This window comes from Jaculus jaculus, chromosome 7 (assembly GCF_020740685.1).
Source record: "Jaculus jaculus isolate mJacJac1 chromosome 7, mJacJac1.mat.Y.cur, whole genome shotgun sequence".
Lineage (NCBI taxonomy): Eukaryota > Metazoa > Chordata > Mammalia > Rodentia > Dipodidae > Jaculus > Jaculus jaculus.
In genome coordinates, this window is record NC_059108.1 from 98,258,285 (window position 1) to 98,330,373 (window position 72,089).

At 41.1% G+C, this 72,089-nt stretch overlaps 1 pseudogene; it reads left to right on the plus strand.

Annotated features, from left to right (window-relative positions):
* Positions 1–31,169: 31,169 nt before the first annotated feature.
* On the plus strand, positions 31,170–57,784 carry LOC101598124 (annotated as a pseudogene).
* Positions 57,785–72,089: the final 14,305 nt, after the last annotated feature.

The following is a 72,089-nucleotide window of genomic DNA, read 5'->3' on the forward strand; positions in this document are numbered from 1 at the left end:
AAGTCTAGTACTCACTGGGGTGACAGATTTTCCAGCTCTAGAATCCCTTTCTTCCAGAGGAATTTGTTCTTTCTGCCTTCTTTCCCCCTAACTTTGAAGTAAACTTTAGTCTTCTTTTTAAAAAAATTCTTGTGTAGAATAAAAATATGTGAAATTTTCTACTTGCTTATATGAATAAAATATTCTCTTAAAGTCTTACTACTATGGCTTAAATGTGTCCCGTTCAAAATTCATTTTGAAACATATTCACTAGTGCAATATACTAAGAGTTTGGGGGCAGGGAGATGGCTCAGTGGGTAAGAGTGTTTAATGCACAAGTATAAGGACCTGAGATGGATCCCCTTCAACCATGTCAAAAGCTGACATGGCTAGGCATGGTGGTGCACACCTTTAATCCCAGCTCTTAGAAGGCACAGGTAGGCAGATCTCTATGAATTAAGACCAGCCTGAAACTACATAGTGAATTCCAGGTCAGCCTGGGCCAGAGTAAGACCCTACCTCAAAAGAAAAATAAGAAAAACAGGCTGGGGACATGGTTCAGTGGTTAAAGCCCTGGTTTGGAAAACCTAACAGCCAGGTTCAGTTCTCCAGTACCCACTTGAAGCCAGATGCTCAAAGTGGCACATGCATCTGGACTTCACTTGACATGACTAGAGGCCCTGGCATATCCCCTCCTGCCCACCTCCCTCCTACTCAAATCAATAACAATTTTTTTATTTTATTTATTTGGGAGAGAGGTATAGTAAGAGAAAGAGAGAGAGTGAAAATGAGTGTGGTAGGGCCTCCAGCCACTGCAAACAAACTCCAGAGGCATGTGCCCCCTTGTGTACCTGGCTTATGCGGGTCCTGGGGAATCAAACCTGGGTCCTTTGGCTTTGCACACAAGCACCTCAACCACTAAGCCATCTCTCCATAATTATTTCTATATTAGCTCCAGACTGCTATTATCTCTATAATTATTTTCTTAAAGGCTGAGCATGGCTGCACATACCTATAACCCCAGCACTGAGGAACCTGATCAGCCAGTCTAACAAAAAAAAAAAAAAAAAAGGAGGGGAGGCTTCTGCTTCAATGAGAGCCTCTGTTCTAAGGAAGTAAGAAGGAACGGTAATAAGGGAAAGCCAGTATCCTCTTCTAGGCTCCACTGAGTGCATACAGGACTCACACATCTGCACACATATGTTTGTATGCCCCCCCACACCCCCCAAAAGTCTTAAATGAAATCTAAAGAGGATTCTCTCTCTCTCTCTCTCTCTCTCTCTCTCTCTCTCTCTCTCTCTCTCTCTCTCAAAAAGAAAAGCCTTTAGGGTAATTAGGCCATACATTTCTGCCCTAATGGCTGGGATTGTCCTCTTATTAAAGGACTGAGTGGGTGGGTCCTCCCCTCCCATCACAGGAGACAGAGATTGGATAAGCTGGTACAGTCATTCCTCTTCTGACTCTGGTGTTGCACCAGCTGCTGGTTCTACTTTATGGCAGGCTGATAGTCTCTGAGCATCGCTGGTCAATCTCTACATAACCACTTACTATGAAGAGAATGTCTAGGGGGCTGGAGATGTAGCTCAGTGGTAAAATACTTGCCTAGTATGTGGAAGGCCCTGGATGAGGGAGAGAGAGGAGAAAGAGAGAGAATATCAGAACATATCTGAGACGAGCCACCTCAACTCCCAGTTAGTGCTCTACTGCATAGCTTCTTGGTGGCATCAATTTACCCTGGTAAACAGCCTACAAAAGAGCAAGCCCAACTATAATGGCAGGTGCTTTCTAAAATTGGCTCCAGAATGCAAGAGAATCTATTAATGTCAATCTTCAGGAAAATGGGGGTCATCTCTGTCTTCCTTTCTTGTGTTAGTTATTGGGGTTTTTAAAATTTTTTTGGTTTATTTTATTTATTTAGTTAGTTGAGAGCAACAGGGGGTGGAGAGAGAGAGAATGGGTGTGCCAGAGCCTCCAGCCACTGCAAATGAACTCCAGATGGGTGCACTCCCTTGTGCATCTGGCTAACGTGGGTCCTGGGGAATCGAGCCTCGAACTGGGGTCCTTAGGCTTCACAGGCAAGTGCTTAACTGTTAGGCCATCTCTCCAGCCCAGTTTTTGTTTTTTTTGAGACAGGTCACACTATATAACTCAGGCTAGGCTGGAATTCTCCATTCCTCTGCTTCAGCCTCCTCAGAGCTAGGAGTGTAGGTAAGTGCACCACATCAGACTTCTACCTTCTTCAAGTACACTAAACACTCCACTGAGTCCTGCTCCCCTCTTCTCAGCTCCAGAGACTGATGATACTTCTGCTTCTCAGAGAAATCCAGACAAGAAACTGGCCTCAGAGTCCATACTAAACCTCTAATTCCAAAAGAGAACCTCTCTAGGACCCTAACCTCAGTATAAGATAGGATCAGTAGAACTGCTCCCTACAAGAGGTGGTAGAAAGGCTCAAACACCTAACACTAGTGTTTCATACAGTCTTCCCTCCCACAGAAATTCCCCTTTCCCACCCAGATTGTCTTTGATATATTTCAATCACTTTTTCACTGCTCTATCAAGCTTTCTCATATGTAGCAAGTTATATATGCCATATGGACATTGCTAATATATTGCTTTTGTCTTCAGAGATTCAGAGCAGAAAATGAATCTGAAGAAAGGAAAAATGAGCTTCTTGTGATAAAAGTACATTCTTACTGTATGACTGCCCTTTTCATAGTCCCTTCAGAAAGACTGACATGACACTTGAACTCTGAAACTAAAAACACAAAGATGTAGTTGATGTTTAAGAAATGAAGGGCTAGAGAGATGGCTTAGTGATTAAGGTGCTTGCCCACAATGCCAAAGACCCCATGTTTGATTCCCCAGTACCCACATAAAGCCAGATGTATATGATGACACATGCATCTGAAATTTGTTTGCATTAGCTGGAGGCCCTTGTGACCCATAATTATTCTCTCTCCCTCTCTCTCTCTCTCTCTTTCTCTCTCTCTGTCTCTCTGTCTGTCTGTCTGTCTCTGTGTTTCTCTCTCTCCTTTCAAATAAATAAAATATTTAAAATTTAAAAAAAGAAAAAGAAAAAAGAAATGAAGAGCTAGGCTAGTCAAAGAAAGTAAGCCTCTAATACTGGAGAGCAGTCTCAAGAAATGTTTATTGATTCCAAAGGTGAAATAGGGTGGAGATCGGCCTGAAGAGCATGCTGCATGGTGATCACAGAGGCAGATATTTAATGTCAGCCTTAGCTGAGACAACTACTCCCTATTAATCATTGTTGCTAATTGGAAAATTGGGCAAGTATAAGCTCTGACCCTAACAATAATGAAAGCTTCATAACTGTCTTTTCAGGAGTTTGGAGGCTTTTTGTTCCCATGCTCAGTTCCTCTGCTGGACAAATAACAGTCTCCATTTCTTTATCGCTTGCTGATTCTCTTGGAATTGAATGTTTCCATCCTCAGTATGGCTTTTGCCTCTGTTATTTTAGGATCATCTGTTAGAACAGTGGTATGTCGAAGCATTTAAGAACCTGGGTAATAAACATAGCATATCTGAGGAAAACAAAAATAACCAACTTACTTTAAGAAGGACTCTAGAATCTTGACCCAAACTTTCCTAGACTGTGTGGATAAGTCTCAACAATTCCTTAAAATCTACTTGGTATTAAAGGAGGGCAGGAGGATGCTAGCTATTTTTAGGCAGTCTCAGCTAGGGATTGAGACTCAAAGAGAACCATGAGATGCCGCCCCAAAAATGGTATATGTGTCCGATAGAAACTGATCTACAGTGCCCCTGCTGCCCAATCTACCACACTACCTAAACAGACCTAGCCTAGTGATCAGCCCTCTAAATTCACCAACCAATTCACCAAGGCTCCTGTCTTCTACCTGTCCTGAATTCTGCAAGTCCACCTTGCTCCTGCAAGCTCTGCTCAACCCAACTCAGCTCAGCTCTGCTGTGCTTCTCTGCTTGGCCTTCCTATCTCTCTTCACTAGGGCCACAGGATACATGTGCATTCTGCTTTCCTTTTACCCAGCATGGCTGGGAGGTGGGGAAGAGCATTAAATTGTTGGTTTGGATGTCTTTTCTGCTTTATGGTTTGAGGTAACTTCTCTCTTTAATTACATGCATAATTTTCCTCTAATTTCTGAATCTACCATGTGCAAGTTCCTTCCAAGTTTCCCTACATAAACTCCTAGATTCTACTTCCCACACACCAGCAGCTTTACCCTACTTTCTCTTTAAAAGCCTGTTTCTCTTAAGCCCACATGCTGGCAGCTCTGCTTGAGTTTTTACCCCAAAAACCTCAATTACTTATAAATGAACCTTACAAGCTATGCAGTGTTTCCACATGAGCATGTTTCCTAAAACCCACAATTTGTGATTTCTTCCTAAATAAATTTAATAATTAATGATTTATCCTTCTTGAGTATGCCTTTATCAATTCTTTGTTAGAGGATAGAACCCAAAATGGGGTTCATACATTGCCCCAGCAATCATCAGTTTCCACTATTTACTCTAGACAGTGTGGAGTCTCACGGACCCCCTCCATCATATACAATGAGAATTGACAGGCTCAGTCATGTGCAGGAAACCATATCATGTTGTGAGTTCACAAGTGTAACAGACTTGTCATATCCAGAAGACAGCATTTGGTAACCCCACTTCCCATCTTCCTGCTCTTACATTCTTTTCATCAACCCTTCATAGAAGTTCCCTAAACCTTAGAGGATATGACTTAGATATCATGTTTAGGGCTGAGCAAAAAACAGTAGTCACTTTCCTTGGGTAAATTTCCCAACACTGCATCTCTGTATTGACCTCTGCCCACTGCATAAAGAAACTTCTGTGTTCAAGGCTGAGTAGTAGCAGTGTGATGGGAAAGATTGGACTTTTGGAACTTTTTTAATATTTTTACTTATTTGCAAGCAGAAAGAGAGAAAAGAGATACAGAGAAAGACAGAAGGAAAGGGCACATGAAAACCTCTAGCCACTGCAAACAAACTCCAGATGTATGCACCACTTTGTGCAACCGGCTTTACATGGGTACTGGAATTGAACTCGGGTCATTAGGTTTTGCAGGCAAGAGCCTCAACTGCTGAGCCATCTCTCTAGACCCAGATTGGACTTCTTAACGTTTTATTTATTTTGACAAATAATAATATAATGTATTTTGATCATATTCATTCCCCATTATTTTCTCTTGACCCTCTTCTAATCCCACTGAATAACTTTCCTTGTTCCAACTGGTCCTCTTCTACTTGGATGGGATGATTTCTTGCAACTTAATGAGTCTAATTTGGGTTGCTTGCATGAACAAAAGTGAGAATTATTTACTGGAGTATGGGCAATTTACCTGTGACTACACTATTGAAAGAAATGTCTCCCTCTCCCCCAGTAAATATTAACTGCCAATAAATAGCTCCTCTGGGAGGTGTAGAGTTTAGTGAGCCCTTCTCCCATTCATAATGGAATGCTGACAGGCCCAATCTTGTTCCGGTCTTGTGCACAAATAGCCTCTGTGAGTTTATGAGTACAACAGCCAGTCGTGTCCAAAAGACATTGTTCCACAGCATTCCTCCCCTCCTCTGACTTTTCCATTCTTTCCAACCCTCCAAGATGCTTCCTGAGCCTTGAAAGAAGAGGGTTACATTGATGTCCCTGGGTTGATTTTGCATTTTCTTAAAGACTGCTTCACTACAAATACTCCTGATGTTAATATAGATACAAAATAAGTTTTTTGCAGCAAAGTTTGCCTTTTTTTATTTATCTTTTTTTTGTGTTTTTTTTTTTTTTTTGTTTTTTTCAGGATAGGGACCAGGCTGATCTGGAACTCATACTATAGTCCCAGGCTGGCCTTGAACTCACAACCATCCTCCTGCCTCTGCCTCCAGAGCACTGGAATTAAAGGTTTGTGCCACCACAATTGGCCTTTTTTTTTTCTTAAATTATGAAGAAAAGAACTTTGTTTTAGATCATAGTTCTGGCCAAGGTCAAGGGGCTGCATCTAGTGATGGCCTTGTTGGTAGAGTACCAAGGCAGCACACGATGTCAAATGGTGACCAAGTGCTGAGAGACCTGGCTAAATTGGCGTTTATAACAGACTCACTTTCACAATAAGACATCAAGCCCTCAATCCATTTATGAGGACAAAGTCCCAATTGTTCACTGAATATTCTGAGTACATTTGAAGAAATGGATTGTAGAAAATATTTAGCCAGCCTCAGAAACAACACCCCTATTTATATTGGCCTGGATCATGGCCCACCTCTCATCTCCTTCCCAACCCATAGCACCATTTAGTTACAAGTAAAAACCCGTACAATTCTGCTTTAAACTCATCCCTACATTTGGTTATCATTTTTAACCTAATAACAAAATATTTAGTCTGTGTTTCAAGACTATCCTCTTCTTTCCTAGTGGACCAAGAGAGGTCATAAGTGAAATAATTTGTTTGGATGGCCCCGGATATGCACAGATTAATCCTTTGAAATACTTTCCCATAGCACACAAACTATCACTAAAAATGGGCTTCACTTTTCATTTCTATGTTGTGCTCAAATGCCTGTGTTTTTTGGAAAGTGATTGAAAAACAAAAGAGTACTGTCTCACCTAAGCACTTAAGACAGCCTTGGAGCAACTCAGCATAAACAGGATAAAGAGAAAAAAATGACATCTAAGAGCAGAGTCTGAAGCTACAGATTAGACATTAGATATTGTCACAAGATTAGATGAAAGGATTAGGTTACCGAATGTGGATTTGATATTTGCAGATTATCAGTTATAATCCTTTCCAGTGCCCAGAGCCTAGCTGTGGACAGGGCTGTCAAACTGTGGTTCTGCAACACTCATATCTGCCATGGAACTGGTGTAAGTGGTTCTTCTTATTCATGGGATTGGCTTTCTATTTTTCTTAACAAAAGACACAAAAATTAAGCTAAAGCAAGATGAAAAAGCAGAAACAAACTGCAACTTACCAAGATCCACACAAGGTTTTACAAAAAATAAGAGCCCAGAATCCTGTCTCACAGCTTCCAACATGAGACAAATTAGCCTGCTATAGACTGAATGTTTACCTCTCTCCACAATCTTGGTGTGACACCTAATCCCAACATGATCATATTTAGAGCAGGGACTTTTAGAAGACAATTAGGTTATGAGGACTCTTAAGTTCATTAGATTAGTTCCTTTAAAAAAGGGGGGGAAGGCAGAAGGATTGTTTAGCAGTTAAGGTGTTTGCCAGCAAAGCCAAAGGACCCAGGTTTGATTCCCCAGGACCCATGTTAGCCAGATGCACAAGGGGGCACACACATCTGAAGTTCATTTGCAGTGGCTGGAGGCCCTGGTGCACCCATTCTCTGCCTCCCTTTCTCTGTCAAATAGATAAATAAGTAAATAAATAAATAAATAAAATAAAATAATTTTAAAATAAGACCCTGGAAACTATTTGTGAAGAGGAATGGGAGAGGGCGACGAGAGCAGATCTGGTCAAAGTACACTATATACACATATGAAACTCTCACAATGAAACCCAGTGTTTTGTACAATTACCAGACACTAATAAAAGTAGAAAAAACAAAAAAGAGACCCTGGAGACCTTTCTGGAACCAGAATGTAGAGTAAGATGAACCTGACCATGTGGATATTGGTCATTTGGAACTGTTGTTTTGGAGGAATGGGTGTGGAATTGGTGCTTGCAACTGAAGATGCCTATGGAGTGGTAAGCCAAGTATTATGGACCATTCTGATGAGAATTTGAGAATTCTAAGTGTAGACAGTATTGAACTTCAGGGCTTGGCTTGTGAGCTTTCTAAGGGGAAGGGAAGACTGCAGAGGACTTCATTAGAACTGAACTACTGGCATAAAGGCTGGCTGTGTCCTGCTCCCCAGGCCCAGAGAGTTATATCAAACTAAACTTATAATGGAATGATGTGCTTGGCTAAAAATATTGGACTCAGCAATTTAAGATTTTAAGTTGGAAAACTTGAAGCAAGTTAAAATTAGAGGCACTAAGACTGGTTTTAGGTTAGTGAAGCTGCTATTGTCAACACTTTAGCAATCTTAAGGAAGATGACCTAACTGCTTTACATTAAAACAATGGAGAGGATGTCTGAGGAAAGACTGTTAGAAATGCAAACTCTTTTGGAAAGAGTTGAATGGAGAAGGAGCCTGCTTTTCAAATTTGTGATTTATTTCATCCATGAATTAACAATAAAGAATATAGCTATGTCCTGCACACCTGGTATTAGCTTTGAAAGCATGAAAATGCCTGGAGTGGTCATAAATTGCACGCGGTTCCATGAACAGCTGCTAATATATGGCATGAGGCAGGGTCTGATGCCCTAAGAGGCTGAAAGAGCCTTTGGAAGATAGACCGTGATTTGCATGAAGACCTTGTAAGGTTTGAGAGTGACAAAGACCATGGAAACCACTCTGAGGCAAAGATGGAAGCTTTTATTCAGGAAAATCACACACTGCCAGGACTGACTCTTACAAGGGAAGCACAGCCAACTTGAGATTCTAGATAGTGTGCTTTACAGGACTCTTCAGTTGGAGGAAGGTTAGGAAGGGAAAAGTTGGAAAAAAGAAAAAGAAAAAACGTTTCTTCAGGGGCGATCTAAGATAGCTAGGGTGTGACACCAGAGCAGTGACCAGGTGACTTACATGACATCATTACCTTGGGGGAGAGGATCTTTGTTAGGCAAAGAATGGATTATGGCTGGGCAGTTTCTTGAGGAATGTAGATAACCTACTTCCTTGTGTCTCTGTCACTACACAGTTGCTCTACTTTGGGAGTCTGTCCCAACCTAACATTCCAGCTTTTTGTTAATGATAAGACACGAAGGTTAATTTCTTCATGCTGACCATAAGGGTGATGAGTTCTTATGAGAGTGGCTGGGTAATGCAGTCGATGGGTCTTCCTTCAGGGTAGGTGATGAAGAGGCAGTTTAATGGCAGCTAGAGGTATCAGAGTGATGAGATCGATAGCACCAATGTAGCATATTGTTATGGCTTGGTCTTGAGCAAAGTGGAGACTTCTATGATACCATCCCTGTATTGAGCTGCCTTCATGGCAGTCACTGGCAGACACCTGTTATAGAGAATGTGAGGGAGATAGGCTCTGTGCACCCCATGAGAAGACAGAAGGGAGAATAAAGGAGCTTGTTGCTCATGTCAACAGCTATGACATCAAAACACCAGGCATAAAGGAAGGATGAGCATTCAGAGGTGAGGGATAGAGGGCTTGGGACAACAGAGGAGGCAAAGGGGCATTTGGTTATCTGAGAAAGAGTAGGAACACAAGAGTTTAAGTTTCAGAGTTCCTGTTGGGGTGGCAGTGTACTTATCACTGGATGAGATAGGGTAAGGGCTAAGGAAGGAGGGAGCCTGAAGAATATCTCTGATTCTGGCTAAGGCACGTGGGAGGAGCTAGGGTCAGGATAGGTGAAGTTAATCAGAGACAGGCAGAGGCAGACTGCATGAGTTAATGTTAGAGTTTACTATTGTAAGTCAGCACCAGACAGGGTAACCTATTAGTCTGACTCATTGTTTATATTATAGTTATATTTTTGTAGCTATGTTTTTCTCATTGGGTGATTATGTCCATGTAGGCTGCTAGAATTAACTGTACTGTAGAAGAGACTTTTAGGGACCTGGAATGAGTTCTATGGCTGTCAGCATTGTCACCTCCTAGGATAAGTCAAGTCTATGCTAACCAAGTGGCTTTCCCTCTTTTAGGAAGCCTAGAGGACTGATGTTCCTCTGATGTGACTCTCCTGTTGCAGATACACATCTCTAGGTCTCCATATCTGCTCTGATCAACAAGACAGGTAACTTACCAGAAGCCAAAAGTTCACGTGTCCCATCATCTCTTGTAGCCTTCTGACCCAGGAGCAGGAACCAAAATATTGGTTATCCTTTTAACTCGAATGTTTCCAATTGATTTTGGCTCCTACATATGGTTATTAATCACTGAGAGAGACTGTACATATCTGATTAGCAAAACAGATTAGTTAAAAGGGATGCAGAACATATCTGGTTAGCAAAGCAGATCTGGTTAGAGAATGACACAATAGTTCAAAATTATTTTGATTAATATTTAAGTTTAGTTGTTAGGTGAAAGTGTAAGCTATACATGGAACATAGAAAGCATACACATTCCATCTGTTAAGTAACTGTCAGTTATAAGCATAGGTAGAACATTTTCATAGCCCTGAGAACAATATTTTATCAATAACTTTAAGACAATTGATTTTACTCTAGATATTGTATGCCAGGAAAAGACAAGACAGTATAAAAACTTAGCATCTGTGTTTGAAAATGACTTTGGCTAGTCTGTATACCAAAGGAAGTACCAATTCCCCGCCCCCCCCAAACTGGAAGTAGAAAAGCAATTTAAAATATTTTTCTTGGCTAGGAAACATGTAAGTATCAGTATCTCTATAAGCAATGAACTTAAGATACCAGAAATGAGATAATTAATTAAGTGAAATCTTGACTGATTATACATAGCTCAAAGAATAAAATAAAACTTGCTCATTGTTGAGTTACATTAGAGATAATATGACAGACACAAAGTAATTTCTTAAATAAGTACCTTTTACCATTGAACAATTTTAACATTTAACTAAAGAAATATTTATGACTGTTACATGAAGCTTAGACAAACTATATTAACATTTTTGTGTATAGTGGATTTTCCTAAGACATGGGGAGCTTTTTCAGTTTTCCTAAGAACAAAATCACAATAAGTCTATTTTTATAAGACTTAGATTATAACCTCAGTGATAATCAACCAGCAAAACCAGCATGAACAAGATGAGAACCATCTTAAAATTACAGAGTATTAGCCAGGCATAGTAATGCATGCTTATTCATAGCCAAACATCATGGAATTTGTATAAACCAAATTATAATATTCTGATATCTGGAAATGTCTGATATTAACAAAAAATATAGTTTAAATGTTGAAGGCACATAGGGCTACAGAGAGTAAACTATGAATTAAAGATCTGCTGACAAAATTTAAAATAAACAAGAAATCTATATTATGTAGTAACATTTTTGGCTTAAATATAAAGACATGAAAATTTTATAATTTTTAAAGTTTATCAGAAGTGGGATACCTTTATATAATATATAATTTATATTATATATTATATATATTATATATCATTCATATATATATATATATACATATATATGTGTGTGTGTGGATATTTAGCACTTTTAAAAGCTAATTTGCATATACACACCTTTAATTGCTGGACCCAAAAGAAATATTTTTAATCTCTTCCAAATTGATTTTATAGAACTATATTGAGCTCCAAACATACACAAAATTTTATGACACAATCTATAACTATTCAAAAATTAACCAACTCTATAATTCTGCCTGTGATAGCTTGGTAAACTTGTTCAATAATGTAAGTTAAAATTAAAGCATTAGTACTGATTGTTGGAGGAATTAAGGAATTATATCTTAAATCACAACATAACTTTGTTTAGAATTTTATTTGACTCTTCACCATGAAGTAAATAGTTTTCAAGTGTGCGACAGATAAATACTGTTTAATGTTTCAAATGTGGTCTATTTACCTTACAAAATAGAACAAAAGAGTAAATAGTTCCTCTGTGAGGTTTTTGTTTGTTTGTTTGTTGTTTTTAGGCAAGATTTTAGGTATAATAACCTTAGGAGAGAATTAAATATTAATGAATCAATTTTAACCTTAAGATTTAGTTAAAAGGTTAACAAATAGAAGAACTTAATTAACTTAATTTTCTCCCATTCTGTGGATAACCTATTGGCGCTTCTAGTTGTATGTTTGTCTGTGAAGAAACTTTTCAGCTTCATAAGATCCCCTTGGTTAACTGATTATTTAAGTTCCTGTACTACTGGGTTTTTGTTCAGGAAATCTTTTCCCATTCCTAAGTCATGGAATGTTCCTCCCAACTTTTCTTCCAGTAGTAGCTGAGTTTCTGGTGTTATATTGAAGACTTTAATCCATTTGGACTTGATTGTTGTGTATTGCAAGATGTGTGGATCAAGTTTCAATTTCTTGCATATGGTTATCCAGTTTGTCCAGCAAAATGTGTTGAAGATTCTTTTTTCCAGCCTATATATTTAGGACCTTTGTCAAATATAAAGTACCTCAAGTTACTTGACCCAAAATCTGGGTCCTCGATTCTATTCCACTGGTCTAAACTCCTGTTTTTATGCCAGTACCATGCTGTTTTTTACTATGGCTTTGTAATATAGCTTTAGATCAAGTATGTTGATGCCTCCAGAGGTGTTTCTTTTGCTGAGGATATGCTTGGATGTATGAGGCTTTTTGCTTTTCCATATGAATTTTAAGATCAATTTTTCTGTCTCTGTGAAGAATGATGTTGAGATTTTGATGGGAATTACATTAAATCTGTTGATTGCCTTTGGAAGGATTGCCATTTTCAGTGTTAATTCTGCCTATCCAGGAGCATTGGAGGTCTTTCCATTTTCTTAAGTCCTCCTCCATTTCTTTTTTGAGTGTTTTTATGTTTTCATTGTATAGATCTTTCACATCCTTGCTTAATGTTATTCCAAGGTATTTTGTTGTTGTTGTTGTTGCTATTGAAAATGAGCTAATGTCACTTATTTCTTTCTCTGTATCTTTGCATTTGCATACAGAAAGGCTACCGATTTTTGTTCATTGGTTTTGTATCCTTGTACTTGGCTGAAGGAGTTTATCACCTTTAAGAGTTTTGGAATGAAGGCTCTCAAGTCTCTTACATATAGAATTATGTCATCTGTGAATAGTGCTAATTTGACTTCTTCCTTTCCAAATTATATCTCCTTTATTTACTTCTTCTGTCTTGTTGCTTGAGTTAGGATTTCCAGTACTATACTAAGGAGCAGAGGTGAGAGTGGAAACCCCTGTTTTGTTCCTGATCTCAGTGGGAATTCCTTCAGTCTCTCTCCATTAAGCATTATTTGGACTTTAGGAACTTTGTATATAGCCTTTATTGTGTTAAGATATACACCTACCATGCCAATTCTCTCCAATGTTTTGATCGTGAAGTGATGTTGTATGTTGTCAAGGGCCTTTTCTGCATCTATGGAAATGATCATGTGATTTTTGCTTTTAGCCTTGTTTATGTGGTGTATTACATTGACAGATTTCTATATGTTGAACCATCCCTGTGTTCCTGGGATGAAGCCCATTTGATCAAAGTTGATAATGCTTTTGATGTGTTGTTGAATTCTTTTTGTGAAGATTTTGTTCAAGATCTTTGCATCTAAGGTCATCAGGGAAATAGGCTGGTAGTTTTCTTTTCTTGTGGCATCTCTGCCTGGCTTTGGAATTAGGATGATACTAGCTTCATAGAAGGACTTGAGAAGTTTTCCCTGATCTCCAATTGTGTGGTACAGTTTGAGAAAGATTGGTTTCAGTTCTTCCATGAAGGTGTGATAGAATTCAGCCGAGAAGCCATCTGGTCCTGGACTCTTTTTTTGAGGGAGAATTTTTACCACCTCTTCACTTTCGATGAACATGATAGGTTTGTTTAGGAGATTAATCTGCTCTGATTTTAACTTTGGTAGATTGTATGTGTCTAGGAATTTATCTATTTCCTCTACATTTTCCAATTTTATAGAGTAAAAGTTTTTGAAGTAAGTCCTGATGATTCTTCCAATTTCACTTGTCTGTTGTGTTCTCTCCTTTTTCATTTCTACTTTTGTTAAGTTGAAGTGCCTCTGTTTTTCACTTGATCAAATTGGACAGGGGTTTGTCAATCTTGTTTATTTTTATTTTTTCAGAAAACCAACTTTTTGTTTCATCAATTTTCTTAATTGTTTTCTTAGTTTCCAATTCATTAATTTCTGCTCTGATCTTAATTATTTCTTTCTGTCTGGAGCTTTTGGGGTTGGATTTTTCTTGCTTTTCCAATTCCTTTAGGTGGATGATTAGGTTATTAATTTGGGATTTCTCTGTCTATCTTATGAAGGCATTTAGTGCTACGAATTTTCCCCTGAGGATTGCCTTCACTGTGTCCCATAAGTTTTGGTATGATGTGTTCTCATTGTCATTCTTTTCTAGAAATTTCTGTGGTTCATTTTTTTTATTTCATCCACTGTCTACTTGTTGTTTAAAAGTGTACTATTCAGTTTCCAGGAGCCAGTGGGATTTTGGTGGGTGTTTTGTTATTAATTTCGAGCAATATAGCATTGTGATCTGATATCATGCAGAGTATTATGTCAATCATCCTAAATATGAAGGCAGGCTTTATAACCCAGTATATGATCTATTGTAGAGAAGGGTCCATGGGCTGCTGAGAAGAATGTGTAGTCTGGGGATTTGGAGTGGAATGTTCTATAGATGTCTGTTAGGTCTAAATGTTCTATGGTTTTGTTGAGCTCTCTCACTTCCATCTTGAGTTTATGTTTGGATGATCTATCTATTGTTGATAATGGTATATTGAAGTCCCCAAATATAAGGTGTTGGTGGTTAATTCTGTTTTATTGTCAAGTAGGTTTTGTTGTATGAATTGTAGTACACCTGTGTTCAGTGCATATTGATGATTGTAATATCCTCTTGCTGGATTGTTCCCTTGATCAGTAGGAAGTGACCTTCTTTGTCTTTTTTTATTATTTTTGGTTTGAAGTCTATTTCATCCAGTGTCAGTATGGCTACACCTGCTTGTTTTTCATTCCGATTTGCTTGGAATAATGTTTTCCACCCTTTCACCCTGAGGAGGTGTCTGTCTTTAGTGGTGAGTTGCGTTTCTTGAAGACAACAGATTGAGGGGTCTAATTTCTTGACCTACCCTGTTAGCTTGTGTCACTTGATGGGTGAATTAAGGCCATTGGTATTTAGGGTAATGACTGAGATTTGATTTGATCCCTACCATGTTATGTTGTTTTATGTGGTTTGGTGTTTTCATGGGCTTTGTGTCTTCTCTAAGTTTGGTTTTTTTGTTTGTTTGGTTGTTTTGTTTTGTTTTGTTTTTTGGGTTTTTTTTTTTTTTTTTTTTTTTTTTTTTTTACTCGGAGCTCTGCTTTTTGTCGGTACTTAGGTTGATTATTTGATTCTTCTATGTGGAGAATTTCCTGAAATACTCTCTGTAGATTTGGTCTTGTGTTCATATAATTACAAAGTTGGGTTTTTTCATGGAAGGATTTTTATTTCACCATGTATTATAAGGGATACTTTTGGTGGGTAGAGTTTGAATTGAAACCCAAAGGTTCTTAGAGATTTCAATATTCCATTCCAGGCCTTTCTGGCTTTCAGGGTTTCCATTGTGAAGTCTGAAATGAATTTGATGGGTTTACCTTGAAATCTGATGTGTTGTTTTTTTTTTCCCTGGCTGGTTTTAGGACTTTCTTTTTGTTATTTATGATTAGAGTCTTTTTTTATTTTTTTATTAATTAGTTTTATATTCAGCAAATACAGTCAGTTTGGTACCATTATTAGTCTCATCCATGACCTACCCCCTCCCCATGGCCCCTCCTTGTTGAGTTATATGGGTCATGAATTGTGGAGTTAGCCCACAGTTATGGGTAAGGTAAATGTCTCTGCATATCATGACCCAACATATGGCTTTGACATTCTTTCTGGCCCCTCTTCCGCAAAATTTCCCTGAGCCATGTTGGGTCCATTTTTGGTCTGCTTCAGTGATGAGGTGTTGGGGGCCTCTGGGTCTCTGGCTCTCTGATTTGGTAGGAGTTGATTTTTCTCTGTGTCGATCTCCTTCCCCCTTGTGCTGGCATCCAGTTCACCAGGAAAACAGCACCCTTGCTTGTTTCACCAATTGTTCTTAGTTTCACCTGGGGCCCTTTTGAGGTATGATGGGGTGGCTCTATCCTTAGGATCTACATCTATCTGAAAAAGAGAAGCAGATTCTCCAATGGAGAGTAAATTACCATAAAGAAAAATGAGATAACCCTTACTTTTTTTTTATAGAGAATTTAACAGGTGTAGGCCCTCTTGTAGCCCATGATTGATGGTAGCTTGATAATGGAGAATGGGCCTATGTTTGGATATGGTTCTGACTTGTTTCCCAGCTCCAGCTACTGGTCCCATACCACTGAGCAGATAATTTAGCCAAATCAAGAGCAGTTGGTTCCCCACCATGGCTGTGTGCCACTATTATACTTGTGTGGGCATCACAACAGGTTATTTGTTGCTAAGTAGGTTAGACCATGAGTTGCTTGGACAGATATTGGTCATCTTCCCCCAGTAGCCCAGGTAGCACCTTCTGGCACTAGACACACTGTCTAGGGACTGACTCTCTTCCAGCTTCCAGCCATGCCATTCCATTTTATGTATCAACCACAGAAGGTGTCTTCAGCAGTAGGGCCTTACCACTAACCTTTGGTGGGTCATCAAGTACTCAGGCAGAAATCTGTCTTTCTTTTAGGAAACCCTGTAGGTCTCTGTGATCAAAAGCTCGTTGTGGATGATAGCCACATGCTGGTACTGGGAGTTACAGGTCAGTGCCCACTAAGAAAAGGAAGAAAAAGATAACTAATATAGAAGAGTTAAAGAGAGAGAGGGGGGGGGAGAGAGAGAGGGAGAGGGAGTGTAGCTGTAGAAGATTAAGGTCAATCTTCATCATACCCTCTCCAGTGTTTTGTGGGTCAGGTGTTCCCTCTAAGGGCCTGGTTAAGGTTCAGCCATTTGGTCTGCATTTTAGGAAGTAGAATTTTATGGTACCATTGCAATTTGGGTCTAGATTTGTGTTTCCCGCACCTCCGTTGTCCTCCCCTTCCTCCCCACCCATCTTAGTGTCTAGTATATTTAGAGTCTCAATGATAATATATCTTGAAGAGTTTCTTCTTTGGTCCAATCTGTTTGGAGTTCTGTTAGCTTCTTGTATCTTGATGGGCCTTTCTTTTGAGAGAGTAGTTTTCTTCAATTATTTCATTGAATACGTTCTCCATGCCTTTGGTCTGAATTTCTTCCCCTTCTGGTATTCCCATGATCCAAATGTTAGGACATTTGAGGGTACCTCACATTTCTTTAATGTTCTGTTCACAGAAGTTTTTGAACTTATTGGACCTTTTGCACTCTCAAACTGTTCTTCTGCTTTGTCTTCCAGATCTGAGTTTCTATCCTCCACATGGCTGACTCTGTTCTTGAGAGCTTCTAAGGCTTGTTCAATTAGGTTTGCATTTTCTACTATGTTTCTATGTACAGTTTCTATCCCTCTGTCAAGTACCCTTTTCACATAATTTTCTGACTTTTCTTAATGCTTCTTGGAATTCCTTCTTGCATTTCTTTATGTCTTCATTTAGCATAACCAGCTGGTTTTTTAGATCATATTTTGTTTTGTTTGTTTTCTTTTATATCCATTAACTGTGTTTGGACTCCTATTTTCTTACCGATTAGGTCTAGTCTAGTGATGGCAACATCCACATGATTATCAATCCTTTGTTGCTTTTGTGGAAGTTCCACCAATAACTTGGTCAGGACTACATTTCTCATAACTTCATTTTGAGTCTGATCCTACTGTCTCTTGTATGTTCTGATTAGAGACTTCTATGGTAGGACTGGAAGATCTTTTTTTTTTTTTTTTTTTGGTTTTTTGAGGTCAGGTCTCAGTCTGCTCCAGGCTGACCTGGAATTAACTCTGTCATCTCAGGGGGGCCTTGAACTCATGGCAATCCTCCTACCTCTGCCTCCCCAGTGCTGGGATTAAAGGCGTGCGCCACCATGTCCGGCTAGGACTGGAAGATCTAATTGGATTTACTTGCATTTGATTTTTTGTTGTTGTTGTTTTTGTTATTTCTTTTGTTTTGTGGTCTGCCCATCACAGCATGAGAGCTTAGAGAAAGTGACTGTGGTCGCAATGGGTGGGGGAAGTGGTACAGCTTCCTGGGGGTGGAGGAGGGTGTGGGGTTGGGGTGGAGTACATGGGTCTGGACAGAGCAGCTGCCAGTGTCAAGGTTCACTTGGGGGCAGCGGGGAGTGGCGAAAAGGAGGTCTGAATTCTCAGGGGTGTGGGTGGGAGCAGAGCAGAGCAGTTCTGAAGTAGAGCAGGTCAGGGGCAGAGCAGAGCCAAAGGGGTCAGAATTCACGTGGGCATAGAGCCGAGCAGGTCAAATCTGTAGTCACAGGGTGGAGCCAAGTGGAGTGGGTCAAAGGAAGACACGGGGGAGGGTTCAAGTGGGGCAAATCCGAAGTCACAGGCGGAAGGGCCATGCCAAGTGGGTGGAAGTCAAGGGGAGGGGCACGCGGCAGAGTGGAGGGATTCCAAAGATGTGGCCAGTGGGAGTAGAATGTGGTAGACATGTGTGTCAGGACAGAATGGGATGTGTCAAGAAGCCTGGGGGTGGGGCAGAGCGGGGTGGAGCAGATCAGTTCTGAATTTGCAGGGTGTGGGGTCAGGGGCAGAGCAGAGTGGAGCAGAGCAGGTCTGAGTTTGCCTGGGTTGGGGGCAGAGCACAGCAGAGGGGGTCAGAATTCGTCTGGGGTGGGGCAGGGCCAAGCAGAGTGGGTTTAGATTGAAGAAAGCAAGGGGGGGTGCGGTCACATGCGGTGGTTGGAAGTAGAGTTGGGGGCAGGGCAGAGTGGAGCTAATCTGAAGACAAGGCAGGTGGGGTGGGGACTGGGGTGGGGTGGAGAGAGACTGAAGTGGGGGGTGGGGGGAATGAAGGGAGTCTGAAGACATGCGGGGAGGGGGGGTGAATCTGTGACCCGGCGGCAGTGGGGGGGGGGGAGAAGGTGGACCCTGGCACTCGCCTGTGCCTGGGGGCACAGGTGGAACTACTCGCCTGAGTCTCCTTGCCTGCAGTTACTGCGAGAGTAGCCTGAGCCTGGAACTCTGGTTAGGACAGCCACTTGGGGTGATTGGGGGACTAGTGGGTTACCAGGAGCATGGGAATCAGCCAATTCCTTTTTTTCCCCTCCGCACCTTCCCACTGGCAATCTATTAGAGATTGCTCTCCCCTAAAAGTCCCAGTGACCCCTTTATTTCTTGCTTCTCCTTCCCAGGAGTAGTGGCTTGGTTAGGCAGATGCTATCTTTCCCAGAAGCCCTGCATTCCCACTTTAAGTGTCTATTCTATTTACAACTCCCAAGACTAAAATCAAACCTTGTTACCAGGCAGTGTTCAAGAGAGGCTGAGGGAGCTGAAGGACCTGGAGGAGCTGTTGGGGCGAGGTCATCTATGGCATTCTGGATAAAAGCAGAGGGTGAGGATGTGTATGGGGGAGGAGTTGAGTGAGAGTGCATTCCTGAGGCTTGGCTAGAAGGACCTGGTGAGAAGAGCAGGTAGAGCAAAGAGAAGACCATGCATGCAGAGTGAAAAATAGGGTATTCCAGACCACTTGCTTGTATGCTGGCAGAAGTTTTTTAAATCAGTGAGAAATTAGAAACCAAAAGTACCATGTGTAGGCCATCTGGACCCATTATCCAGCTTATATTGTGACTAGGCAGAGTTGCAGAGAAAGATAAGCTGTCCTCCAAGAGTCATAGAGTTCTTAAGGAGACAGGGAACGAGCAAAGCGAGAGTGAGGGAAAGGAACCAGGGCTTACGCTGGGTTTACACAGAACACCAAAATGACTCTCTGGCCCCTCAAGGTGAATGGGGCCTGCACCTCCTACATGGGCAGAGGACATACAGGTCGCAACTGTTGGCTTTTTAGTCTGTTAGGGGGCAAGGTGGGCAACTGTGCTCTGGATGGCAAAAGTGGCTGGCAGTGAAAGATGAGACCTCAGAAGAGAGAAGGAGCACGTCCTGAGATGGTACAAATGAACCAAAAGGCACCCCTTAGGGTATGGTAGACCAGAGAGCAATAGACACGAGCTAGTGAGAGTGCATCTTTCTCAAGACCAGGGGTTGGGGCCCAAAAGCAAATAAGGGGTGTAGCCTGGCATGCGGGCACAGCTTCCATGAGGAGTGATTAAACCTGAGAGCAGGCCAACCCCAGAGTGACACTTAACAGAGAAGGAGGGAGGAGACAGAGAAGAGAAGAAGAATTGTGGTGGATGTGAAAGCCAGTACTAGGCAGAAATGGTCTGAAGCCTTTAGAGGGTCAAATGGCAGCTCAGTGGTCTGGTCAGAGGAAAGGAAGCCTGGCCTCCCAAGAGGGCAACTGGAAGTCTCCTCTGAATCATGAATACAATATGTAAGGTTTGGAAGTAATCAATACCACAGAAACCACTCTAAGCAAAGACAGAAGCTTTTATTCAGGAAAAGCACAAGCTGCCAGGATTGACTCTCAAGAGCAGAGCACAGCCAACTTGAGATTCTCTAAGTTTGTTATAAAAAAAAAAAATGTAGAGAAATATAACATATTGCTCTCTGTGGGGGTTTGATTCAGGTGTCCCCCATAAACTTAGGTGTTCTGAATGCTAGGTTCCCAGCTGATGGATATTTGGGAATTAATGCCTCCTGGAGGGAGTGTATTGTTGGGGGCGGGCTCATGGGCTTTATAGCCAGTTTCCCCATGCCAGTGTTTGGCACACCCTTCTGTTGCTGTAGTCCATCTTATGTTTGCCAGGGGGTGATGTCCACCCTCTGCTCATGCCATCGTTTTCCCCTGCCATCGTGAAGCTTCCCCTCAAGCCTGTGAGCCAAAATAAACCTCCTTTTCCCAGAAGCTGCTCTTGGTTGGGTGATTTCTACCAGCAATGTGAACCTGACTGCAACACTCTCTTTATATAGTTTGCATCTGCAGCCACCTGGCTGGAAACAGTGTCACTGGGTGGATATTAAGGTGTGGTGATGGGTTTGGGATTTCAATCTAAAGATATGCAAAGTGTGCCTAGCTGGAGTTCCTGAAGTGTGCTGTGCTGTGTGGCTTTGGGTTATGCTTCTCCTCTTTCTATTCAAGTATGCACTGAGAATTTGAGTTATCTGTGAACCTGAGAGCTGACCATTACTGTACAGTCAATCTATCAATGCCTTGACTTTGAACTTCCCAAGTGATTGGCTGGCTGTGGTAGTTACCAGCTTTAATTCCAGCATTTAGGAGGATGGCTATGAGCTAGAGGCCATCCTGGACTACATAGTGAGTTCCAGGCCACCTTGGGCTAAATAAAGACCCTCCTTCAGGTTATAAAAATAAATTCTAGAACTGGGAATATTTCTCAGTGGCTAAAAATGCCTGCTTGCAAAGCCTGGCAGCCCAGGATCAATTTCCAAACCATCAACATAGGCCAGATCCAAAAGGCAGCCCAAATATCTGGTGTTACTATGCAATGACAAAAGATGCTGGTGCACCCCTGACACACACACACACACACACACACACACAGAGAGAGAGAGAGAGAGAGAGAGAGAGAAAGAGAGAGAGAGAAAGATAAATAAAACTTGTTTTAAAAGAAGGAAGTGATCATTATTATAAAGCAACCAAGATTATATTTTGTTATGAATGGACTAAGACACAGTCATAATCTAAGGATGGTTGTAAGAAACACACACAATTTACCCAGTTGTATAGAAAATGAAGAGGAAAGGTATAAGAGAAAAAAATAGAGTCATGGACATGGAGACTGATTTGGAACTCAACAAGTCTATAAAGAGACAGTAGGAGCCTTCCACCAGACTTCACTTGAGGCAGCTATTTGTACACTGGATCCAACTAAGAGTCCCAGGGAAAAGCTGTATTTCTAGCCCTGTGATGAACCTGCCAAGTATGAAGAGGACCACATAGTAAATGAGAAAACATGCAGTAAGAGACCCTTCTGCCAAATTTCAGGGTTGGTTAGGCCTAGGTCTCCAGACAAATTATATTAACTAGAATATATATGCTGTACTTCTCTGTGCCACTCTTCCTTATCTGTTTAGGATATGGACTTTATATTGCTTTAACCTGACTTGAATGTCTCCACATATGGTCCTATGTGTGCTTAGAGAGCTATGAACAAATCTGCCTCCTCCCTTCCTTGATGTGCATTGGAAAGGAGCACAGACTTTAGACAAGATGCTATAAATGGCAACAAGCAAAATCAGGAGTTTGTCTTCACCTCCTATAGACTTTGGCTTTAACAACACTTCTTTCTCCCTCTTCTTTGTTTTCTTTCTTTCTTTGTTTTTTATTTGTGTATTTATTTTTGGTTTTTCAAAGTAAGGTCTCTCTGTAGCCCAGGCTGACCTGAAATTCACTATGTAGTCTCAGGTTGGCCTGGAACTGACTACAATTCTCTGCCTCCTGAGTGCTGAGATTAAAGGCATGTGCCACCACAGCTGGCCCCTCCTTTCTTCTTTTTTTTTTTTTTTTTGCTTTTTCTTTTTTGAGGTAGGTTCTCACTCTAGCCCATGCTGACCTGGAATTCACTATGGAGTCTTAGGTTGGTCTCAAACTCACGGCAATCCTCCTACCTCTACCTCCCGAGTGCTGGGATTAAAGGTGTGCACCACAGCACCCGGCTTCCCTCCTTTCTTCTTGAATGTACTATAAGGTACATTTGTTCCTGTGAAGTGAGACACAGAAAGAGGGAGGGGAGAGAAAGAAAGGTAAAGAGGGAGGGAGAAGAGAGAGCAGCTTGATTAGAGAAATTATTTCTACTTTTTAAGTCAGGTATTTTAGAAAGCATCTTTTAAAAAAATGTAGCCTAAATCTAAAAATCAGATGGCACTTTGAGCAAAAGACTTCCAGAATTTTGTTGCCTTGGAGTTGGAAGCACTAAAGAGCGTGAAGAACAGCTGGCCTCAGAGGATATCCAAAACAGTGTGCCCAAGAACAAGAATGCAACTGCTCTCCTCTCTTGCCTGCAACACCTCATCAATCACAAATTGGTTCCCTTACCTCCTGCCCATTGTTTCCCTTCAGTTGTGTTCTTTTCTTCATTGTTTAAAAGAATCAATTTTAGCACTTCATGGCCTTCTCTTTCCTCAGTAATCTCACATGAAGTCTAAATGTCTTATCATGGTGTCCTAGACTTTTTCCATCTGGCTCTGATCCTATTTACAATCTTGACTCTATCCCTGGCAAGGGGAACATATCTCCTTCAAGTATGAGAAATGAATTAATTTTCTCATGATGTCATTTTGCCTGTGGTGGCTGGAAGAATAATATGTCCTTTCCAAAAACTGTTATGTTAAAACCTCAAAGGAGCCAAAAGTTGGCCTCTGATCCAAAATATAACCCTCAAACTAAGAAACGTCTCTGCTGCAATAAGCAGAGGGATATTTAAGAAAACTAGAATATTATCTGTGCTGCAATAAAGGATATTTGAGCTGAAAATTTTTATTATTATTAACAACATATTTCGTATGACTACATCATATGTTGGTAACCCTCTTTTCCCTCATCCCTACCCTCATTCCATTGGGGATGCTCCTTAGTGGGGTTCAGGTATTCCCCATGGGGTTGTTGTTTATGCTTTGTGGGAGCAGCACTCAGTTATTTTGGGAAGAAGGGAATGCCTCCTGAAGTCTCAACCTGTGGCTCTTACAATCTTTCTGCCCCATCCTGTACAAAATTCCCTGAGCCAGAGTGGTTGTTTTAAGTCTATTTAGTGATGAGCCCTTAGGAGCCTCTGAATCTCTACTTTGGTAAGTGTTGAGTATCCTCGGGGTCTGGATCCTTCACCCTGGCACTGAGTATCAGGTTTAGCATGGAAGCAGCACTTTTCCTTGTCTCCCTAATTCCTCTGTGGTTTCAGCTGTGGCATGGCTAAAGAGTGAGGGGTAGTTTATATCCTCCAGTCTCAGTACCTTCTGGAAACAGATTCTCCAAAGAAGAGTGAAGTTAGCATAATTTAAATGGGATGAGTATTATTAATTTAGGGAGAATTTGATGTATGTAATCCCTCTTTTAGCCAAAGACCAGTGAGAGCTGGACACTGGAGAGCATAATCTTTGTCTTCATAGGAGTTTGATCTGGTTCCCAATTCCAGATATGGATTCCTTTACACTGAGAGATTGCTTAGCCAATCAGAAAGCTATTATTATCCACTGAGGCTGTGTGCCACTATCGCACTGGTGTGTACCTAGTGTTAGGGTATTTGCTTCTGAGTAGCTTAGACCTCTGGTTGCCCAACTGTTGTTGGCCATTTTCCTCCAGTAGCTCATGTAGCACTTTCCAGCACTAGACAGGCTGTCTGGAGACTGGCTTTCTTCTGAATTCCAGCCAGATCTGTCCGTGCTCTGTGTCAACAGTATATGATGTCTTCAGCAACAGGGTCTTATGAGCTGATATTTTAATGAACATCCTCAAGCCTACTGATAATCAGCAGTAACAGAAACCCCAGCCTTTGACTGCTCTTGGTTACGATAATGTAATGGTTTAAAATGGACCCCAGGGTCCTGCTTGGGTTGCAATGGCTCCCTCTGAATGCTCTTATTTGCTTAGTCATAAATAAAGTTGCGAAAAGATAGTCTGGCTTGCACTTATAGAAAGGAGGTGATATGGATGTGGTGGTACATGCTGTTTTTTTTCTTTTTTTGGTTTTCTGGGGTAGGGTCTCACTCTAGCCCAGGCTGACCTGGAATTCACTCTGTAGTCCCAGGCTGGCCTCGAACTCACAGTGATCCTCCTACCTCTGCCTCCCAAGTTCTGGGATTAAAGGCATGTGCCACCATGCCTTTTATCCCATGCCTTTTATCCCAACATTTTGAAAGATAGGAAAAGATAGGAGGCTCACTGTGAGGTTCAAGGCCAGCCTGGGACTACAGAGTGAGCTCCAGGTCAGCCTGGGGTAGAGTGACACCCTACCTCAAAAAAAAAAAGAAGGTAAAGAACACACTTTCCTGCTTAGCATGTCCACCCCTCACCCAATACTTTTTCTCCGTGCAAGGCATTCCAAAGTGCTCACAGCACAGTTCATTTCCCTTTATCCATCCTCCTCTGTGACCAGTATAATTCATCATCTCCATTCCTTACTCCCAAATAGAAGTTGGTTATAAGTCTTGGATTTTTTACTGTAATTGGATTGCTCATCTATAGTCTTTGCCATATCACTGTATACCATCCCACTGTATTAAAATATACTTTCCCACCCTTTGAATACTGGCCATGCTTTTGGCAATGGAAGGTAGTGAACATGTTGTAAACAGAAACATACAGATCCATGAACACAAGATATATAAATTTTTGTCTTTATAAGACTCTAGATTTTCAAGATGGTTTGTTATCATGCTAATAATTTTTTCTCAGGATAATAATAAATATTACCCCTTACACACCATTTAATCTACAAAATAGAAATATGAAAAACAAATAGTAATAGTAAGAAATAAATGACAATTATAAAGTACTCAGATAACTGGTTTGCCAAATATACATAGTGATTTTGAAGTTGTGGTCAGTTTTTAAAGACTTTAATTTGGGGGAGACAGTTTTAGGATTTTAGTAAAACTAAAATCAAGGGGAAATACAAAGACACCTGACATGCTCTCTGACACACACATGCATGTCCTCCATCATCTCCCGTTAATATTATAGTTGTTATAATTGAGGAGGCTATCTTGGCACATTCAAAGTTAATAGCTTACATTAGAGTCTGTCTTGGTGATGTATCATTTCTGGGTTTGGGCAAATATATCATAACATGTGCCTACCACTATAATATCATATGGAGTTTTCACTATGTTAAAAACCCTCTGTGTTCTATATATTCACCTCTCCCTCACCCTAAACTTTAGTAACCATTGTCTCCATATAGCTTTGCTTTTTCCTGAATGACATATAATATGAAACCTGTTCATACTGGCTTCTTTACTCAGTAACATGCATTTGTTTCTTTCATGCCTTCCAATGACTGACAGCTCTTTTCTTTTTAGCACTGAGTTCCATGACTGGATTACCTCAATTTATCCATTTGCTTGTTGAAAAACATCTTGGTTGTTTCCAAGTTTTAACAATTATGGAAAAAGCTGCTATAAACATTTGTACTCTGGTTTTGTTAAGGTATAATTTTTCAACTCTTTTGGGTACATACTTATGGAGTGATTGCTGGATGATATGGTAAGAATATGTTTAGCTTTGTAAAAATCCCCCAATCTGTCCTCCAAAATGATTGTACTATTTTGCATTCCATGAGCAATGAATGAGAGCTGATGCTGATGCTGCTGCACATTCCTACCAACATGTAGCACTGGTGTCCTGATGGTAGCCACTGTCACAGCTATGCAGTAGTACCTCTTTGTTGTTTAACTTGGCATTTCCAAATGACATATAATGTGGACTATCTTGTCATGTACTTACTTATCATCTAGATATCTTCTTTGGTGAAGTAGATTGAGCCTTTTAATTTTTTTAAATAGCAATTTTTTTATTGAGTCTTAAGAATAGTTTGGGTATTTTATTCAATGGTATATTAGATAATAGTATACAGCAGATGTATCTTTACAAATTCACCAGTCTATGGCTTGTCTTTCCATTACCTTAAAATTATCTGTAGTAGGCAGGGTAATACTGAAGAATGTAACCAATAGAATGTAAGTATTTGTGTAAATACATATGTAATATATATGTATGGATACAAAATCACACATACACACACACACACACACACACACACACACACACACACACACACACACATAGTAGCAGACAGCTTCAGGTTCACTGAGATGAACTTCCAGACCAGGCCATCTATGCAAACTATCAATATATGTATACTGGTTAGCACAACAATGGTTGTCTGCATGCTGAAAAGGCTCAGAACCCAATAGCTGCTCACCCATGGACTTAGATGCATCAACAATCCCAATCCACCCTGAAGGCCTGGAAGATTTTTTGTTGTTCTTGTTTTTTTTTTGTTTTTTTTGTTTTTTTTTTTTTTTTTTGGAGAGTCACTGTCTTCTGTCCACATTGGAAGGCTGCAGAACCTGAGTTTAATTGTCAGGAAAGGTTAGCAGCAACAGCAGCAGCAATGATGAACTCACCTAGTCAGAAGAACAGGCATATCACTGGGAGTACTGGGTTTTCTAAGGCCTCTTTTTTTTTCTCTTTTGATTTTTTACTTTATTATTAATTAGCATTAGAATCAGAATAACTCCATCTTTGGACTCCATCATCTCATTGTAACCCTCTGTCTCTCAAGAGTGACCCAAGCACTCCTCACAATTGTCACATTCCTGGAATGACCCAGACCAACCATCCCATTATCACTTTTCTGGAATGACCCAAACTGCCTGTTTGATTATCACTTTCCTGAAGTGACCCAACCCCTGAGGCAAGGTGGACCAGCCATCAATTAAATAAGTTCAGTGCCCCACCATCCCATAAGTATCCCCTAGTCTGTAAAGAAGGTGACCTTTTGTCCTGCCAGGTCAGAGCCCTTCTCAGGCATTCCTAAATAAGGCAATTTTACTGTTGAGCAGGGTCTGCCCTGTTGTTGCTTTTCCCTGCTTTTCCTAACAATTAGAAACCTTGCTGCATAGACAAATCATGTACTGGTCTCCTGATCTTCATATTATCCTATTATATCCCCTTCTCCATTTCACTGAGGGTCCTCCTCAGTGGGGTTACTGATAACCACCATATCTGGGATACCCTTTGGAGGATGCCACTTACTCTGAGGGAGGGTCTTCCCCATTTATTTAATCCTTCTTGCAAACTCCTTCACAGACACACCTAGAGGTGTCTCTTAGGTTGACTCTAGATCCTGTCAAATTGACAATGTGAGACTCTCAGAGCTATCTACACATCCTCTCTCTCATCTCCCCTACTAACCTGGCCTTGTTAATCCTGGGACTTTCAGACTGTGTCCTTATATGGTCATTCAGTATACCTCTAGGCTAAGAGGAAGAAAGGTCACCTTCCCCCAACCTACACCTCTACCTTTACAAGCCACCCAAGGCCCCTCCCTCACAGAGCATTCTTTCCTTTCAACACAAAATCCTCTCCATTGCTCACACTCTCTTTTTATGAATCTCCTGCTTCTCAGGTGCATGCAACCCCCTCTGTGTTCTCTCTCTCTCTCTCTCTCTCTCTCTCTCTCTCTCTCTTTCTCTCTCTCTCTCTCTCTTTCTCCCTCTCTCTCTCTCATGCATACACCTTCTTTCTTTCTCTTCTGTATCACTGTCTGACCCCGTTCTTCTTGTTACAATAAAATCTTAAATTCAAGAAGCTCTCTGTCTTGGTTCTCCATTGCAAAAGATGTATAACAGATAACTAAGATTAACCATCACAGTGTCTCTAATGGAGCAGAAAATATAACTTTAATGGAATCCAGTTTATAAATTATTTCATAGAGTATGTATTTGATTTCATGTCTACACAGTTGTTCACAAAACCAAAGTCATTTACATTTTTTCCAATGTTATCTCCTAGGAGTTAATGGTTTTGGACAGTTTTTGTATTTTATATTTTACTCTGTGGTCTAATTTAGGTTAACTTTTGTAAAGGATGTACGATCTAGCTTGATGTTTAATCTGTATGTGGATGACCGATAATTCTTAATCTACTTCCTTCCCAATTTTACTTGTGTTTCAGATGTTTTCCTCAAATAGTACAATTGAGTATTGAAGTATAGCTTCTAATTAAACTCCTTAGTACACTGCCCACAAGTCCCAAAGGTTAGAAAGAAATGCAAGGACATTTCCACAGAGAATTTATGAGGCAAATTTTACTGGGCGAACATTTTGGCCAAACATACTTTTGACAAGATCTTAGTTGGACTGCTTTCTAGTGCTCCCTTGACTTAAAACTGTCAAAACCAAAAGGGAACTGTGGAGATGGCTCAGTGACTGAAGTGCTTGTCACACAATTTTGATGAAAAAAATGATGTGCTGTGTGGTGAAGAGAGGTGTGTGAATGAGTTTAAAGTGAAGACAAAGCTGGTGCAGAGAATGCAGCTGCAAGAAAAAAATTTGCATTGGAACAAAAGGAAAGTTGCCCTGAAGAAAGGACCACACCCATCAAAGGCCCCAAAAATGTGAAAATGTAAACTCCTCTGAAAGGAGACATTCAAATTAAAAGTGCCACTGAAAGAGCAGAAGTGGGCTCTGAAGGGATCTCATGTTTTGTTCGTAAGAAAATGGAACAATTTTTATTAGCCATACACAGGATACTATGCAAGGAGACTTACAACACTATAAAGTAAGTACAAAGTTAACTTCAAGGACATGTGACAAGTGAAATCAGAAAGCCCTAGTTTTGATGCATGATTTTGAAATTCATGAGGGGTTTCCCAGAATTTATGAACCCCAAGTTTGGGGTTCTGTTCTACCTTTAATAAAGAATTAATAAAGACAGACTCAAGAAGGATAAACTATGAATTACTAAGTTTATTGAGAGGAAAATCACAAATTGTGGGAGTTATTTAAGGAAGATTGGGATCTAGGAAAGAAAGCTAGAACAGAGCCATAAACATGTGGAAAGTAGGAGTCTAGGAGCATGTGTAGGAAAACTTGGGAGAAACTGCATGGGATCTACCATATGCTTTGCTGTGTAGGGAAGTTAAGAGGGTAAATGCTAGGATCAAGGAAAAATAAGAGGGCAGATATCAAAACAGAGACCAGGAGATTCAGAGAGAAATAAGGAATGAAGAAGGTTACATTCATGGTTACACCAAGTTTAACGAAAGTACAGAGGAGACTTCCAGTCAAGATGGCATTCGCCTAACTTCGCCTCACCTCACAGAGAAGAAAAGGCAAGACCCTTAAGTTGGGGGGGGGGGTATTTTTTGTTTAGAAGTTTGCTGAAACTGGTAGGCTTCCAGCGGGAGGGTGTGGAGGAGCAAAATAGGGAATCTGCTGATTCCCACGCTCTAGGGCAGTCCACCAGTCCCCGACCCCTCAAACAGCCATCTTAGCTGCAGTCCCAGTAGGAGGTCCCTCCTGCAATAACTGCAGGCCAAGTGGACCCAAGATGGCAGGATAGGTCCACTTCCCTAGGCTTTCTGCCACTGGGCAGAGCTCCACGGATGCAATAGATGTCCCACTGTTCCTGCAGAGCCTTGCCATCCCCATGGGCGCACGTGATTGCCATTCCCCCCAGCCTTGCTGTCACCCACCGGTGCTGGTGATAGCCAATATCGCCAGCCTTGCTGTCCCCTGAGGGCTCGCAATAGTTATTCCCACCCAGCCTCATGGGCCCCTCGGTTGGGCATGAACGCAGTTCCAGCCCAGTCTTGTCCCCCCACCCCCCGCCCCAGCTTTGCTGTTCCCCCCACATGCTCTCACTGGTCCCTCCCAGCCTTGCTGTCAGCCATGGGCGAGCTTGATCACCATTCCACCCAGCCTTCAGGTCACCCTTGGCTCCTGCAAACGCTGTTCCGCCGAGTCTTGCTGTCATACATGATTGCCATTCCCGCCCAGTCTTGCTGTCCCCCGCCCAAATGTTTGATCACCATTCCCCCACACACAAGTCTTGCTGTCCCCTACACATGTACACAAGTCTTGCTGTCCCCTACACGTGTGCACAATGGCTGACAACCACCCCCCAGCCTTGCTGTCACATGATCACATTCCCCCAGCCTTGCTGACCTGTGGCCACAGCAATTGCCCTTCCTCCCAGCCTTGCTGACCCACTTGGGCAATGACTGCCCTAGTCACCATTCTGGCCAGCCCAGGTGAGCATAGAACACAATTGCCATCCCACTGGCTGCTGTCCCATCCCTCCACCAAACAGGGACCAGGATAGTGTCTCCACCCTAGCCTTTCTGAATTTTGTGGCTGATCATCATCCCACTCACCCCTGCCCCCCCACCCCTGGCCAGCAGGCTAGCATCCTACACCCCAGGCTTTCTGAAATATTGTAATGGACAGAACACAGCAAAAAAGGAATAGCATGAAAAACCAGATGCAAGTAAATCCAGCTGGATTGCTCAGTCCCACAATGGATGTCTCTAATCAAAACATAGAAAAGATGATTCCAGTAAAGATGACGGCTTAGGTACCATGCCAAAGCAGCCTGGGGGGTGGGGGGGAATGACCAAAAAAGCTCAGCAAAATACACACTTTTACTAAAAAGTGAGGTGTATAGGAAATTGAAGCAGCGGAGAAGTAGAAGAGATCCAGAGCATCCAGAGCCCGCACAGACCGACAAAAGCGGCCCAGCACCGGCAGCAGCAGTGCACCAGAAAGCTGCCAGGCTCGGCCCCAGCCACAGGAAAAGCCAGGTGCAGGAGCTTCCCCTCACACCGACGCTCTCCGCAACTCAGGAAACGTGAAGGGAGAGCGGTGGTGAGCAATGGAGGAGCAGACCATGAGGTAGAAGAACATGTGGAACAGCAAGAGATCCAGAGCAGCTGTGGCTCCCTCCCCTCCCCCACCACCTGAGCCCAGCTCCAGCGAACAGAGCAGCATCCCCCCCACCGGCGATGCCAACTTGGGGCAACAGCGGGACCCAGAAGCTCCAGCACCGGTAACAGAGGCGCCAACAGCAGCAGACCCAGGAGCGGCAGCAATGGCAGACCCAGCAGCAGCAGACCCAGAAGCAGCAGCTTTAGCAGCAGCAGTTCCAGCACCAGGGTGCTGATCTGCAGGGCCACAGTTGCCAGGCTTGGTTTGCCCCACAGGAAAAGCCAGTGCCCAGCTCCAGAAATCAGAACAGCACCCCAACAACCAGACAGCAACTTGACTGAGACCAAAATCATCCAAGGTAACTGGAAGTGCACCAGGGAAGGGACTCACTTGGTCACAAGCTGACTTGGATCCCTCAACAGACCAGAAATCTTAACCTCTTTGTTGATAGAGATATGGTTGTAATAATAATTACTTTGGCATACATAATTGGGGCTGTTTTTGATTGAATGGGTACAGTGTTTAGTTAACTTTTAGAATCTACCTGTATTTTATTCCACTCAGCCTACTTGAATACTCCCATAGCAAGGAAACTCAACCCCTAGGAGCACCTTTGTAGATACCCTGAGAGTCTTAAGAGACACACCTAACACCTTAAGCTCCTACCCTGAAAATATATAACATCAAATCAACTGATACAGCTAAGAATACCCAGCTAGCTAGAAAATCCAAGCATTAACTTAATCCAAGATGCAAAAATATATACATTATAACACAAAGAACACTAAAAAGCAAGACAATATAAATACAACTAAAAATATTAATGCATCAGAAATGACCTCCAGTGAGAATGAGTTAGAGGAAATGCCTGAGAAAGACTGCAAAAGAATGATTGTAAATATGTTCAAAGAAGTCAGAGAACAAATCAAAGGAGTCAAAGAGGACCTTATAGAGGAAATCAAAGGAATCAAAGAAGATTCAGGACACCAATTTAATGAAATAAAGAAGGCAATACAAGACATAAATAAGGAAATAGAAATAATAAAGAAAAACCAGTCAGAATTACTAGCAATGAAGAACACAGTTAATGAATTAAAAAAACTCTGTAGAAAATCTCACCAGTAGAATGGATGAAGGAGAGGACAGAATATCTAAGCTAGAAGACCAGGTGGCAGATCTAATACAGGCCAACAAAGAGAAAGATAAACTTATAGAAAAGTATGAGTGGGAATTTCAAGATATTCGGGACACTATGAAAGATCAAATATAAGAATTCAGGGCATAGTAAAAGGAGAAGAATTCCACTCCAAAGGCATAGTAGGTATCTTCAACAAAATCATAGAAGAAAATTTCCCCCCAGTTGGGAAAGAAGTGCCAATGCAGATACAGGAAGCCTTTAGATCCCGAGCCACACAAAACTTGGAAAGAACCTCGCCATGTCATATTATAATCAACTACCAAACACACAAACCAAGGAAAAAATACTGAAAGCAGTTAGAGAGAAAAATCAAGTTACCTACAAAAGCAAGCCCATCAGGATTACAGCAGATTATTCAACACAAACTTTTAAAGCCAGAGGGCTTGGAGTGATATATCCCACATTCTGAAAGATAAGAACTGTCAACCAAGGTTACTTTATCCTGCAAAGTTATCCATTCAAATAGACGGAGAAATAAGGACATTCCATGACAAAAGCAGGTTAAAGGAGTATTTGAAGACAAAACCAGCTCTACAGAAAATACTTGATAGAATCCTCCATGCTGAAGAAAAGGAAAAGCGCACATATAAGGAACCTAGAAAAAACAAGCAATACTCAAATACTAGTTAACACAAGAGAGCACAGGTAGAACCAGAAACACACACACACACACACACACACACACACACACACACACACACACAAAAGGCAAACATAAATACACACCTTTCAATAATATCTCTTAGTATCAACGGCCTCAATGCCCCAATGAAAAGACATAGATTTGCAGATGGGGTTAAAAAGAAGGATCCTACAATTTTTTGTCTCCAAGAAACTCACCTTTCTACAAAGGATAGACATTATCTTAGGGTGAAAGGTTGGAAAGCGGTGTTTCTAGTAAATGGGCCTAGAAAACAAGCAGGGGTTGCTATTCTAATATCTGACAAGGTAGACTTTAGTCCAATGTTGGTCAAGAAAGATAAGGAAGGTTACTTTATATTGATTAAGGGCACACTCCAACAGGAGGACATTACAATCCTAAACATATATGCACCTAACAAGGGGGATCCCAAATTCATCAAACAAACACTCTTAGAACTAAGGTCACAGATAACACCAAACTCAGTGGTGGTGGGTGACTTTAACACCCCACTTTCATCAATTGACAGGTCATCCTGGGAAAAAATAAACAGAGAGGCATCTAGACTATATGAGGTCATAGAAGGAATGGACCTAACAGATATATACAGGACATTTCATCCAAAGGCTACAGAATATACATTCTTTTCAGCAGCATATGGAACATTCTCTAAAATAGACCATATATAAGGACACAATGCAAACCTTAACAAATTCAGGAAGATTGAAATAATTCCTTGCATTCTATCTGACCACAATGGAATTAAAATACAAATCAGTAGCAAAAAAGGCCATAGAGCATACACAAAATCATGGAAACTGAACAATGCACTACTAAATGATGAATGGGTCAATGAAGAAATCAAGAAGGAAATCAAAAAATTTATAGAGTCAAATGATAATGAGAACACAACACACCAAAATCTCTGGGACACAATGAAGGCAGTTCTAAGAGGTAAATTTATAGCCTTAAGTGCCTATATTAAGAAATTAGAAAGGTCGCAAGTAAACGACCTAATGCTTCGCCTTAAAGCCTTGGAAAAAGAAGAACAAGGCAAACCAAAATCAATAGGCAGGAAGAAATAATAAAGATTAGGGCAGAAATTAATGAAATAGAAACAAACAAACAAAATCCAAAGAATTAATGAAACAAAGACTTAGTTCTTTGAAAGGATAAACAAGCTTGATAAACCCTTAGCAAATCTGACCAAAAGAATGAGAAAAGAGACACAAATTAATAAAATCAGAGATGAACAAGGTAACATCACAACAGATTCCAGAGAAATTCAAAAAATCATAGGGACATACTATAAAAGCATATACTCCACAAAGTATGAAAATCTGAAAGAAATGGATGACTTCCTTGATTTATATGACCTACCTAAATTAAATCAAAATGAGATTAATCAGTTAAATAGACCTATAATAAGCATGGAGATCCAAACAGTTATTAATAATCTCCCAACTAAAAAAAGCTCAGGCCGAGATGGATTCACTGATGAATTTTACCAGACATTTAAGGAAGATAAAACACCATTGCTTGTTAAGCTTTTCCAGGAAATAGAAAAAGAAGGAATTCTACCAAACTCCTTCTATGAGGCCAGCATCACCCTGATACCAAAACCAGGCAAAGATAGAACAAAAAAAGGAAATTACAGACCAATCTCCCTCATGAACATAGATACAAAAATTTTCAACAAAATATTGCAAACAGAATACAAGAGTATGTCAAAAAGATCATTCACCCTGACCAAGTAGGCTTTATCCCAGAGATGCAGGGATGGTTCAATATATGCAAATCTCTAAATGTAATACATTATATAAACGGGTTTAAGGACAAAAATGACATGATCATCTCATTGGACACAGAGAAAGCATTTGACAAAATCCAACATCCCTTCATGATAAAAGTCCTACAGAGACTGGGAACAGAAGGAACATATCTCAATATAATAAAAGCTATTTATGACAAGCCTACAGCCAACATATTACTAAATGGGGAAAAACTGGAAGCTTTTCCACTACAATCAGGAACAAGACAAGGGTGTCCACTGTCCCCACTTTTCTTTAAAATAGTTTTGGAAGTCTTAGCCATAGCAATAAGGCAAGAGACACACATAAAAGGGATACAAATTGGAAAGGAAGAGATCACGTTATGATTATTTGCAGATGACATGATTCTATACATAAAGAACCCTAAAGACTCTACTAGCAAACTGTCAGAGCATATAAAAACCTACAGCCATGTAGCAGGATACAAAATAAATACACAGAAATCAGTAGCCTTCACATATGCTAACAACAAACACACAGAGGATGAAATCAGAGAATCCCTCCCATTCACAATTGCATCAAAAAATAAATAAATAAATAAAGTACCTTGGAATAAACCTAACGATGGAAGTAAAGAATCTCTACAATGAGAACTTTGAAACACTCAAGCAAGAAATTGCAGAAGACACTAGAAACTGGAGAAACATCCCTTGTTCCTGGATTGGAAGAATCAATATTGTGAAAATGGCAATCTTACCAAAAACAATCTACACATTTAACGCAATCCCTATCAAAATTCCAAAAGCATTCTTCATGGAAATATAAAAAACAATCCAAAAATTCATTTGGAGTCACAAAAAAACTCGAATATCGAAAATAATACTGAGCAACAAAAATAAGGCTGGTGGTATCACCATACCTGATTTTAACCTACACTACAGAGCCATAGTAACAAAAACAGCGTGGTACGGGCACAAAAACAGACATATAGATTAGTGGAACAGAATAGAGGACCCAGATGTAAGCCCAAGTAGCTATAGCCACCTGATATTCGATAAAAATGCCCAAAATACTCATTGGAGAAAAGACAGCCTCTTCAGCAAATGGTGTTGGGAAAACTGGATATATATCTGCAGAAGGATGAAAATAGATTCTTCTCTCTCAAGATGCACAAGAATTAAGTCCAAATGGATTAAAGACCTTAACATCAGACCTGAAACTCTGAAACTGCTAGAGGAAAATGTAGGGGAAACCCTTCAACATATTGGTCTTGGCAAAGACTTTCTGAATACAACCCCAACTGCTCAGGCAATAAAACCACAGATTAATCACTGGGACCTCATGAAATTACAAAGATTTTGCACTGCAAAGGACACAGTGAAAAAGCAAAGAGGCAACCTACAGAATGGGAAAAAGTCTTCGCCAGCTATATATCTGATAGAGGATTAATATCTAGGATATACAAAGAACTCAAAAAGTTAAATAATAAGGAACAAACAAACCAATCAAAAAATGGGCTATGGAGCTAAATAGAGCATTCTCAAAGGAAGAAAGACAAATGGCATATAAGCATCTAAAAAAAATGTTCTACATCACTAGTCATCAGGGAAATGCAGATTAAAACTACATTGAGATACCATCTCACTCCTGTCAGATTGGCCACCATCATGAAAACAAATGATCATAAATGTTGGCGGGGATGTGGAAAAAGAGGAACCCTTCTACACTGCTGGTGGGAATGCAATCTGGTCCAACCATTGTGGAAATCAGTGTGGAGGTTCCTAAAACAGCTAAAGATTAATCTACCATATGACCCAGCTATAGCACTCCTAGGCATATATCCGAAGGAATCATCTCATTGCCTTAGAAGTACATGCTCAACCATGTTTATTGCTGCTCATTTTATAATAGCTGGGAAGTGGAACCAGCCTAGATGTCCCTCAACTGATGAGTGGATAATGAAGATGTGGCACATTTATACAATGGAGTTCTACTCAGCACTAAAGAAAAACGAAGTTATGAAATTTGCAGAAAAATGGATGGACCTTTAAAGGATTATACTAAGTGAAGTTACCCAGTCCCAGAAAGCCAAGTGCCACATGTTCTCTCTCATATGTGGATCCTAGCTACAGATGATTGGGCTTCTGCGTGAGAAGGAAAATACTTAGTAGCAGAGGCCAGTAAGTTAAAAAGGAGTTACAAAGGGAAGAGAAAGGAAGGGAGGAGGGTACTTAAAAGGTTGATATTGTATATATGTAAGTACAATGATTGAAATACGGAGGTAATATGATGGAGAATGGAATTTCAAAGGGGAAAGTGTCGGGGCAGGTAGGGAGAGAATTAACATGGGATTTTTTTATAATCATGGAAAATGTTAATAAAAATTTTTTAAAAATAAAAAATAAAGACTCTACACATCAACCAAAAATAGAAAGACCTAAACACAGCTAGGGAGAGAAAACATGTTACATGTAATGGAAAGCCCATCAGAATTACTTCAGACTTCTCAATGGAAACTCTGAAAGCCCAAAAGGCCTGGAATGGAACACTGCAAACTCTAAGAACTTGTAGCTTCCAACCTAAACTACTCTACAAAGCAAAAATATTCCTCATAATAGATAGTGAAAGAAAAACTTACCACAATAAAACTCAGCTATACATCTATATGAACACAAGACCAAACCTACACAGAGTACTTCAGGGACTGCTCCACACAGAAGATTCAAATAAAAAATCTCAAGTGCCAATGAGAAGCAAACCACAATAACCAAACAACAAGAAGGCATAAAAACTACAAAGGCCAAAAAAAAAAACCAAACCACATAAACCACCACAATACAGCACATATTAAATCAAAACACAGTTCTTACCCTAACTATTAATGGCCTTAACTCACCCATCAAGAGACAAAAGTTAACAGGGTGGATCAGAAAATTAGACCCCTCAATCTGCTGTCTTCAAAACACCCACCTTTCCACTAAAGACAGACACCTCCTCAGGGTGAAAGGGTGGAAAATGATAGTCAAAGCAAATGGAAATAAGAAGCAAGCAGGTGTAGCTATACTAATATCTTGTAAATAGATTCCATACGCAGCTGACATGTAAAATCAAATGGCATGGCTCAAAGCCAGGACAGAGTCAGTCCCCAGACAGTCAGTGTGTCTAGTGCCAGAAGGTGCTACATGGGCAACTGGGGGAAATGACCAATATCTCTCCAAGCAACTCATGGTCTAACCTAATTAGCAACAAATAACCTGTTGTGATGCCCACACAAGTGCAATAGTGACACACAGCCATGGTGGGGAACCAACTGCTCTTGATTTGGCTAACTGATCCCCCTCAGTGGTACAAGACCCATAGCTGGAGCTGGGAAACAAGTCAGAACCATATCCAAACATAAGCCCTCTCTCCAATATCAAGCTACCATTAATCATGGGGTACAAGCAGGCCTACACCTATTAAACTCACTATCAAAAAGTAAGTGTTTTCTCAATTTTATGGGTGCTAACTTACTCTCCATTAGAGAATCTGCTTCTCTTGTTCAGAAAGATGCAGATCCAAAAGGGAAAGCTGCCCCAACATACCTCAAAAGGGGCCCGACTGAAACTAAAGAAAATTGGTGAAACAAGCAAGGATGCTGTTTTCCTGATGAACCGGATACCAGAACAAAGGGGAAGGAGACCAACACAGAGGAAAATCAACTCCTACCAAATCAGACAGCCAGAGCCTCAGAGAGCCCCAACACCTCAGCACTGAAGCAGACCAAAAATGAACCCAACATGGCTCAGGGAAATTTTGTGGAAGAGTGGGTGGAAAGAATGTTAGAGTCAAATGTTGGGTCATGTTATGCAGAGACATTTATCATACCAATAACTCCACAACCCATTTACATCAACAAGGAGGGTCCATTGGGAGGGGGTAGATCATGGATGAACCTAAACAATGGTACCAAACTGCCTGTATTTGCTGAAAAGAAAACTAATAAATTAAATTTAAAACATAGTTTTAATCCGGGCATGGTAGCGCATGCATTTAATCCCAGCACTTGGGAGGCAGAGGTAGGAGGATTGCCGTGAGTTTGAGGCCACCCTGAGACTCCATAGTGAATTCCAGGTCAGCCTGGGCTAGAGAGAGACCTTACCTCGAAAACCCCCCAAAAAATAGTCTTAAGACCAAAACTAATCAAAAAAGACAAAGAAGGTCATGTCTTCCTTATCAAGGAGTGATCCAACAAGGGGATATTACAATCTTTAAAACACAAATACAGGTGCACCACAATTCATAAAATAAAACCTACTTGACAATAGAAAAGAAATAATGACCAACACCATCATAGTTGGGAACTTCCATACTCCACTATCAGCAATAGATAGATCATCCAAACAGAAAATTAACATGGAAATAAGAGAGCTCAATGACACCATAGTGCAATTAGACCTAAGGGATATCTACAGAACATTCTACCCAAAATCCAGAGACTACACGTTCTTCTCAGAGGTCCATGGAACCTACTCTAAAAAGGATCATATGCTGTTGGGCCCTGAAAGGCCCAGGTGTGAGGCCTAGTGGAACTTCCTGAGCCTAGCTAAAGTTTGGTGACCTGTCTCTGGCCAGCTAGGACTCAGCAAGACGCCTAATGGCTTCTGGCCTGCTACCTCTGCATGGCAATTGTAATTACCATTTCAATAGTTAAAGTTTACTATTGGCCCTTACCTCTTCCCCCATCCTAAAATCCCCACCTTCGTCCCCAACATGATATAGGCAACTGCTCAGAGTAATAAAGTGAGTTGTTTCTGCATGGAAAAGACTCCCAACTCAGTGTGGTTTTTCTCCGGTGGCCAGGAGAGGTTTCTGAGTCGTCCGACGTTCATCATCCCCTCAACCCCTAGGGAGGAACCAGCAGGCCTGGTCCTTCCCTTGGCACTACCTGAGCGGGAAGGAGCCCCACAATATGCTGAGTCACAAACCCTGCCTCCATATATTTAGGAGGATCAACATAATTTCCTGCATGGTATCAGATCTCAGTGATGTATTGTTAGAAATCAAGAACAAAAGATGCTCCAGGAAACCAACCGACTCCTGGAAACTGACAACACACTCTTAAACAGTAAGTGGGTAGTGGGCAAAATTAAAAATGAAATTGCAAAATTTATAGAAATGAATGACAATGAGAACACAACATACCAAATCTTAAGGGGCACAATGAAGGCAGACCTCAGGGGAAAATTGCCTTCATAACAAAGATAGAGAGATCCCAAATCCATAACCTAACCAGCCACCTAAAGGCAATGGAAAACCAATAAGTAACCAACTCAAAACTCTCCATGCAGAAAAATAATTAAGATCAGAGCAGGAATTAATGAATCAGAAATTGAGAAAATAAATAATAAAATTGATGAAATAAAGAACAGGTTCTTTGAAAAAATAAACAAGATTGATAAACCCCTGGCCAATTTGATCAAGTGAAAAAAAGAAGTTATTCAAATTTTAAAAATTAGAAATGAAAAAGGAGAGATCACAACACCAGTAAGTGAAGTTGGGAGAATCATCAGGACTTACTTCAAAAACTGCTACTCAACAAAACAGGATATGGATAAATTCCTGGTCACATACCACCTACTAAAGCTAAACTCAGAGCAGATTAATCTCAAAAGAAAAAGGAAAAAAAAAAGCCTATCACAAGCACCAAGATTGAAAGGGTGAACAAAAACCTCACTAAAAGTAAGAGAAATCATAGCAATTTTAGTTATTTGTTGTCTGAGAAATTTGATTAGGCAAGGGACTACAAGTAATAGAGTTCCTACAGCAAGGAGGGAGCTAAGGACCACACGTGTCCCCCCATGTTCAGCAGTAATGAAATCTAAGGCTCTACAGTTTTGAAGTATCACACCAGCAAGAGCGCTCAATTGTCTCTGGATAGATTCAAGGCTGTTGGCAGTAGATATTATGGCTTGGTTAAGCTTGTTTTGGAAGACCCCCATGAGGTGGTTGGTCTGAACAAGAGCTGCTCCTGCAGCACCAGAGGCACCCTAGGACAGCATCACACTGAGGCCCACCAGCAGGGGGATGAAATCTCTTTCAGTTGGTGTGGATGGAGCTGATATGCCATTTCTTCCTTATAGAGATACACCTGTGGAACAATCAAGACTGGGGAACAATAAGTGGGAGAGGAAACATTTTGCATAGAATGGTTAACTCTTCACACCACAGGAGAGCAGGTGACTTGACACAAGTGGTCCTGGTTATGGAAATATTGAGGAGGTATTCAGCTTTGGTCACCTTAGAGCTGGAGAAGCAGAGAGGCACACCCTGAGCAGCATAAAAGAGGGGAATATCAGTAAGGTGGGGTTGGGAATAGTTTGTTATAGATGTAGGGTATTCAAGGGTAGCATTAATAGAAACTGCATTTAGCAGGGGATGGGTAGGAGATGCACAAAAGAAGCAGAAGCATTAGGAAGGTTAGTAAAGTAAACAGCCACATATTAGATATATTGTATCCATGTTATAGTGGCTTGCATTTTTTTTTAATTTTTTTTTTTATTTGAGAGCGACAGACACAGAGAGAAAGACAGATAGAGGGAGAGAGAGAGAATGGGTGCGCCAGGGCTTCCAGCCTCTGCAAACGAACTCCAGACGCATGCGCCCCCTTGTGCATCTGGCTAACATGGGACCTGGGGAACCGAGCCTCGAACCGGGGTCCTTAGGCTTCACAGGCAAGCGCTTAACCGCTAAGCCATCTCTCCAGCCCTTGTATTTTTTTTCTGTGACTTGTTTTTCCTGTGAGAGAATATGATGGTTAGTTTGCATAGCTTGCACTAGGTGGGAAGTGGGATATACTGTATAGAGCTATGAAGAGCACCAGAGGGAGATGATGAGTAGTAGATACTCCCATAGAGTTTTCCCTTGCCCCTATCCTCCAGCGTTCATTCCAGGAGTCTTGTATGGAGAGTGTATATTCTCTAGTTTTCCAGAAGGCTTTAAAGACAAAGTCTGGATGCCTAAAGCAGTTAATGGCACCGTAATTATATAGACATCCTCTATAATAGTCCTGGTCTTTAAGGCACTTTTTGTTAGTTTGGTGATAGGCAAAGCATGCCATGCTGTTCACACAAACCACAGACTTAGAAGAGACACAGAAGGTGACAGTGTCTTGGCAGCCCTTAGTAGGGCAATATCCTGTGCCAATGATTTTATTGAGCCCTTGATAGGTCTCTCAGGCTTAACAGCACCATCCTGGGGGGGGGGGGGGCGATAAAAGAGGTGGTGAGAGAGACATTTGCATTGGAATGTAAGATTATTAAAGCCAAAACAAAATGGCTGAAAGGGAGGCCTTTGGTGGGCATATGGTTTTGGCTGTGTCCACAAGGTCATGGACATCCCCCCAGGCGGCTCCCTTTCTCAGATGGTGCCGGCAGGGGTGGTGCTTCCTCCATTTCATCCATCTCTGATCTGTCATCACACAGCCCATCTCTTTGGTCAATGTGGTGGAATCACACATTTCAAGCCAGCACCCAATTGAGTCTGGGCTGGTCCTGTGGGAAGACACAAGCAAGTCCTCTCCTATGGTGAGGATGAGGTCTGGTCCCTTCCATCTAAAGGATAGGTATTGTTGAATGAGGTACTGACAAAAGCTGGACCCTTGTCAGTTTTTATTTGATGGGGGACACCCATGATGGCAAAGGTAGAGAGCATATAAGTTTTTTTGAGTTTCTTCCTGTTTGTGCCATGGCCCATATATAATGGGAGTAAGTATCCACTGTCACAAAGACACATTTCTGATGATCAAATTGGGGAATATCAGTGTCATCAATCTACCAAAGGGCATTGGCCTTAAGGCCTCAGGTGTTAGTGCCCATTGTCTGAAGGGCAGGTATTGTTATTAGTGAGGTACAGGACTGGCATGTTTTTAGTATATGTTGGAGTTGATTTTGAGGAATCAGAGGGAAGCACGATTGTAATCCCTTAAGGTTTACATGGGCACCAGCATGAATTTTTTTTGTTTCCTCAAGGGTGGCCAAGAAGCTGTCTCTTGGATCTCCATAGGTGGCCATCTGGTCTGCAAATGCATTTCCCTCAGTGGGTGAGGGGCCAAGTAAGGGGCTGTGAGACCTTATGTGGTGTACAAATGGGGAGGGGGCTTCTTTTGCAAATGAGGTTGGTGACTTTTATCAGCAAGAATAAAAGAGGGTTTTCATCTAACTGGATATGTGAGGAATCAAGCCAGGGGAGTAAGTTAACAGCATAGTAGCTATCTGAAAAGAGATTAAAGGGGCCTTTTTCCTCTAGGAGTGCCAGACAGAAGACATAGAGTTCCTTATATCCTGGGGATCTGTCAGGAAGTTCCTAAAAATGATGATGAGAGGTTGATCCTCTGGGTGGTAAGGAACTACAGCTGCTCCCCTCCCTCCCCTGTCTGTAAAAATGGAAGAGGGTTTCTAGGGATTTTTTTTTTTTTTAAGCAGTTAGAATCCATTTTTCAATAGGGTAGTGGCTGTCAATTTGACCAGGGAAGCCTATTCGGGAGTGGTTCCTGAATAGCCATTGTATATCAGCAAGGGAGAAGGGGTTTATGATAGTGTCAGGTTCTTTTTCCAAGATTTGGAGAGCCCGGTCTCACCCAGTTTTGATCATGGCTGCAAGGGCATCAATGTCTGTCAATATATGTGGGGCACCACCAATAGAAGTGTGAAGCTACTCCAGGACTCCTTGGGGTTGGTATACTGCTCTCATGATAGTTGATTGTCTGGTGAGTACCAGGCAAGTGCCATATCAGAAAATGTGTTACTAATCTTGGCTAATGCCTGTTTTGCCTCTGGGCTTAGGAGGCAGGGGGGATGCGTATTTATCACCTTTCAACATATAAAATAAGATTGTAAATCACTGGTGGGCATAGGAAGCCATGGTGGGAGCCAATTGAGGTTCCCCAGAAAGCTCTGAAGCAAAGCCAATGTGAGCTTCTGGAGAAATGAGAGTGTGGGTTTAAGAGGCTAGGCAGAAGTGAAGGATAATTCTTTCTCTGGGAAAGTAATGGGTGGTATAAGTTGGACTTTATTTGTGGCAATTTTGAAGCCTGCCTAAGTGAGGGAAGGTATTAATTGATCTCTTAGTTCAGCTGGTGAGGTGGAGGAGTCTTTCCAAACTAGCATGTCATCCATATAATGATAGATATTAAGGCCTTGATCTGAATGTGGCCTTAATGCCATAGCAACTGCTTCTTGGCATATAGTGGGACTATTAGCCATACCTTGGGGTAGGACCATCCACTCAAAGCATTTGGCAAGTTCTGCATTTTTGATAGAGGGACTCAGAATGCAAAGTGTTGTCAATCTCAGGGATACAGGGGAATATAAAAGAAACAATCCTTCATATCAATAGCAAGGAGGGGGGTGTTGGGTGAAATGGCCAACAAAAGGGGCAGTCCCCTCTGAGGGGCACCCCAAATAAGCATAGCTTTATTGATGGCCGTAAGATCTTGTAGTAACCTACATCCTCCTGAGCCCTTTTGAATTACAAACACAGGAGTGTTCCATGGGCTCTGCAAAGGGTGGATGTGATTAAATTGGAGTTGTTCTGTTACTAACTGATTTAAGATTTCAAGTTTCTACCTTGGCAGAGGCCACTAGTCAACCCAGGTTGGCTCATTATAGGGCCATTCTAGGCAAGGAGTTTCATACTTAACAGTGGCCTTTAGGATTGGGGTGACATCAGTGAAGGTATCTCTCATAGTCTTCTATCTCAACTCATTCTCCTTCTATATTACTGGTGATAACTACATCTAGAGCCTCAAGTATGTCTCTCCCTAGCAGGTTAGTTGTTACATCTACCACTAGGGGTCAGATGACACCTGTAGTTCCATCTGGGTTCTTCCACTTAAAGGCTTCTTTGGTAACATGCTTGTGAAGGACCACCTACCCCCATTAATTGGGGCCTGGGAATATCCCAGTGTTGGGGAACTTCAGATTGCTTTAAGATTGTCTTATATGCCCCAGTATCAATTAGATATTTGAAAATTTTTCCTCTAACCTCTAAGGCTAGCCTTGGATGGGCACCCTCTAGGATGCTTGTTACCCATTGTAGATTATGGGTTTCCCTTTTATTGGCAGGGCTGAGGGTTGCCTAGAGGGCTTCCCATTGAAGGAACAGGGGACTAGGCAGCAAGAACTGGAAGATATCACATCAGTCCTGGGGGTTATTAATGAAGCCCCCTAGACTCAGGAAGAGGTACTTAGTCCATAGCACTTTGATCCCATCCTTTCTAATGTCCTGTCTGAGCTCTTTAAGATCACTGGCTTGATAGGGTTACCAATCTAGGGGCTGAGCCCAAGTTGGTTGAACATTAACAAGAAACGCTGCTACTTCCTGTTTGAATGCCTCTTTATTGTTGTGTGATTGTAAATGGGGGTGCAAATGGAGGAGGGTCCTGGCCAGGGTAATTTATCTTGTTAGGATTCTTTTGGCCTGTGTTACATAAGTCTGGAAGGGGGCAGCCCAGATTGGGAAGCAGGTATGGTGGCAAGGGTGGATTAAGGGGAGTGGGTGTAGGGGAGTTTGGGGTTTTTTTTTCTAATTTCTTCTATTGGTTTTTCAAGGGAACTGAGGCCCACCACTGGCCAGCCCTCAGGACTCTCCTCATCAGAGTCATCATCTGATTTTTGAGTGGAGGTGGTCTTAGGGAGGCTAATACATTGCCTAACAGCTGCTATGGTTGGTAGAAAAGATTGAGGGGGATTTCCTCCATGAGCCTCCAATCTCCTGGCTAGATAAGCTATGCAGGTACCTGTGTCCAGATCATATGGATCCCCAGAAATCATCCAGGAGGCAATATGGAGATAGCTTCTCTCTGGGAGAGCTTAATTCCCCTAACTTTCAGGAAAGTCCTCAATCCACATATCTGTGATTCCTTTTGGCAGGACACAATGTTCCCTATTATAGAAGAAGAGTGGAAATGCCAAGACCAAAGGGCAACATTCCTGAGTGCTAAATAGCACCACAGAGGATTCCTCAGTGGTCCAGAAGCAAGCCTGTCCACAAGTTTAAGACACCAGCAAGTTGCCCTGCAGGCTTTTAAGGGTTGATGCATTACCAGATTTTTGTGTCAGAGATAAATAGATATAAAGTTTTGTCAGCATCCACATGGGCTGTTGGGGTCCAGGCAGAAGATAACTGGCCTTCAGTCAATGCCAAAGAGTGGCCTTGGCCAAGAGACATCAGTTGCCAGTTCATTGTGTCTGGTCCCTCACAATGGCATGAGCCAAAAGTAAAGGAGGAGAGAAACTGCCAGCCCTCAGAGCATGGAGGCAAGGCCATGGGGTGCCAATCTGCACCAGACAATGACTGTCCTTCTGAGCAATCACCTACCCTGATGTGTCCCAGAAGATCCCTATTTAAGCACCAGCTGTGCATCTCTGGATACTTGGAGCCACAGTTCCCTGGAGACATTCAGGCAACTTCCAGAGCAGGTCCTTGAGCAACTGTGAGTGCAACGGGAAGAAGTACTCATGGTCTTGAGCAACTGTGAGTACAACAGGAAGAAGTACTCATAAAACAGCTTCTTTATTTGTCAGGGGACTGAGTTTTTATAAGCAGTTGAGAGAGTGGGAAGAGGGTCCTAAGGGGATTGGTGGGGTCAACGTTTGCTTACCAATGCCCAGGAACATTCATTCCAGCACATAGGGAGAGACTCAGGTGTTCTACATAATAGTGGGAAGAGGGTTGCAGGGGGATGGGCTGTGTGAAGTCTGCTGGCTGATGCCATATAAGGAGTTTCCTAGGCAACTGGCCAAAGGTCACAGGGATATGAGTGAAGCATAAGTCTTATCTGAATGTCCAGGTACCCCGGGCTTAAAGAAAGAGTGGCCCTACTTCCTGCCAATCTCAGGGCCTGAGATTTTTGTCCAGGGGTCCAGGCTCATTGTTACCCTTGAAAATGGGGGAAGGAGCCTGGCTTGCTGTGACCCCTGAAAATGGGGGAGGAGCTCTCCTGCCAGTCTAGTACCTAAGAAGTTTCCAGTAGTTCAGGTTGAAAAGCACTAGATGAGCTGATGGTGGAGAGTGGCTAACAATGGTGTGAGCAAACTGGGGTCTAAGATATTTAACACAACCAGCCTGGAAAGAAGTATACCCCAGTGCTATGATCGCACATATTCTTGGTGGGTAATCAGTAGCTTTTTAAAAAAAAAATTTTTTGTTCATTTTTTATTTATTTATTTGAGAATGAAAGAGAGAGAGAGAAAGAGGCAGATATATATAGAGAGAATATGGGCGCGCGCCAGGCCCTCCAGCCACTGCAAATGAACTCCAGATGCGTGCGCCCCCTTGTACATCTGGCTAACATGGGTCCTGGAGAATCAAGCCTCAAATCAGGGTTCTTAGGCTTCACAGGCAAGTGTTGAACTGCTAAGCCATCTCTTCAGCCCCCAGTAGCTTTCTTATAGGCTAAGAAATCCAGTCAGTGGACAGGAACCCATATGTGGAAATGGGAACCAGGTATGAATCCTACATAGACAAAGATGTTGCCCTCCAATGACAAGTCTTTGGCAAAAAGAGGGGCTATATTCATCAAACTCTCCCTAAATTAATAAAGCTTATCCAATTTAACCTATGCTGACTTTACTCTCCATTGGAGAATCTTTTATATTTCACAAGGTAGTGAGACCCAAGGAGTAAAACCACCCCTTGCATTTTGATCTAGACCCAGAAGAAACCACAGGAGAGGGGAGATGAGCAAGAGTGCTGCTTCCATGGTAAGCCTGACAAGCAGCACTAGAGTGAGGAAGATAGATGCTAAGGGTACTCAACACATACCAAAGCAGAAACCCAGAGGCTCCTAAAAACTCATCAATGAAGTAGACTTAAAACAAACCCACCAAGGCTTATGGAATTTTGCAGAACAGGGGGTGGAAATGTTAAGAGTCACAGATTGGGATGTCATGCTCAGAGGCATGGACTCCACTAAATGAGTGATTTCTGTTCCCACAAAGCATAACCCACAACCACATAGGGAATAACAGCAACTCCACTGAGGAGGGTCCCCTGTGGGATTGGGGCAGGGAGAGGGAAAATATGGTACCAAAACATGATGTATCCACATAAAATACGTTCAATAAATAAATAAAGGTATTATTGCTCCCCATCTACAGTAGCTTAAATGTATGTCCCCCATAGACAAAGATGATTTAATAAAGCTTGTAGCTTGGTGTTGTGGTCAGCTCTACACTGCTGAAATGAACTTTCAAACCAGATACAATTTATGACAGGGGTTTTTTTGAACCTTAAAGATCCAGAGGAATTTCTACTGATGATAGAAGAAGCTGGCTCCCTTTCACAGATCTAAGCAGAGAAAGAAAAACCACCACCAGCCCACAAACAAAAGCAAAACTCAGCAGCAACAGCACAGTCCCAGGCAGTGAGGAAGTGATCCACATACCCTTGGGTTGGAATTCATATCTGCCCCCTAGGAACACACAGCCCTGTAGCAGGAGTACATGTGCTAGGGACAGAAGCTAAAAACTCAATTTTAATAATACATGAGTCTACTGGGAGACAAGAATTCAAACTACCATACTTGAGTGTCTATCTCCCAGTTTGGATGAGGTGTCACTGAAGAAGATCCTCGAGTTCAGTCCTAATGTATCACTGAAGGACAATCTGAATTCCAACCCAAAGGTATACAGAGAGGTTTGAGCTCTTGCAGGTTTGTGTGTGCTGGTATTGGTGCTTGCTTGTGGTGCTGGATGCTTGGAGAGTCTCTCTGCTTGGATTTATGAATGGGAGCAGCTTTTGCCATTAATGGAACTGCTCATGAATCTGTAAGCCTAAAATAAATCCCTTATTCCTATAACTAGTTGATTGGATGTTCATCCTAGCAATGTGGAAGTTGACTGCTAGAGAATTTGGTACCAGAAAAGTGGGGTGCTACTGCAAAGATTTTGACCATGTGAATTTTAGTCCTTTGGAACTTGTTTTCTGAAGAAATGTTAATGGAATTGGTACTCGAGAGTGAAGACGCCTTTCCAAGCAGTAAGCCAAATTTTTGCCAGAGTTTGAAAATGCTAAGTGCAGAAACAATTGTGCTGGCTTATGAACTTTCAATGAGGAAAGAAAAATGACAGAGAAGTTTCTTGGAACTGAGCTAGTGGCACAAAGGCTGGCTACATTCTGTTTCCCATGCCCAGAGAATCTGGTCAAGGTTGAATATAAAAGTTATTGACTGATGTGCTTGACAGAAGATATAGAACTGAAAGATATAAGATTTAAGGTTGGAAAAACAGGGCTGGAGATATGGCTTATTGGTTAAGTACTTGCCTGTGAAGCCTAAGGACACTGGTTCAAGGCTCAATTCCCCAGGGCCCACATTAGCCAGATGCACAAGGGGGCGTACGTGTCTGGAGTTCATTTGCAGTGGCTGGAGGCCCTGACATGCATTCTCTCTCTCTCTTTCCCTCTCCCTCCCTCTCTCTCTCTCTCTCTCTGTCTCTCTCTCCCTCTTTCTCTGCCTGTCGCTCTTAAATAAATAAAAATAAAACAAAAATAGCCCAACTTGCCAGGTGCAGCCGGGAATGCACAGTGCGGGTACAGTCCTGGCCCCTGGGAGGAGCGGGCAGCCAGGCCCGAGCCGCCCAGTGGGGCTGCAGGGGGCAAGCGGCGGCCAGACGGGGCTGCGGGGTCTTTCATGATGAGAACTTCAGGGGTACTTCCCTCTCTGACTAATTGATAGTCTGGGCGGTGAGGAGATAGCGGACAGTGTTAAAACCTTTCTCCAGGACCTTGGCAGGGGAATCAAAGACTCTGTCTGGGGCATTTGCACCATCTCAAAGCTAGATGACCAATCCAGCAAAAGAGAGAACAGCCTCGAAGAAGGGCAAGTAGTGTCCTGGCACAGAGGAGAGCCCAGAGCATAGAGCAAAAACAAGAGAGTGAGCCACTCATTGTTAGTCCAATTTTCCAGTGTTGTTCTTGGAATGGTGGAGTATTCTGGTTCAGTCTCCTCTTGTTTTACCAGTGTTTCTTCCTGCACTTCAGTCAGTAACAGCCTGGGTCATTGGTGACCCACCGCTCCATGGAGATGTCTGGTTGTGGCTGGAATTCTTTCTCACCTCCATTTTCAGTGCTCTTTGGGTGCTCCCCCGTTTGTGCTTAGCAAAGTTGTGAATGCCATTTGGTTTCAGGATATAGCTGACCTTGCATTTGAGGTATCAGGGAGGAAGCCTCATCCATTCCCCAGTGTCAGCAAAATAATTGCTGACATGCTCTTCAATCTTCTGCTACAGGCTCTTTTCCTTATCCAGGGGATGTTAGTGAGTCTCTTCCCCATCCATCTCGTTAGCCAGCTGTTTACTCTGCTGCATATGTCACTTCTTTACTCACTGTACTGCTTTGAGTATCGTTGGTTCAATAAAGGAATTGAAATGCACCAGCGATTGTCAAACATCGAAAGGAATTGGCCTTATTACTTTGGATTTGGCTTGCCCTTGGCGTTCCTCACAGCAATGCAGTCCTCCTACATCATCAGTGGCTGCCTCTTCTCTATCCTGTTTCCTTTATTCATCATCAGCGCCAATGAAGCAAAGGCTCCTTGGGAAAGCGTACTTTTTCCAGCTGCGCCTCTTCTCCTTGGTGGTCTTCTTAAGCAACAGACTATTCCACAAGACAGTCTACCTGCAGTCATCCCTAAGCAGCTTAACCTCCACAGAGAAGCTCCCCTCACTGCATCCATCTCCTGCCAAACTGAAGGCTATTGCAGGCCGCTTAGTTCCCTGCTGTCCAAAGGAGGCTGTGGCAGCTCTTTTCCCTGTTCTCCTTCCCTGCCAGGTGGGACCCACTGCCAAAGGCCTCTGCATATCCCCTTCTCTTTGAGGAAATGGAATCTTTGTCTCTGGTGCACATAAGGCAGGATCGTCCTGACACCAGTATGTGGAGTTTTACCACCATGAGTTTGAAAAGACCACAGGTTTTCCAGCTTTTTTCTAGCATTTACCAGCTCCTGTGCCTGGACAGATTTGAATACTTGTTTTTCTCCCTGTGCCATTACCCTTCCACCTCTCTTTGCTGCCTTCCAGCACCCTCAGATGAATGAGTTTTGTAATCCTAACTGTTGTATTTTGTGAATTTGTTATTGTTTTTCTGTGAAGCACATACACTGGATGTGCAAGGTGAAGGAGTATCTCAGTTACTTCTGCTGACTCCCTTACTAGCCATCACGGCCTTGTTTCTTGTAAATCAGGTTAGGTTTTGGTCTCTTGCTCTACTGCAAAGAGAGAGAGAGAGAGAGAGAGAGAGAGCCTGAAGAGATGGGATAGGATAGACCTCACAGTCAGATTGGCTGGCTGCTGAGGAATAATTTTCTTTCTTCTCCTTGAAGGGGAAAAAACTTTTTTTCACTGGTACATTTAAAATTCCCCAGCTAGGGGAGATACCAATTCTGGACATGTGCCACTGGAATAGAGAATGCTTGGAGAATCTGAACTTTTCAACTCTGGAAGATGAAAATTTACTGTTGGCCACTGCTGGGTCTGACTGGTACTTCAAAGGAATATTGGGTACTGCAAATAGGAACTGAAGGGATAAACTTATTAAACCCATTAACCTGTGATTTATGATATTTCCCTGTCATTTCAAAAGACTAAATAGAAGGTGGGAGGTCTGATGTCAAAAACTTGCACAATTTTAAAATATCACAATTAAATGTAAGCTGGTTTCCCATTTAAAAAAATAGCCCAATTTTATCCAGGGGTGGTGGCACATGCCTTTAATCCCAGCACTCAGAAGGCAGAGGTAAAGGGACCACTAGGAGTTCAAGGCCACCCTGAGACTACACAGTGATTTCAGGTCAGCCTGGGCTAGAGTGAGACCCTACCTCAAAATGTATATATATGCACATGTATGTATATATCCCAACTGAAAAAAAATATGGCCCAACTACTTTACATTCAAAAAATGCCTGAAGTAAATTTCACCAAAGGAAGAATTTCAAAGGTAACCTGCTGTTCAAGATCATGATTGTTTTCATCCCTGGATTAACAAAAGGCTGTTTGGCTGCACATCTGGTGTTAATTTTGAAGCCTGAAAAATGCATGGAAGTGGGTCATATAGTCATATTGTTCCAGGAGCTCTTGCTGAGACATGGCATATGAAACAGTGCAATTTTCCTGTGTGGCCAGTGAGGCCATTGTTTGAAGTTAATAGATGCCTCTGCTGAGATGAGGCATAGTAAATAAAATATTCCTATTTTAACAGCTGTAAAGGTCAATGTATGAAGTCAAAGATGGACCATGATTTGCAATGGAGATTCCAAGATGTATTGGATATGCGAGGACTATGCTATGAAAGGCTACCATGCTGCACTGGTGGCTCAAAATGAAAGTTTTCCCTGGCTACTCAGCCCAGGTGGAGTGTTAGAAATTGGAAATCTAGAGATGTAATCACTAGTTATGGATGTTGGACTTAAACTACAGATGTCTGATATTAACATGATGGTTATTAATTTTTCATTGTCCAGTCTCTCCTTCTTATACCTTATAGCAAGGAAAATGTTTACTCTCCGCTATTATATTTTGAAAGTATGTAACATTTTGATTTTACAGGATTCAGCGTTAAGGAACAGTCTAAAGTTGGAAAAGACTATGAGGACCTTAAAATTGGACTGAATGCAATTTGCATTGTGAGATGGTTTGGGGTCTATGGAGGCCAGGGGCAGAATATGGTAATTTGATTGTATGTCTCCCATAGACTCAGGTGATTTATAAGTTTGTAACTTGCATCTCCAGCTGCCTGGATGAATGAGGTGTCACTGGAAGGGAAGGGCAGATACTGGAATCCAGCCATAAGGGAAAGGATCTGAATTCTAGTCCAAAGGTACTAAGAGGTTTAGCTCTGTCAGGTTGGTGTGTGTTGGTGATGCTGCTGGCTGATTGGTGGTGTCTCTGCTTGAATATATAAATGAGAGTCAGCTTCTTCCACCATTCATGGAACTTCTCCAGAATCTTTAAGCCTGAAATAAATTCTTTCCTCCCATAAACCTGTGTTCATCCCAACAGCCTACTTGACAACAAAACAGAAATAAACACCAACACCTTCATAGCCAGAGATTTTAATACTCCACTATAATCAACAGACAAATCATCAAACAACACCATAGATCAACTAGACCTAATGGACATCTACAGAACTTTCTACCCCAACTCTCAAGAACACATATTCTTCTCAGAATCCCATTGAACCTGCTCTAAAATAGACCATATATTAGGCCATAAAGTATAACTCTGAAAATTCAAACAAATTGAAGTAACTACCTGCACCATATCAGATCACAATTCTTTAAAGTTAGAAATTCACAATGAGACACATCAAGAACTACACTAGAATCCCAACACTTGGGAGGCAGAGGCAGAAGGATCACCATGAGTTCAAGGCCACTCTGAGACTACAAAGTAAATTCCAGGTCAGCCTTGGCTAGAGTGAGACCCTACCTCAAAAAACCAAAAAAAAGAACTACACTAGATACTGGAGACTAAACAACATGCTTTTAAACAATGAATTTATTATGGAAGATAAAAAATAAATTGTAAAATTCCTAGAATCGAATGATAATGAAAACACAACCTACCAAAACTTTAGGACACAATGAAGGCAGTTCTAAGGGGAAAATTCATAGCCCTAAATGCCTTCATTACAAAGACAGAGAGATCCCAAATTAATAACCTAATTGTCCATTTAAAAGCACTGGAAAATCAAGAAGAATCAAACACTAAGAGCTCAACATGTAAAGAAATAACCAAGATCAGAGCAGAAATTAATGAATTGGAAACTAAAAAAAAAAAAAAAAAAAATGTTAAAAATCAATGAAATGGCAGGCTGGTTCTTTGAAAAACTTAACAATGTTGATAAACCCCTGGCCAATTTGATCAAGCAAAAAAAAGAGAAGTTTCAAATTAACAAAATCAGAAATGAAAAAGGAGAGGTCACAACAGGCATCAATGAAATTGGAAGAATCATCAGGGCATACTTGCAAAACCTCTACTCCACAAATTGAAGAATCTGGAAGAAATGGATGAATTCCTGGTCAAATACTATCTAACAAAACTAAACACAGAGCAGATTAATCTCCTAAACAAACCTATCACCCATGTATATTGAAAATATAACCAATGACCTCCCCAAAAAGAAAAGTATAGTACCGTATACCTTCTCCACCAAATTCTATCAAATCTTCATTGAAGAACTGAAATCAAATTTTCTCAAACGGTTTTGCATAATTGGAGACCAGGAAGTCCTCCCCAATTCCTTTTATGAAGCTAGCATCACCTTAACACCAAAACCAGACAGAGATGCAACAAGAAAACTATGGGCCAATATCCCTGATGAATTTAGATGCAAAGACACTGAACAAAATCCTCACAAACCAAATTCAACAACACACCAAAAGCATTATTCACCTTGATCAAGTAGGCTTCATCCCTGGGATGCACAGATGCTTCAACAAACAGAAATCAGTCAACATAATACACTACAAAAATAAACTTAAACATAAGAACCACATGATCATCTCAACTGATACAGAGAAGGCCTTTAACAAAATACAATACCACTTCATGATCAAAATGCTGTAAAAAAAATAGGCATAGAGGATTTATATATCAACACAACGAAGGATATATATAAAGCACCCAATGCCCAAATAATACTTAATGGGGAAAGACTCAAGGAGTTCCCATTGAAATTGGGAACAAGACAGGGCTGCCCACTCTCACCACTGCTCTTCAACATAGTACTAGAAGTCCTAGTGCAAGCAATAGGACAGGATAAAGAAAGAAAAGGGATTCAAATTTGAAAGGAAGAAGTCAAGTTAGCCCTATTTGCAGATGACATGATCCTATACATAAGTTACCTGAAAGTCTCCACGACAAAACTTGTAAAGGTGATTAATTCCTTCAGTAAAGTACCAGGATACAAAATCAATGCACAAAAATCAGTAGTCTGCCAGATGTGGTGGTGCATGCCTTTAATCCCAGCACTCAGAAGGCAGAGGTAGGAGGATCACCATGAGTTTGAGGCCAGCCTGAGACTACATAGTGAATTGTAGGTCAGGCTGGAATAGAGGGAGAACCTACCTCAAAACAAACAAACAAACAAAAAAAAAAAAAAAACCCAAAAACCCAGTAGCCTTTGTATATGCAAAGGACAAGCATATAGAGAAAGATATCTGTGTAAGGTTGTCTCATTTTCAACAGTATGGAAAAAAAAAAAAAAACAATACCTTGGTATAACACTAACCAAGGATGTGAAAGACCTACAAAATCAAAAAATCAAAATACTCAAAAAAGAAATCAAGGAGGACTTGAGAAGATGGAAAGACCTCCCATGCAACTGGATAAGCAGAAAATACTGTGAAAGAAGCAATTCTACCAAAATCAATATACAAATTTAATGCAATACCAATAAAATACCAGCATTATTCTTCACATAGATTGAAAAACTGATCTCAAAATTCTTATGGAATGGCAGCAGCCTCAGATATCCAAACATATCCTCAGAAAAAAAAAAAAAGCCATACCCAATCTAAAGATATATTACAAAGCCATACTAACAAAAACAGCATGATATTGGCACAATAACAAAAACATAGACCAATGGAACAGAATTGAACACTTAGATCTTAAGTCAAGGAACTACAGCTATTTGATCTTTGACAAAGTTGCCAATAATGTAGACTGGTGAAAAGACTGCATCTTCAACAAATAGCGTTGGACAAATTGGATAATCATATGTACAAAAATGAAACTAGACTCACTCATCTCTCTGCACACAAAAATCAAGTCCACATGAATTTAAGAGCTGAAACTCTTCTCCTACTAGAACAAATAAGTAGGAGGCAGTCTCCATGATATAGGAGTGTGGAAAGACTTCCTGAACAAAATCCCAGTAGCCCAAGAAATTAAATAATCACTCAACAAATGGGATCTTGTGAAGCTAAAAAGTTTTTGCATAAACACAACATAGAAAGCCAGTGGATTACCCACTGAATGGGAGAAAATCTTTTCTGTCTACAACTGACATAGGCCTAATTTCCAGAATCTATAAAGAACTCAAAAAACTAAACAATAAAAAAAATCACCAGGTGGCACATGTCTTTAATCTCAGCACTTGGGAGGCAGAGGTAGGAGGATCACCATGAGTTCAAGACCACCCTGAGACTACATAGTGAATTCCCGATCAGCCTAAGCTAGAGTTAGACCCTATCTTGAAAAAACAAAAAAAATCAAACAACCCACTCAGAAAATCGGGTTCTCAGAGGAAGAAGTGCAAATGGCAAACACACTCTTAAGAAATGTTCAACATCAGGCTGGAGAGATGGCTTAGCAGTTAAGTGCTTGCCTGTGAAGCCTAAGGACCCCAGTTCAAGGATCAATTCCCCAGGACCCACATTAGCCAGATGCACAAGGGGGCATACACACCTGGAGTTCGTCTGCAGTGGCTGGAGGCATGCCCATTCTCTCTTTCTCTATCTGCCTCTTTCTCTCTCTGTCTGTCACTCTCAAATAAATAAATAAAAATAATAAACAAAAAAATTTTAAAGAAATGTTCAACATCCCTAACAACAAGGTAAATGCACATTAAAATAACAACGAATTCCACCTTACCCCAGTATGGTTAGCAAACATTGAAAAATCAAATGAAAACAAATATTGGCAAGGATGTGGAGAAATGGGAGCACTCATTCACTGTTGGTGGGAATGTAAGCTGGCACAATCACTATGGAAATCAATATGTAGACTACTAAAATTGTTGAATATAGCATTAACAGCAGACCCAGTTATTCCATTCCTGGGCATTTACCCACATCTCTGTTCAGAGACATTTTCTCAACCATGTTTATATCTACTCAATCCATAATAGCAAAGAACTGTAATCAACACAGGTGGCCATCATTGGACTTATGGATAACCAAGATGTGGTATATCTACATGATGTAATTCTACTCAGCAGTAAGAATAAATGACACAATGAAATTTGTAGAAAAATGGTCAAACTTGGAACAGATCATACTCAGTGAACTCACATAATCACAGAAAGACAATCATGGCATGGTCTCACTCATTTGCAGTTGCTAAACAGGATCAGCCTGAGTTGCTGACATACCTCATAGGCATCTCAAAGCCTGGACAATTGGAAGGGTAGGGCTGGAGGGGATGGGAAGGGTGGGAACACAAATGAAACTATTACCATAGAATCCTATATCCTAGAAGATAGACTAAAAGTTTGAACCGTCAACAGGACCTTGGGGAGAACACCTGAATCAAGGGGCCCTGGAGAGGGTAAGAGGAAGCCTAAACTTAAATTTCTCCTGTTTTTTCCCCCTATTTTCTTTCTTTTTCTTCTTTCTTTTCTCTTGGCGCTGGCCTATAATTCCCAGTGCCAGGATACAGTTAATACCCACAATGAGCTGTTGATCAGAGAGACCTACAAGGTTTCCCAAAACAAGGAAGACTTCTATCAGAGCACTTAGTTACCCATCAGAGGTAAATGATAAAAAACCCTACTGCTGAAGACACCATATGCTATTGGTACAGAAGATGGAAAGACCTGGCTGGAATCTGGGAGAGAACCAGTCCCTAGGCAGCCCATCTAGTGCTAATAGGTGTTACAAAAGCTACTGGGGGAAAGTGGCCAACATCTGGCTGAGCAATTTGAGGTTTAAACTCCTTAGAAGCAAACAACCTGATGTGATGCTCACACAAGTGCAATAGTGGGCACACAGCCATGGTAGGTAACCAACTGCTCTTGTATTGGCTGACAGATCCACTCAGTGGAAAGGTACCTATATTTGGAACTGGGAAACAAATCAGAATCATATCCAGATAAGGATTTTGCTTTCCAATATCAAGCTTCCACTAATCTTGGGCTACAAGAAGGCCTATACCCCTTTAATTCTCTCTAAAATAATAATGGTTATCCCATTTAACCTGTGCTGACTTCACTCTCCATTGGTAGAATGCTTGTCTTTTTCAGATTTCAGCAGGACCAGAGGAGAGGAACTACCCATCTCACTTCACCATGGCCCTAGCTGAAACCACAGAGGGATAGGGGAAATGTCCAAAAGTGTGACTTTTCTAGGTGAACCTGATATCAGCACAAGGGTGAAAGAGATAGACAATGAGAACACTCAGCACACCTACCAAACCAGAGGTCCAGAGGATCCTAAGAGCCCATTACTGAAGTAGACTTAAAACAAACCCAACATGGCTCAGGGAATTTTTCAGAAGAGGAGGTAGAAAGATTGTTAGAGCCACATATTGGAATATTATAAACAGAGACATTGCCTCTTCCCCCTGACACCTGGCTCCACAATACATGACCCACAATCCCCATAGGGATGACCTGCATCCACAATGAGGAGGGTCCCTTTGGAAAAGGGCAGGGATGAGGGAAAAAATGGTACCAACATATGCTGTTACATATTAAGTATGTCCATAAGTAATTTTAAAAAAATCTTGTGAATAGAACATGAGGGAACTGTGAGATACTCTAAAATGTTCTAACATTTGGATCATGGGTGTATCAGAAGGGCAAGAAATTCAGACCAAAGGCATGAGAACTTATGCAACAAGATTATTGAAGAAAACTTTCCCACCTTCTCAAAAGAGAGTTCCGTCAAGATACAAAAAGCTAACAGAACACCAAACAGACTGGACCAAAAAAGAAATTCTCCTCCAAGGGAAATCATTGTTAAAACTTTAAGCAACAAACACAGAGTATGCTAAAAGCAACAAGAAAGAAACAGCACATCAAATACAAGGCAATTCCATCAGAATTACCTCACATTTCACAATGGAAACCCTAAAAGCCAGAAGTGCTTGGAATGGAGCACTTAAAAATCTAAAAATCTATGGCTTAAAGGCTGGAGAGATGGCTTAGTGGTTAAGCATTTGCCCATGAGGCCTAAGGACGCTGGTTTGAGGTTCGATTCCCCAGTACCCACATAAGCCAGATGCACAAGACAGTGCATGCATCTGGAGTTCATTTGCAGTGGCTAGAGGCCCTGGTGTGCCAATTCTCCCCCCCCCCCCTCTCTCTCTCTCTCTCTCTCTCTCTCTCTCTCTCTCTCTCTCTCTCTCACCCTCTTTCTTTGTCTATCTGTTGGTCATAAATAAATAAAAATTTAAAAAAATCTATGGCTTCCAACACAAACTACTATGCCCAGCAAAGTATTCTTCATAATACACAGTGAAAGAAAAAACTTTCTATGATAAAAGCCAGCTCTATGACTATATGAACACAAATCCAAACCTACAGATGTTTCAGGGAATTCTCACACAGAAGACTCACACAACCAATCTCAAGAGCCTACAAGAAGATCACAATAACCAAAACTAGAGCAGACTCAAGAGTATAAAGTCCAAGATAACACCAAATCCCATAAAGCAGCCCAACATGGCAGGGATTAAAACAAACCTCACAACTATAACCTTAAATATTAATGATTTTAACTCACCCATCAAAAGACACAAGTTAATAGGGTAGGTCAAGAAAAATGGACCCTTTGATTTTTAGTCTTCAAGAAACCCACCTCACCACTAAAGACAGACACTTCCTCAAGATAAAGGATGGAAAATGTTATTCTATGAAAACAGAAATAAAAAGGAAAAGGTGTTAACAATATTAATATCTGATAAAATAGATTTCAAACCAAAAAGAATCAAAATGGACAAAGAAGGCAACACATTTTATTAATTAAAAGCTACTTGTGAACAAAACAGAAATAGACACCAATACCATCATAGTTGTGGGCTTCAATACTCCACTATCATCAATAGATAGATCATCCAAACAGAAAATCAATAGGGAAGTAAGAGAGCTCAACAACACCATAGATCAACTAGATCTAACAGATATCTACAGAACATTCCACCAGAAATCTACAGAATACCCATTCTTCACAGCAGCCATGGAACCTTCTCCAAAATATGTCATATATTAGGCCATGAGCATGTTTCAGTGATTAAGGAAAATTGATGAAATTTTCTGCATCATATCAGATCACAATGCAGAAAAGCTAAAATTAGCAACAAGAGATGCTTCAGGAGTTACACCAGCTCTTAGAGACTGAACAACACATTTTTAAACAATAGATGAGTAGTGGAAGAAATAAAACAAAGAAATAAATTATAAGTCAGATGTCATGGTGCCCACCTTTAATGCCAGCACTTGGGAGGCAAACATAGGAGAATCACCCTGAGTTTGAGGTCACCCTGAAGCTACATAGTGAATTGTAGGTCAGCCTCAGCTAGAGAAAGAACCTACTTCAAAAAATAAATAAATAAATAAAGCCAGGAATGGTGGCACACACCTTTAATCCCAGAACTCTGAGAGGCATAGGTAGGAGGATTGCCATGAATTCAAGGCCACACTGAGACTCCAAAAAAAAAACACACAAAAGAATGACAACAAAAAAGGTGTAAATTTTCTAGAATTGGATGACAATGAGAACACAACTTATGGGACACAGTGAAGGCCAGCCTAAGGGGAAAATTCATAGCACTAAATACCTTCATAACAAAGACAGATTGAACTAAAATTAATAACCTAACCATCCAGGTAAAGACACTGAAAAAAACAAAAATAATGGGAGCAGGGACAAGGGAAAGGATGGTACCAACACATGAACCGGGCCTATATGCAGGATGTCATGGTATTCGTGCTATAAATTATGTCTCCATGTCTTAACATAAAAATGTTAAAACTTCAAAGCACTGATGTTATTCTCCTTATAATGCTTACAAAAGACTGATTTTAGCTGGCCCTAAAATTCATGACCCACAATCCACATGGGGTTAACCTGCATCCCCAACAAGGCAGGCTTCTTCAGAAAATGGGCAAGGATGAGGGGAAAATGGTACCAACATGTGTTCTTTACATGCTAAGTATGTCCATATCTAATAAAAATAAATTTTTTTAAAGACTAACTTTAGAGTGAAAAAACAAGTTAGCTATGTTCCTCTTACAATCTTTTTTTTTTCTCAAAAGTTACTTTTACTTATCATAAAAATCTTGGTATGCACTATATAAGTGTAAGACAATGAGCATTCCTTTAAATTTTAGAAATGGGTGATTTTATTTTTTTATTAATTACTTTTGTACTCAGTGAATACAGTCAATTTCATACCATTGTTAGGCTCATCCATGTCCTACCCTCTCCCCCTGGGCCCTCCTTGTTCAGGTATATGGGTCATACATTCTGAAATTAGCCCACAGTTATGGGGAGGATAAATGACCCATGTGGCTATGACATTCTTTCTGGCCCTTCTTCCACAAAATTTCCCTGAGCCATATTGGGTTCATTTTTAGTCTGCTTCAGTAATGAGGTGTTGGGGGCCTCTGGGTCTCTGGATCTCTGATTTGGTGGGAGTTGATTTTACTCTATGTTGATCTCCTTCACTCTTGTGCTGGTATGCAGTTCACCAAGAAAACAGCACTCTTTCTTGTTTTGCCAATTAGTCTTAGTTTCAGCCGGGGCCCTTTGGAGGTACAACGGGTGGCTCTCCCTTAGGATCTATGTCTATCTAAAAAAGAGAAGCAGGTTCTCCAATCAAGAGTAAACTTAGCACCTGACAAATGAGATAACCCTTACTTTTTTATAGAGAACTTAATAGGTGTAGGCCCTCTCCTGGCCAACAATTGGTGGTAGCTTGATAATGGAGAGCAGGCTCATGTTTGGATATGGTTCTGACTTGTTTCCCAGCTCCAGCTACAGATCCTGTACACTGAGGGGATCATTTAGCCCAATCAAGAGCAGTTGTTTTCCCACCATGGCTATGCACCACTATTGCACTTGTGTGAGCATCACAACAAGTTACTTGGTGCTAAGTAGGTTAGACTATGAGTTGTGTGGACAGATATTGGTCATTTTCCCCCAATTGCCCAGGTAGCACCTTCTGGCACTAGACACACTGACTGTCTGGGGACTGACTCTCTTCTAGCTTCCAGCCATGCCATTCCATTTTATATGTCAACCGCATAAGGTGTCTTCAGCAGTAGGGTCTTACCACTAACCTTTGGTGGGTCATCAAGTACTCTGACAGAAATCTGTCTCTCTTTTAGGAAACCTTTCAGGTCTCTCTGATCAAAAGCTCATTGTGGGTGATAGCCACATGCTGGTACTGGGAGTTATAGGTCAGTGCCCACTAAGAAAAGGAAGAAAAAGGTAACTAATATAAAAGAGTTACAGAGAAGAGAGAGAGAGAAAAGCTGTAAAAGATTAAGATCAGTCTTCATCGTTCCCTCTCCAGTGTCTTGTGGCTCAGGTGTTCCCTCTAAGGGCCTAGTGAAGGTTCAGCCATTTGGTCTGCCTTTTAGGATATAGAGTTTTATGGTACCATTGCCGTTTGGGTCTAGATTTGTGTTTCCCACCCCCTTCCTTACCCTCCTCTCTCCCTACCCTTCCTATTGTCTAGTCCACGAGATGCTTGCTGGGTATGTAAGGCATCTTGGGTAGATTCAGATTAGGTGCTGTAGATGAGTGAGACTATGTGGTTGAGCAAATCTCTCTGGCCTTTGGTTTAAAGGTTTTAGGGTAGATGCCCAGTAAGGGAATAACTGGGTCTCTTGGCATCTCTATAGTCAGCTTGTTCAGGAGTCTCCATATTGCTTTCCAAAGTGGTTGTACCATCTTACATTCCACCAACAATTGATGAGTGTTCCGAATTCTCCACTTCCTCACCCACATTTATTTTCACTGGATTTTTTGATGTTTGCTATCCTTACTGGGGTAAGGGGAATCTCATAGTTGTTTTAATTTGCACTTCACTGATGATTAGGGATGGTGAACATTTTCTTGTGTTTGCCATGTGTATTTCTTCCTCATGAAATGCCTATTCAGCTCTTTGCCCCATTTTGTGAGTGGGTCCTTTCACTTTTTATTGTACAGGTTGTTAAATTCTTTGTAGATTTTAGAGATTAGGCCTCTGTCAGTTGGATAACAAGCAAATTTTTTTTTTCCATTCTGTGGGTAACCCATTGGCTTTGCTTATTGTATGCTTGTCTGTAAGAAAACTCTTCAGCATCATGTGATCCCATTGGTTGAGTGATTGTTTAAGATCGTGAATTACTGGAGTTTTGTTCAGGAATTTTTTCCATTCCTATATCATAGAAAGTTCTTCCTATATTTTCTTCCAGTAGTAGTCGAGTTTCTGTTCTTAAATTGAGGTCTTTGATCTACTTGGACTAGAGTATAGTGCATGGTGAAATGTGTGGATCAAGTTTCAATTTCCTGCTTATGGTTATCCAGTTTGTCCAGCACCATTTGTTGAAGATGCTGTCTTTTTTCCAGCCTATATTGTTAGGGCCTTTGTAAAATATCAAGTAGCTAAAGTTTCTTGACCCAAAGTCTGGGTCCTCAAATCTATTCCATTGGTCTATACTCCTGTTTTTATGCCAGTACCATGCTGTTTTTATTACTATGGCTTTGTAATATAGCATTGGATCAGGTATGGTGATGCCTTCAGAGGTATTTCCTTTGCTGAGGATATGCTTGGATATGTGAGGCCTTCTGCCTTTCTATATGAAATTTGAGATCATTTTTTCTATCTCTGTGAAGACCAATGTTGAGATTATAATTGGAATTGCATTAAATCTGTATATTGCCTTTGGTAGGATTGCCATCTTCACAATGTTAATTCTGCCTATCCAGCAGCATGGGAGGTCTTTCCATTTTCTCAAGTCCTTCTCCTCAATTTCTTTTTTGAGTGTTTTTATGTTTTCATTGTGTAGATCTTTCACTTCCCTGTTAACATTTTTCCAAGGTATTTTGTTGTTGTTGTTGCTATTGAAAGTGGGACCATGTCCCTTATTTCTTTCTCTGTATCTTTGTCCTTTGCATATAAAAAGGCTACTGATTTTTGTGCGTTGCTTTTGTATCCTGCTACTTTGCTCTAGGAGTTAATCACCTTCAGGAGTTGTGGGATGGATTCTCTTGGGTCTCTTATGTATATAATCATGACATCAGCAAATAGAGCTAACTTAATTTCTTCATTTCCAAGTTGTGTCCCTTTTATTTCTCTCTCCTGTTTTATTGCTTGAGCTAGGACTTCCAGTACAATATTGAAGAGCAGAGGTTAGAGTGGACAACCCTGTCTTGTTCCTGATCTCAATGGGAATTCCTCAAGTCTCTCCACATTAAGTATTATTTGGGCCTTAGGAGCTTTGTATATTGCCTTTATTAAGATATGAACCAACCATGCCAATTCTCTCCAATGTTTTGATCATGAAGTGATGTTGGCTCTGTCAAAGGCCTTTTCTGCATCTATCAAAATGATCATGTGGTTTTTGTGTTTAACCTAGTTTATTTGATGTACTACATTGACAGATTTCTGTACGTGAAACACTCCTGTGTTTCTGGTATGAATCCCACTTCTTCAAGGTGGGTAATGCTTTGGATGTGTTGTTGGATTCGGTTCATGAGGATTTTGTTCAGGATCTTTGCATCTAAGTTCATCAAGGAAATAGGCCAGTAGTTTTCTTTCCTTGTGGCATCTCTACCTGGTTTTGGGATTAGGGTGATACTAGCTTCATAGAAGGAGTTGTTCTCTAATTGTGTGGCACAGTTTGAGCAAGATTGGTTTGAATTCTTCCATGAAGATTTGATAGAATTCAGCTGAGAAGACATCTGGTCCGGGACTCTTCTTTTGGGGCAGGGGGAAGTTCTTAATTACTTTTTCAATCTCAATGAGTGTGATAGGTTTGTTCAGGAGATTAATCTTCTCTGATTTTAGCTTTGATAGATGGTATGCATCCAGGAATTTATCCATCTCCTCCACATTATCCTGTTTTGTGGAGTAGAGGTATTTAAAATAAGTCCTAATGCTTCTCCCAATTTCACTTATGTCTGTTGTGATCTCTCCTTTTTCATTTTGAATTTTGTTAATTTCAAGCTTCTCTTTTTTTTTTCTTTCTTTTTTTTGATCAAATTGTCCAGGGGTTTGTCAATCAAAGAACCAGCTCTTTGTTTTGTCAATTTTCTTAATTCTTTTTAAGTTTCTAATTCATTAATTTCTGCTCTTATTTTAATTATTTCTTTCCTCTAGAGCTTTTGGATTGGAGTTTTCTGGCTTTTCCAGTGCCTTTAGGTGGATAGTTAGGTTATTGATTTGGGATCTCTCTGTCTTTGGTATGAAGGCATTGAGTGCTATGAATTTTCCCCTGAGGATCACTTTCATTATTTCCCATAAGTTTTGGTAGGATGTGTTCTCATTGTCATTCTTTCTAGAAACTTTGCAATTTCATTTTTTATTCATTCCCCAATCCATTTATTGTTTAAAAGTGTGTTGTTCATTTTCCAGGTGCCATTGGGATTCTTGGTGGGTCCTTTGGTGTTAATTTCTAGCAATATAGCATTGTGATCTGATATCATGCAGGGAATTATATCAATCTTCCTAAATATATGGAGGCAGGCTTTGTGACCCAGTATATGGTCTATTTTAGAGAATATTCCATGGGCTGTTGAGAAGACTGTGTAGTCTGTGGATTTGGGATGTAAAGTTCTGTAGATGTCCATTAGGTCTAAGTGATCTATGGTTTTGTTGAGCTCTCTTGCTTCCCTGTTGAGTTTTTGTTTGGATGATCTGTCTATTACTGAAAATGGTGTATTGAAGTCCCCAAATCTGACAGTGTTGGTGGTTATTTCTGTTTTATTGTCAAGAAGGTTTTGGATTATGAACTGTGGTGCCCCTGTGTTTGGTGCATACAGATTTATGATTGTAATATCCTCTTGATGGATCATTCCCTTGATAAGTAGGAAGTGGCCTTTTTTGTCTTTTTTGATTATTTTTGGTTGGAAGTCTATTTTATCCAATATTAGTATGGCTATGCCTGCTGTTTCTAATTCCCATTTGCTTGGAATATTGTTTTCCCCCCTTTCACCTTGAGGAGGTGTCTGTCTTTAGTAGTGAAGTGGATTTCTTGAAGACAATAGATTGAGGGGTCTAATTTTTTGATCTTTCCTGTTGGCTTGTGTTTCTTGATGCATCAATTAAGGCCATCCATTAATATTTAGGGTAATGACTGTTAGATTTGAACTGAATCCTGCCATATTGTGATGGTATATGTGGTTTGGTGTTTTCATGGACTTTGAAATTTCTTGTGCCTTCTCTGAGTTTGGTTATTGTGATCTGCTTCTTGTAGGCATTTGAGTTTGAGTATTTGATTCTTCTCTGTGGAGAATTTCCTGAAATACTCTCTGTAGGTTTGGTTTTATGTTCATATAATCGTAAAGCTGAGTTTTGACATGGAAAGTTTTTCTTTCACCATCTATTATGAGGGATACTTTTGCTGGGTAGAATAGTTTGGGTTGGAAGCCATAGGTTCTTAGACTTTTCAGTGTTTCAATCCAGGCCCTTCTAGCTTTCAGGGTTTTCATTGAGAAGTCTGAAATAATTCTTATGAGGTTACCTTTAAAAGTGATGTGCTGTTTTTCCCTAGCCGCTTTTTGGATTTTCTCTTGGTTGTCAATGTTTAGAGTCTTAATGATAATATGTCTTTGAGAGTTTTTCCTTTGGTCCAGTCTGTTTAGAGTTCTGTTAGCTTCTTGTATCTTGATGGGCCTTTTTATTAGGAGACTGGGGAAGTTTTCTTCAATTATTTTGGTAAATAAGTTCTCCATGCCTTTGGTCTGCATTTCTTTTCTTTCTGGTATTCCAATGATCCTGATATTAGGATGTTTAAGGGTATCCCACAATTCCCTCATGTTCTGTTTACAGAAACTCTTAAACTTACTGAAACTTTTGAATTCTCGAACTTTTTCTTCCATCTTGTCTTCCAGCTGACTTTTTAGGTCCTTTTTTTTCCACTTTTCTTCATATCTCTCAACTGTCTTTGAACTCCTTCCATTTTCTTGTCTATTTGGTCTAGTCTAGTGATGGCAGCATTCACATGATTATCAGTCCTTTGTTGCTTTTCTGCAAGTTCTACCAGTAGCTTGTTCAGGGTTGCATTATCCATAGCTTCATTTTGGTGTTCTGATCATAATGACTCTTCTATATTTTGATTAGAGATGTTCAATGTAGGACTGTATGATCTAACTGGATTTTCTTGCATTTGATTTTTCATGTTATTTCCTTTGCATTGTGGTCTGCCCATCACAGTATATGGGCATGTAGGTGAGTGGATCAGCCTGGGCTCAAGCACAGTGGGAAGCTGAAGCAGCCTGGGCAGTTTCTAAGCAATCTGGGCTTTGGCTCTCACTTGCCACAGCCACCTAAGCTCCTGCATGGCAGGGGTGCCAAAGTTTCCTGAGCTCACACAGGGTAATGTACCAAAGCTGCCTGTGCTCATGCCAGGAGGGATACTGAGGCACCATGCCAAAAGTAGCCCAAACTCTGGTGTTGTGGAATACTGGGATCCAGAAGCAGTCTGAGCTCCCCTGCAACAGGACAATGGTGGTCTGCCAATGTGGCAGACATAAGGGGGCTGGCACCTGAGCTGGTGTAAGTGACAGGCAGAAACAGCCTGAGCTCACATGGGCATTTGGGATGGGCCTGGGCTCACACATGAATGTGTGGCAGCTTAAGCAGTAAGTGAGCAAATGGGCAGAGCATGCTAAGCTTGCACAAGCAGGGATCAGCGTGGCGGTGCAAATGTGGCAGGCAAATGGATCAAAGGAGCCTCAGCTCCAATGGGACAGCAGATGTAGCCTGGCCAAGGTCACTCATGGACAGGGATAGCAGGGCGATTGCCCCTGCGAAGTGAGGCAAGTGGAACTATGTTGGCCTGGGCACTTTCCCTACAGTAAGTGTGGTAATTTCCTGCAGCTCGGACTGTGGGTATGGTGGCTGCTTGGGGTGGGGGAGGTCTGGTTGGCTACCTACACAGGAGAGAATCAGCAATTCCTTATTTTTTCCCCTCTGTGCCCTCCCACTGGCAATCTTTTGGAGACTGCTCTCCCCTAAAAGTCCCAGTGAAGCTTTAATGTATTGCCTTTCTTTCCTGGGGATGTGCGGCAGTTAGGTGGTAGCCATCTTGGCCGGAAGTACTCTTACAATCTTTTAACTATTGGAAAAACAGAATTTTAATATTAAGGTTAATCACTCGTATTTTTATATTATAATATTATGACATCTAAAAACACTGTAACTTTGAGATGGTTCTTGTCTTGTTCATGCCATTCTGCAGGTGGTTATCATCTTATAAATCTACATCTTATAAAAGGTGATTTAGTCATTGTGACCTTGTTCTAAGAAGAACTGGGTTAAACTCCCCATATCCCAGGAAAATCGACTATATATAATAATGTTGGCATAGTTTATATAAGCTTCATAGATTCTAACAGTCATATATATTACTTTATGTTAATCTATAAAATTTGTTCAGTAGTTAAAGGTACTTTCTTACAAGATTACTTTATGTCTGACATAATGTCTGTAATCTAGGTTAAAACCAGGCCCATTTAGCTCAACAATGACTGGGTTCAGCTTTATTCTTTTTTTTTTTTTTTTATGGGAGGAAAGGAATTTATTTGAAGCTTCCAAATCTAGGGGAAGTTCCATAATGGCAGAAGAAGCTGGCTCTTTTTCACAGGTCCATGCATAGAGAAAAACCAAAACCCACCAGCAGCATCACAAGCAAGCATATCTCAGGAACCTCAGGAAGAACTCAAGCACTTTGTATATCTTTGGATTGGAATTCCAAACCCACCCCCACACCTCTAGCCAGGTAACAGGAAATCTAAGAAGCGTGACAAAAACTCTTGAATCTATCAGGGAGGTATCCATTCAAACCACCACATGAATTCCAGATCAGATGGGTTACAGCAAGACTCCTCCTTGAGAAACAAAACAAAACAAACAAAAGATTGTGAGAAGCCAGTTGTGGGCCAGAGAGAGGGCTTAGAAGTTAAGATGCTTGCCTGCGAAGGCTAAGGACCCAGATTCAATTCCCCAGAACCTGTGTAAGCTAGATGTGCATGGTGGCTTGTGTGTCTGGTGTTCGTTCACAGTGGCTAGAGGACCTGGCAACCCATTCTCTCTCTCTCTTTCATAAATAAATAAAAATAAAACATAAAAAGAATCCAGTTGTGGTGCACACACCTTTAGTCCCAGCACTTGGGATGCTGAGGTAGAGGATTACCATGAGTTTGAGGACAGCCTGGGCTGCAAAGTGAATTCCAGGTCAGCCGAGGCTAGTGTGAGACCCTGTCTGGGGGAGGAAGAAGGGTCAATGTCATGATTAGTGTAAACACAAATCTTTCTTTGCATGAAATTTTCTGTGGTGAAAACATACATTTTCTTTTTATGTAAGCAAGTGAGTCCCTGGAAGATACCTGGAGTTTCTTTCCAAGGGCTGGAAGCCCTAGTGTACCCATTCTCACTCTTGCTCACTCTCTCCGACTCTAATAAGTAAATTTAAAAAAAAATAAAAGAAAAACTCTTGGGCTAGAGGGATGGCTTAGCGGTTAAAGTGATTGCCTGTGAAGCCTAAGGACCCATCCCAATCCCACTAGGTGATACATGCATCTGGAGTTCGAGTTCAGTGTCTGGGGCCCTGGTGTGCCAATTCTCTCTCTTTCTCGCTCTTTCTAAAATAAGAAAAAATAAAAATAAGTTAATAATAATATACTCTTAGCTGGGTATGGTGGCACATGCCTTTAATCCCAGTGCTTGGGAGGCAGAGGTAGGAGGACTACTCTGAGTTCGAGGCCACCCTGAGACTACATAGTGAATTCCAGATCAGGCTGGGTTAGAGTGAGACTGTACCTTGAAAAACCAATTAATTAATTAACTAATTAATGCTGTGAGTTCAAGGCCAGACTACAGAGTGAGTTCCAGGTCAGCCTATGCTACAATGAGATCCTACTTGGATAAAGAAAAGAAAAGAGAAAGAGAAAGAGGGGAAGGAGAAAGAAATCCTCAGCCCTTGACAGCAGCTAGCATGGCACCTTCCAGGCCTAGGGTGCTGGGAATTCCCTAGTGCCTACCAGAAACTATGTCATAGCTCCCAAGTCTGGTGGTTTGATTTAGATGTCCTCTATAAACTCCTGAAAGCTAGGTCCCCAGCTAGTGGCAATTTGAGCATCAGAGCCTACTAGAGGTGATGTATTGTTGGGGGCGGGCTTGTACGTGTTATAGCTAGCTTCCCCTTGCCAGTGTTTGGCACTCTCCTGCTGCTGTTGTCCACCTGGTGTTGGCCAGGAGGTGATGTTCACCCCTCTGCTCCTGCCATTCTTTTTACTTCCATCATGGAGTCTGTAATCCAAAATAAGCCCTTTCCTCCAACAAGTTGCTCTTGGCCAGGTGTTTTCTACCAGCAGCACAAAGCTGACGGCAACAGGTGTCAAGTTAAGTTCCTTCTCTTACTGCTTCTGCCACAGTCATTGCTCCGGTACAATTGCTGCCACGGCTCTTGTGTCTCTTCCTCTGCCACTGTCAAGGCTGCACAGCTCCTCAGCTCTACACAGTCTTGTGACTCCACCTCTTCTGTCAGAAGCTCCTCACTTTCCATTGCTGGTTCACTCTGCTGTATGAAAGCAAGGAAAGAAAAAACACACTTAAGACATGTAATGCTACAGTACAACAGAAGAAGCTCCAGAAGGTATCTTCCAGGCTTTATTCTTTTTTTTTTTAATTTTTTTTTATTTATTTATTTGAGAGCAACAGACACAGAGAGAAAGACAGACAGAGGGGAGAGAGAGAGAATGGGCACGCCAGGGCTTCCAGCCTCTGCAAACGAACTCCAGATGCATGTGCCCCCTTGTGCATCTGGCTAACGTGGGACCTGGGGAACCGAGCCTCGAACCGGGGTCCTTAGGCTTCACAGGCAAGCGCTTAACCGCTAAGCCATCTCTCCAGGCCCCAGGCTTTATTCTTAAGCTGTGTGTAATCAGCCTCAATCAAGGTTTTACTCAGGTCCATTGCTCTAGGATACAAGCTCATGTTCAAATGATCTTCACTGAAGAGAAATAATATTAAAATCTTTTGTTATGATTCCAGCTTTTTGGGGATAATTGGTACATAGATAGGTATACAGACTGGCCAAAGTTGTTTTCAAGCACAGATGCCAAAATATTGTTTTGTCTTTTCCCAACACACACTTTCTAGATCAAATCAATTAATTTAAAGATGTTGGTGAGATATTGTTTCCAAAGCTACTAACAAGTTCTGCCTAAACTTATTATTGACAGATACTTAAAGGATAAAATGTGTCTGCTTTCTATGTTCCAGATATGGCTTAAACTGTCACCTGACAAGTAAACTTAAATCTTAATCAGAATGATTTTAAAATTTCGTGTCATTCTCTAACCAGATCTGTTTTGTTAACCATATATGTTCCATACTTCTTTAACTAAATCTGTCTTGCTAATCAGATGAGTACAGTCTGAGTGATTAATAACCATATGTAGACACTAAAGCCATTTGGAAACATTGGAGTTAAAAAGGACAACTAATATTTTGGTTCCTGCTACCAGCTCAAAAGGCCACAGGAGACAATGGGACACATTTAGTTTCTAACCTCTGGTAAGTTACTTGTCTTCTTAATCAGAGAGGACATGGAGACCTGGAGATTCACTCCAAGTCAATGTATCTGCAATGGGAGAGTTATATCAAAAGAAAATCATTCCTCCAGACTTCCTAAAAGAGGGAGGGCCACTTGATAATCATGGCCTTTACTTATCCTAGAAGATAACAGTGCTGAGAGTCATAGAACTCCTCACATGTCTTGAAAAGTCTCTCCTGTAGAACCACCACTGATCTGTACAAATACAATGCATCATTAACTTTGGCTACTTACATGGTCTTAAACACCCAAAAGGAGACTATAAACACAAAATATTATAACATAAACAAAGACTCAGACTAATGGGCTCTCCTGACACTGGACTACAATGCTAACCTCTTACATGAACTCATGCCTTCTTCTGCTTCTGCCTGGCAGCTGTAAATCAGACTATATTTACCTTTGAATGAGAAGATCTTGCCACTGGCTGGAATAACTAACTTGGATTTTGATTGCCACAAGATTTAAAAACTTCACCACAGGGCTGGATAAATGGCTTAGCAGTAAAGGTGTTTGCCTGCAAAGCCAAAGGACCTCAGTTCAATTCCCCAGGACCCACATAAGCCAGATGCACAAGGTGGCACATGCATCTGGAGTTCTTCTGCAGTGGCTGGAGGCCCTGGAGTGCTCTCTTTTCTCTCTCTCTCTCTCTCTCTCTCTCTCTCTCTCTCTCTCTCTCTCTGTCTGCCTCTTCTCTCACTCTCTCAAATAAATTTTAAAAAATAAAAATAAACTTCCCCCATATTCTGAGTGCAGAAGTACACACTTCTACAATTTTTAGATGATTTGCTCCTGCAAAGTGAGACTTTAGAGGACTGTACCCAGGGAGCAAAAACTTAGTTAGACTTGC